The sequence below is a fragment of the Pan paniscus genome, chromosome 4 (assembly GCF_029289425.2).
Source record: "Pan paniscus chromosome 4, NHGRI_mPanPan1-v2.0_pri, whole genome shotgun sequence".
Classification (NCBI taxonomy): domain Eukaryota; kingdom Metazoa; phylum Chordata; class Mammalia; order Primates; family Hominidae; genus Pan; species Pan paniscus.
In genome coordinates this window covers 155,099,557-155,171,645 of record NC_073253.2, presented here as the reverse complement: position 1 = coordinate 155,171,645, position 72,089 = coordinate 155,099,557, and the positions used below count along the sequence as shown (strand labels likewise).

General features: G+C 44.7%; 1 protein-coding gene and 1 pseudogene across 1 annotated transcript; one reads left to right on the top strand and one right to left on the bottom strand.

Moving 5' to 3' along the window:
- Window positions 1–13,410: 13,410 nt before the first annotated feature.
- ADRA1B (adrenoceptor alpha 1B) lies at window positions 13,411–70,077 on the bottom strand. Its single transcript, XM_034960903.3, has 2 exons — window positions 68,545–70,077; window positions 13,411–14,544 (listed from the first exon to the last, which is right to left on the bottom strand). Exons 1-2 carry the CDS (start codon window positions 69,491–69,493, stop codon window positions 13,937–13,939), a joined length of 1,557 nt encoding a protein of 518 aa, XP_034816794.2. The 5' UTR covers window positions 69,494–70,077; the 3' UTR covers window positions 13,411–13,936.
- LOC103786165 (glyceraldehyde-3-phosphate dehydrogenase-like) lies at window positions 35,034–36,350 on the top strand (annotated as a pseudogene).
- Window positions 70,078–72,089: the final 2,012 nt, after the last annotated feature.

Below are 72,089 nucleotides of genomic sequence, written 5' to 3'. Positions count from 1 at the left end.
AATCAATATTTTCTGTCTAGGTTGGATATACTGGCTTACACCTGTAATCCCAGTGCTTTGGGAGGCCAAGGCAGGAGGATCACTTGAGGCCAGTAGCTTGAGATATGCCTGGGCAACATAGTGGGGCTCTGTCTCTACAAATTTTAAAGATTAGAAGAGCATGGTGGCATGCACCTGTAGTCCCAGCTACTTGGGAGGCCGAGGTGGGAGGATCCCTTGAGCCAGGAGTTCGAGGCTGCAGTGAACTATGACTGTGTCACTGCATACCAGCCTGGGTGAGCATTGTCTCTTAAAAGAAAATCTGTCTATTAGTCCTCACCTGTGAAACTCAGGCCCTCTTAAAAAGGCTCCCTAGATATTTCTGGGGGCCCTGTGGGTTCCTTTCTTCCCACCACCTTCTTAGTAACTGCTTTCAGCAAGTTGCATTAAAGAGTAGTCACTGCTGCTGATGCTTCTGGTGCTTCTGTGAGCTCTCCTCCTCCTTCAGGGCTATGCTATGTCCCAGCCCTCCCAAAGCTGCAAAGCCTCAAGGGCTAGATGGAACTCTCTTCCCTTCAGGTCCCACAGTGCCTTGTTCCAAGCAGAATGCTCCTCTTCACAATGCAGGATCAGGCTTTGTCACCAGGGCCCAGAGGCAGCACTGCTTGGCCTCTCAGTGATCCAGAGTCCTTTGAGGAAAGAGTTTCTTCCAAGATTATTTCCAGTCCTTTTCCAGACCCTTTGGTGTGCTGGTAAATAGCTCTACAAAAAAGAAAAGAAAAAGGAGCCCTGATTTGTAGTGTTTGTCAATTTCTGTGGTGTACATATTCCCATCAGCATATTTCAAGCTGTCGGTACAATGTCACTGAACACAAAGTTGAACAGAGATGCTTATAAACTGCTCTGAGCCGGTACAAGTCAGCTTTAGCATGCTACTACTTGGGGCCTGGCCAGAGACCAGATATTAAGACATCATTCATTCATTCAATAAATATTTAATGAGTGCCTGCTGTGTGCCAGTTATTATTCCCTGATACAGGAATCCAGAAGTAACCAAAGTAATTAAAGTACTTGCTAAGGTGGATTTCATATTCCAATGGAGGAGATAACCCATAAAGAAATAAATAATAGATCAGTTCATTACATGTGATAATTAAAAGGTAAAACCAGGTAAAGAGCTGCAGAGTGACAGATGATCTGTTTTAGAATGGGTAATCAGGGCCTCTTTTAGGGGGTCACTTATTGAGTCCTGAAGGGTGTGAAACCTGTAAATATCTGGAATGAGCACAGGCAGAGGAAACAGCAAGAGCAAAGGCCCTAAGAAGGGACTGTCCCTGGTGTGTTCATTAAGGGGACCCATGTGGCTGAAGTGGAGTGAGGGAGGGGGTAGTGTCAGAAGAGGTGGGAGAGCAATCAGAGAGGGGCAGACCATTGCAAAGTGTGGATTTTATTGTGATGGGAAATCACTGGAGGGTTCCAGCAGAGGCATAGTCTCATTTACTTTTCTTTTCTTTTTCTTTTTCTTTTTTTTTTGAGATAGAGTTTTGCTCTTTTGCCTAGGCTGGAGTGATGTGGCCTGATCCTCACTGTAACCTCCGCCCCCCAGGTTCAAGCAATTCTCCTGCCTCAGCTTCCCAGGTAGCTGGGATTGTAGACACTCGCCACCATGCCTGGCTAATTTTTTTTTTTTTTTTGTATTTTTAGTAGGGATGGGGTATCGCCATGTTGGCCAGGTTGGCCTCGAACTCCTGACCTCAGGTGATCCACCCACCTCGGCCTCTCAAAGTGCTAGGATTACAGGCATGAGCTACCACCTCCGGCCTCATTTACTTTTCAAAGAGATCATTCTGGTAGCTGGGGAGGAGCTGCAAATTGACAGTTTTCTGAGGTGGAAGCACAGAGGTTAGTTAGCAGGCAACTGCAGTTGTTCAGGCTGGAGAAGATGCAGTGGTGGTGGCAGTGGAGGTGGTGCAAAATGGATGGATTCTGGGCAGCTTCTGATGCTTGATGTGGGGTTTAAGAGTCAGACAGAAGTCAAGAATGCTCTAGGATTTTTTATTTTGTGCAATCAGGGGAACATTGGTCCATTTCCTGAGATGGGGGAGCAGCCATTGTGGGAAAGAAACAAAAGGTCAGTTTGGAACATGTTAAGTTTGAGATGCCTATGAAAAGCCTGAGCTGGTGACATAATCTGGGAGTCACCATTGTGGATAAACTTAAAGTCATGGGAGTGGAGGAGGTCACCAGGGAGTGAAGAGAAAGGCCTAAGGACTGAGTCCTAGAAACCTCAACATTTAGAGATTGGGAAGAGGAGAAGTTTCTCCACTGAGAAGGAGTGGTCAGCGAGGTTGGAAGCAGTATGAAAGAAGTGCTCAAAAATAAAAAGCAGTGTATCAGTCACACCAAATGTTGCTGAGAGGTGCAGGAAGGTGAGGCCTTGGCTCTGGCAGCATCAAGGCCCTTAATGACCTTGACAAGCAGGGTTCTCAAGGAGAAGTAAGGATGAAAGCCATCTTCAGTGGATGGCAGCAAGAACGCGGGGAGGGAAAGTGGAGTCAGGGAATATAAACGTGGAGTGCTTTAATTAGGGGAAATACCAGAGTAGTTTGGTAACTGGAAGGCAACATGGGTCAACAGAGGAAGAAAAGGAGAGATCAGTGATGCTAGAAAAAAAAATCTTGTCTCTCTGCCCCCAGAGACCCACCTGCAAAATTCCACTTCTTGCAGAATCCTGTGACCCATGCATGCCATTTTATGCAAACAGATGATTGGGAGGACCTGGGAGTCACTAATGCAGCAGACACAATCAAACTTCAAATCCTAATTTCGGTTCGGCTGGCACCCTTGCCACATTCCCATGGCCAAGGCGGTGATGAAGATCGTTGTTCATCACTGTATCTTAAGCGTGTCTGGCTGAGAAGAGGCCCCAGTGGCACGCGGTGAGCGGGTGTTGAAGGAATACCTGTCTCTGTTACCTTAGTAATGGGAGTGAGAGACCGTGGTGCCAGAACACATGGGGTTTAAGGCTTGTAATGGGGAGAATCCTAACAGAAGGCATCTGGTGCTCTCTGACATCTCTCTGCAGGAGTTTTCTGGGTGGGGATGGGGGATGGTGGAGAGGAAAGCCTTGTCCAGGGTGTTCTCTTGGACAGATCACAGCCCTGGACTAGCTGGCCCTTGGGGCTTTCTGAAGCAGCAGAGGGATCTGGTTGGGATAGGGAAGTCCTGCTCACCCTGTCCTGGTGGGGAAGCCACCAGCCTCTGCCTTTAGAATCCCTTCATGAGAAACCTTTGGGCTCATCCTGGGTCAGGTTGAAGGGGAAGGAAGGTGGTTACTTTCAACCCTGAATTCTGCAGCAGGTGCATCCTCATCAATCCCTGCACTACATAAGATTTTGAGGAGTGGCCTTCAGCAGGATTAACTGAACGTCATCCACATCAGATTGAGTCAGAGCCACGTCCTGCATGTGTGTGCACGCACGTTCAGAGCATCTTAGTAACTGCCTTCGGATAGGGACTGATGAAACATTTAGGTAGTGAGTGACTGGATAATATTTTGTGATATTCATTCATATTTCTGCCCCCACCCATCCTTTCCCTGGATTCAATCAGGTAGCAGGCTTCGTGCCTCCCTCCTTCAAGTGAGGTGTTGGGGAGGGAGGGAAGCAGGAGAAACTTGCAATTTTCCTGGCTTTTGTTTTCTAAAAGCTAGAGACCAGAAAGAGGATAGAGGTAGGTGGGAGCTTGGAGGAGCAGGAGGATGAGAGGTGCTTCCTCCCAGGTACAAAGGAGGATTGTCCAGGCTGGGGGTGCACAGAACAAGGTTGGTTGGCTGCATGACTCAAATCCTGGCTCTGCCACCTAGAAGCCATGTTATCTTGGACTAATTACCTTGACTTTTCTAAGCCTAAAAATGAGACAGTAATAACGCCTACCTCATTGATGTGTTGTTCTAACATTGTGGTTTTAGTCCCAATGTTCTGGGTTGTTGATATTAAGTTTTGGAGGTCCCTGAGACACAAAGTTGCCTACCTAAATTGGATGGGAAAAAAGTCAAACAAGAAAGCACATCTCTTCCTGGCTTTATGCCCTCTGACTCCTTTGCAAGTCAAGACCAGAAGATACCAGACCTCAAATATTTCCCATCATTTCATTAGCTCTGTCAAGACAGCATGGACTTTTCTAGGGCACCTGTTAGGTGTCCAGTCATTTATTATTGCTACTTTCATCACCATTATGGGGATTGGCTGGGCTCAGCTAGTTGATTCTCACTTAGGAGTTATTTACATGTCTGACAGTTGAGGCTGACTGTTGGCCGGGACCTTAGCCAGTAGGAACATCTCCATGTGGCGTGAACTTTCTCATAGAATGATGGATGGGTTCCAAGGGTGAGCATTCCGAGAAAGAAAGACAGGTGGAAACAGAATCACCTTATGTAACTTTGGAAGTCCCACAGGTCACTTCTGCTGCATTACATGCAAGGCGTGGGTGATTAGGCTTCACCTCTTAATGACAGGAGCGCCAAAGAATCTGCAGAAATATTTTAAAACCACCAGACCTTTCTAAGTATGCATCATTGGGGATTACAGGCGTGAGTCACCGTGCCCAGCCCCAAATTAGCACTTTTAAAAAAGTGACATCTAGTCTGGGTGCGGTAGCTCACGTCTGTAATCCCAGCACTTTGGGAGGCCGAGGCGGGCGGATCACAAGGTCAGGAGATCGAGACCATCCTGGCTAACGTGGTGAAACCCCATCTCTACTAAAACATAGAAAAAATTAGCTGGGCGTGGTGGTGGGTGCCTGTAGTCCCAGCTATTCGGGAGGCTGAGGCAGGAGAATGGTGTGAACCTGGAAGGCGGAGCCTGCAGTGAGCCGAGATCGCGCCACTGCACTCCAGCCTGGGTGACAGAGCGAGACTCCATCTTAAAACAAACAAACAAACAAACAAAAAGTGACATCTAATAATACAAAATGGGAACTATTAGAGTACATTTTGTAAATATGGGTAACCTTCATGAAACTTTTGTTTCTTACATGTCTATCCATCAGAGGTTTTCAATTGGGGGCTATTTTACCCCCCAGGAGGTATTTGGCTGGAGACAATTTTGATTGTCACAGCTGATGGTGGGAGATGCTGCTAGCATCTAGTAGATAGAGGTCAGGGATGCTGCTAAACATTCAACAATTTGCAAAAAGTGCCCACTCCTGCCCAACAAGTAATTCTCCAAATCAAAATTTCAATAGTGCCGGGATTCAGAAATCTTGATCTATGTCTGTATCTATATCTGCATATCTGTATTTCTCTATGTATACTGGGTGGTAATGTAAAATGTATTTCATCCTATGGGTTTCAGTTGGAAAGTTTGAGAGCCCCTGGCCTAGAAGTCTCTTCATGAGTCCAGCTCCTGGACCTTGTTTTGCCCCCAACATTTGCTCATTAGCCCCAGTTAGTATCTGCCCTTGCTCAGATGATTTGGATTTATGATTTGTTTTCTTCTGGTTTTTTTTATTGTGAGGTCTCCCCAAATAGTACTTATCTCAGAAGAGTTGAAGCATCTCATAATGTACCCTCGAGAGAGAGTCCTCTAATACCTCTTACCCCTGGTTCAGAGAGGTTTGAGCTTCCCTGATGGCTAATTCTAAGTCTCCATTTTTCCTGTTTCCTCACACTAGATAATGCTAATCACTAATACTGTTGGCTATTAGTTGAGCATTTCCTATATATGCCCAGTACTTCTCAGTTCCATGCATTGGCTCATTTATTTCTCATAGCAACTTTGTGAAGAAGATTCTATTATTCTGCCAGTCTTACCAATCAGGAAACGGAGGCTGAGAGAGGTTAAATCACCTGTCTGGGACCACATAGCTGGCAAGTAGCAGAACCAGGATTTGAGTGCAGTTCTTTCTGACCACAAGCCCAAGTCCTAATGACCAGGCTGTACTACTACTCATCTGAGCTATGTTTTGGGCAACATAATCTGGGGTTGAAACACATCTGTCACATAGAAAGATCTAGTAAGAGAAAACATTTCTCATTTGGGGCCAGGCAGTGTGGAGTCTTGTTCGGGCTCTCCCTCACACTAGCTATGTGACCTAAGAAAGAAATCTTTTAGAGTGTCATTTTCCTCCTCTTTCGGGTGGAGATTATTGTACCTGTTCAGCCTGTCACATGAAAACCGTAATGGGGCAACTCTACGGACATGGAAACTCTTGGGTCAGTTCTGTGACCACCCATCCAGCCACCTTTCACAGATCTCACCTTGAAACTCCCTGCTTGAATCCTCATTGCTGGCCAGTTGTCAGGGCCCCCTAACTACCCTCCTAGCCTGGAGTCCCTCCTTCCACCTTTCTCTTTTGCTGTCCAGTGGACCCCATGAAACACGACTTTCCCTCTTCTATGGCAAATCTTAGGCTCTCCACACACGATGGTCCGCTTACATTGGTGGGGCTCCTTCTGCTGCCTTGATCTGCCTCTGGCTTCCTTTCCCAGCCCCATCTTCTCCTCTTCCTCATCATGCTTTGTCTCCTCTGCTCTCCTTCTTGCCCTCTCTACTTGGCCACGTGTTTTTTTTTTTTGACGGAGTCTTGCTCTGTTGCCCAGGCTGGAGTACAGTGGCATGATCTTGGCTCACTGCAACTTTCTTCTCCCAGGTTCAAGTGACTCTCCTGCCTCAGCCTCCAGAGTAGCTGAGTTTACAGGCATGTGCCACCACGCCTAGCTAATTTTTGTATTTTTAGTACAGATGGGGTTTCACCATGTTGGCCAGTCTGGTCTTGAACTCCTGACCTCCGGTGATCCGCCCTCCACGGCCTCCAAAGTGTTGGGATTACAGGCGTGAGCCACCATGCCCAGCCAGCCACATCTTTTAGACCCATCTCAGATGCCACTTCCTCCATGAAGCCTTTCTGATTCTGTGCAAATGGACATGAACCCTTGGATTCCCAAAGCCCTTTCTTGGTATGCCTACAATGGTGCTTAATAACTTCCATCTACTGAACAAGTACCATGTGCCAGGTACTGTACTAAACATGCTACATCCCAAGTGTAACTGATCTTCATGACAACCTTTTAAGATAGGTATTATTCTCATTTTACAGAATAAGAAAACTGACCCTCTCAGAGGATAGGTGACATGCCCAAGAAGACACAACTAATAAATGGGAAAATCAGGATTGTCACCCAGTTCTAGCTGATTCTATGGTTCTAATACTTAACTCGTGTGTTACACAAACGTCTTTCTACCTTGTATGTAAGGTTTTTCTAAATTAATTTTTTTTTGTAGAGATAGGGTCTTACTGTGTTGCCCAGGCTGGTCTCAAAGTACTGGCCTCAAGCAATCCTCTTGCCTCGGCCTCCCAAAGTGCTGAGATTACAGTTGTGAGCCACTACATCTGGCCATTTTGAGATGACTGTACAAGCTCCCCTTTCAGAATGAAATTTTCATGACAGCAAAGACAGGGTTTGCTCAAGTCCTTGGCTCCAAGCTTTGTGTAGGTGTTTAAGAATAAATAGCTTGTAGAATGAATGAATGAAAAAACAAATGAGTGAATGAAGTACCGTACAGGTGTCAGTGGTTGATTGGGTTTCAGGTGCTGTTTGGTGAGGACATAGCATGCTTCCGACAGTAGTGGCTGACACAATATTTGAGAGCATTCACTAGGTTTTAGCGTTTTCCTCTGCTCCCAAGCAGTTTTGTAAATCTCTTGTGAAGATGCTGTTTCTCTGAATAAGGCCATGAGCAAGGGCCAAAGCTGTTTGTCTTACTAATCCCAATGAAGTTGTCTCCAAAGATAGCTTATCTGAGGACTGTGCAATGAGGAGGGGAGAACAAAAGCTGGAGTGACAGATCCACAGAGCTTAGCTATTGTCTCTGGCTTAGTACAGATAATAGACAGAGCCCTAGAGAGGGCCAGGGACTTAGGGGCTGAGCCAGAATCAGACGGCAGGCCTTCAGACTCCATCCCCACTTAGGAGCACAAGGGAGAGCACTAACTATGGAAACACCAGGGTTGCCAGGCAATGAGTCCCAGATGACATTCATCAGATGCCACTTCTTACAGGAAGCCCTCCCTGACCAGAACTGCTCCATCAATTTAGAGGTAGGACCCCCTGCCATGTGCTTCCCATAGCACTCTATTCTGCTATTATAGCATTTTCACAGTCATGGCAGGGTAGTACACATTTATTCACTCAAGAATATTTAGTGAACACCTGCAATGTGTCAGGTACTACATGAAGTGCTGAGAATACACAACAGTGAGCAAAACAGACAAATATCCCCACTCTCATGGAATATACATTTCTAGTGTGTGTGTGGGGAAACAGACAATACACATGTAAATAAATTTAAAAAATATATGTCAGGTGGTGATAAGTACTATGGAGAAAAATTAAGTGGGAAAGGGCAATAGGGAGTGCTGGACAGTGTTGGCAGTAGGGAAGTCACTTTTAAACTGGACAGTCAGAGAAATCGGATGATCACCGAGAAGGTGACATTTTAGCAAAGAGGAGAAGGAGGTGATGGAGGAAGCCACATGGAAAGAAGGGGCTCTAGGCAGAGGGGACAACAAGTGCAAAGTCCCTGAGCTGGGAGTTGTGAGGCTCCAACTGCTCCTATCATTTGAAGAGTAGCAAACTGGGATGGTAGGAAAGAAGATCAGAGAGGGAACAAGGGCAGGTCATTCCTGTGTGCCCCCTCCTCACCCCAACACCCACACTTCAGTGAATTAGCTTGGACACTTAACCTCTGACTCCAGCCAAGTCGGCTGGAAGTCAGCCACTCATTGCCCAAGGGAATGGCTGTCAACGGGAAGCTGAAGAAAAAAGTGTCAAATTCTCGGCTCTTAACTTTCAAAAGGCAGGTCCAGGTATATGCTGGGAAAACTGTGGAAGGATGCTAATTCTTCCAAATCCAACCAATCTTGGGGGGCAACCTCCTCGCAAGAGCCTGGAGCACTTCACCATCACCCCCATCCCTCCAATGGGAGATGGAGCCTGACACTGGGGTCTCACCAAGTGAGGACTCCAGTGGGCCACCCTCTACCTTTGATGTACTTGAAGGGATTGCTTGCTGACCTGCTGCCTCTCACCCAGGCTGAGTTCCCTGAGCCTGGGTCTTGGTCTCCTTCCGTGTTGTGTTCACATGTCTAACACGGGGCCAGATTCATCACTCTTGTATGTTCTCTCTGGCTTCTTCTATATATTGAGGAAGCCATATTTGTTGAAAAGTTTATAACCTGGGTTCCATGTGTCCTTTGGGAGATTTAGCGGGGTGGGAATAATAGGTGAAGTCTGAGCTTGCTATGTTCATTTTTCTTTAGCTTTTATTACATTCTTAAAGGAACTGCTGATTCAGGAAAAGTTGAGAACTGCTGGAATGGAGGATATACAAGGTCCCCCATAGTTAATAAAAATAGTGTCCACTCTGTGCCAAGCTCTTTCATATTTTTTCTCACTTATTATTCATCCCAACCTTGTGAAGTAGCTGCTAACTGCATCCCCAATTTACAGACAAAGTGGTTGGCCTCAAGAGGGTAAGTGCTTGACTTGGGTAGGAGAGCTGGGCCTTGAATCCAGCTGCATGCTCAGGGCCACTGTCCTGGTCCCCTCCTCCATCTCTTCTGACACAGGATGTGCTAATCCTAACACGTGTATGCTTCCCTTACCCATTTTGGTTTTGTCACCTGGAATGTCCCATAACTTTTATTAAATGTTTAAATGTTATTTTTAGTTTGGACTGATGACCTTTTTAAGTAATGCGTCTTCATGCTGTAGGACAATTTTTTTTTTTTTTTTTTTGAGACAGTGAGATAACTCGTTCTGGGAGTTATCTTGGCTCACTGCAATCTCTGATTCCCAGGTTCAGGCAATTCTCCTGCCTTAGCCTCCCGAGTAGCTGGGATTACAGGTGCATGCCACCACGCCTGGCTAATTTTCATATTTTTAGTAGAGACAGGGTTTCACATGTAGGCCAGGCTGTTCTCGAACTGCTGGCCTCAAATGATCCACCCACCTCAAATGATCCACCCAGCCTCCCGAAGTGCTGGGATTACAGGTGTGAGCCACTGCACCCAGCCAACAAAATTCTTTTACTCCGTGATAAATTTATGTCTTTCTTCTTCACGGTGGACCCTAAGTCCTAAAACCTAGAATCTGACCAAAAAAACCTGAATTGTTTTGTCTCTATATCCAGATTTTCCAAATTTCATACATCCAAGTAAATAATTGAAGAATGACTACCTCTGTTAATAGCTACTGTTCATGGGATGCTCACCGAGTGCCTGGCATGGTGTCAACTGTTTTAGCCTCATGATCTCATTTGATCCCCCAATGTCCCTATGAAGTAATTAGTATTATTATCTCTATTTTATAGTTAAGGAAATGGAGGTTTAGACCCATGATGTAAGTTGCCCAATGTCACACAGCTACTAACTGGCAGAGGTGGAATTTGAGTCCAGGTCTGGAAAATTAACTAGTATTCCACTTGCCAAGCCACTGGCCTCTTGACTGGGGTTGGCAGATTTATTCCTGTGCATGCTTCAGTGGTGACAATGACCCAGCAGTCTGGGTGGCTGGAGAGGAAAAAGTACGGCTGCTTTGCTGCTAGTTGGGAGATCAGAACAGAGAGGACCTGTCTGCCTGAGGGGTTCTTGATGAACTCTGGGTCCTCCTAGGGCCTGGCTACAAGGAAGTGACTTGGAAAGGCCAGCAAAATGTAGACTCTGGCTAGGGCCAGATCTGGACCCTAGCACCCTCTAGGGGATGTAAGCCACTACTTGGCCAGTCTTCCTTCTGGAAAGAAACAGGAGGCTGCTACCGCCTCTCTATGCTGCCTGGGTGACCTCCAAACACCAGTAATGAATGAGATCATCAGAACTGAGCAGCTCAGGAAATGCCTTTGGTGCCTTGTGGCTTCAAATATCCAAGGTCCAAATTATAACTTGCATCTGCCCAGTGATTTGCATTTCGGTGTTTATACTACAATGATCTCGTTGAATCCTTTGTTTGTCCTGGTGGGCTGTGATGATTATGTCCATTTGCTAGACCAGAAGAGGCAAGATGAACTGCCCAAGGTCATGCAGAGCCAAGACTTGAACCAAGGCCCTACTGACTCCAAATTCCATTTGCTTACACTAGACCAGTGATTTTTAAACATCATTCTGTGGAACCCCAGGGTGATTGGGGCAGGCCAGAGAAAGTGTCTCAGGAAGAGGAGGAGGCTGAGGAGGCTCTGTCTTCTCTCCACTCCACTATGGGCTGATCTTATATCAGATTTCTGTGTAAGATTTGTTAGAAGATTTGTGATCCTAACACAATGTTTTCAGAACTTCCCCAAATGATCCCTTGTTCTCCGGGAATGGAGTTGGGCCTTTTCTTTTCCTAGGGCCCCCTTTTCTCTATTCAGGCAAGAAGAGGACTGCTCTCTGTTGGAGGATGTACTTAACTACAGGATGGTAGCAGAGGGGAATGTAAAAGGTACTGGACAAAGCACAGGGGAATGTAAAAGGTACTGGACAAAGAGGCAGAAGACCTGGGTTCTACAGCTTTGGTGTGACCCAGCCAAGTTATTTACCTCAGTCTCCCCATGTGTAAAATTGAGGGATTTGGCCTAGAAAATTACTAAAATCCAGTTCAGAGCATATAAACCATGGATAGTGAGATCTTACACAAGGGTACGGCATCTAAAATTGAATGAAAATGTAATTTTTTTTTGGTATGTGCGTTTTTATGGAAACAGAGTTTATAGCCTTCATCAAAGTCTTAAGGGGTTTGTTATACAGAATCTCTGGCTTCCTAGGATTTTTTTTTTTGACGGAGTCTTGCTCTTGTCACCCAGGCTGGAGTGCAATGGTGTGATTTCGGCCCACTGCAACCTCCGCCCCCTGGGTTCAAGCGATTCTCCTGCCTCAGCCTCCCGAATAGCTGGGATTACAGGTGCCCACCATCACACCCAGCTAATTTTTTGTATTTTTAGTAGAGACGAGGTTTCACCCTGTTGGCCAGGCTGGTCTTGAACTCCTGACCTCAGGTGATCCACCCGTCTCGGCCTCCCAAAGTGCTGGGATACAGGCGTGAGCCACTGCACCCAGCTGGTTTTTTCTTTTTCATTTTTTGACAGAACTGCTGGGCAATCTTGTTTCTCCGTTTGGGGATATCAAGTTGTAAGAATGTTATGAGGAAGGCATTTGCAATAAGGAAACTAGGGTAATACACAAAGATAAGCAGAACTAAAAGATGGAAGCTACAGGAAGGAGTAAGAGACTGTGAGTAACTTGACAATCTTGTTTGTGCCCCTGGATCCAGCCATACCTGACACCCCTATACTTTTCAACTACATCCATCACTGGCTCTTTCCCCTTTAAGTATTTTCTCTCTCAATCACCTACAGAATGAATGATCAATGTGCTAATATTATTGGAAGAGGTTCTTGCCATTTGCAAAATTATGAAGCTCAACTTAGAAAAGCAAAGTAGAAAGAAAAAAAGGGATGGGATGGGGGAAGAGTGTTCCTCCTAGGCTTTTCTGAATCTCTGAAGAAAAATGTTTCATATTTTGCTCAGTGTCCTTTATTCTCTTTTCAAACTAGGGGCTTTCAGAGGCAGCAAAGACCTTAGAGTCAACCCCACCATTACACAGATGGGGAACCAAGAGCCAGAGAGGGAAGTAAGTCTCTGCATTTCATACAATAAATCAGTAGTAGGACTGAGACTAGAACCCAAGTTATCGACTCCAAAGAATGCTCCACCTTTCTGTGTGACCTTCCTCAGTGCTTTTTTCCAGGCAGGGTCACAAGTCAGCAGAGCTTGGGAGGGTTCTTGTGACCCTGCATGTTGCTGGGCCCCAAGGATCCATATCTTATCCAGAAACGTCTGCAGTTTGGATGTCTTTTCAAGTTCTGTGGGCACAGGCAAACAATCAGTGGAGTGCTGGCCTGGGGATGCAAAGGGGAGGGGAAGGGAACCAGCCCCTCTCTCTGCCTGAGCTTCATCATCTCTCAGGAAACAGGCCCATTTAGGGGACTGGCCGGGGAACCCCAGCTGGGGTTGGGGTTCTAGGGATCAGGACCAAGCCAGACATTGCTCAGTGTTGGTCACAGCAGGAAGGAGCCGCAGGAGGATTCAGATTCTGCTAAGGGTCAAAAGCAGGTAAGCAGGATTTATTAGGCAAGTCCAGGGCGTCACGTTCAGCCACAGGGCCAGATTGGTGCAGCCCTGTAGGTCAGTAACCGCAAAGGCGTCAATGGGACCTAAGGGAGCCAGCACTAATTGTCCTCAGGACGTGGTGAGAGCGGCTCTTCTGGGGTGGAGACTGGAGGGCAGGGGAAAGGAAAGCGAAGGACCCTAAGACCTAGGACCGGGTCAAATCCGAAGCGGAAGGAAGAGGAAACGCAAGGCTCTGCCTGCCGCTCGTCCACAAACCACTCAAAGCCGAACAGGAGAAATGACCTTTAATGTCGACTTTGTTTCCAACCCCACCAAAGTGCCATCCTTCAGTGAAGTACAAGGAGGGGCTTGAGAGGTACGAAGTCACGACACACACACAACGCCCCCGGCTGCCTCCTGGGCGCACAGTCGCCGCGCCCTCACAGGGCGGCCCCACGCACACACACACACAAGCGGAACACACGCACACCGCACAGACACACTCACGTGCACCCACGGTTAAATACAAGTAGAGAGGGACTCGTTTATATATACACAGAGGGAGAGAGAGAGGTAAATCCCGGCGGCGTCGGGTCCCCCAGGCTCTCAGCATGCTCGGCCCGGCTTTCCGCGTGGTACCTGGCACCCATGCCCCTGCCAGAAAAGCAGCTGCCCCTCTCCCCGGCCCTCCCCCCGGTTCCCCTTGGGGCGCGCGTCTACCCGGCGTGGACGCTCCCCTCCCCCCTCCGCCCCGCCCTCCCCTCCCCCCCACGATGTTTTCCTCCCCAGGGAAAGAAAGCTGCGCACGGGGGCCCTAAAACTGCCCGGGCGCCAGGGGCATGTTGCTTTTGAAGCCCGGCTGCCCGTTGGCCACGTCGGCCGCGGCCTCGCAGCCTCCGTTAGTGGCGCCGCCGTCGGTCCCGGGGCTCTCGGGCTCGGTCAGGAGCTTGAAGGTGAAGAGCGGGCCCGAGTCGTGGCGGCCGCGGCGGCCGGGGGGCTCAGGCGCGGGCAGGCTCAGGAGGGCGCCGGGCGCCTTCCACTCGGGGAAGGCGCACAGCTCGACTGGCGGCGGCGCGCCGCGGCCCAGGTAGCCCGGGCTCGGCGAGGCCGAGGGCAGGGTCCGCTGGCTGCCGCTCAGGCAGCTGCCGCTGTCGTCCAGCGAGTCCTTGCGCGACTGCGAGCGCTCCAGCGAGCCGCCGCGCGTCCACGGCCGGTAGGTGTAGGCGCAGCCGCCCAGGCGACGGCGGCGGCGGCGTCGGCTGCGGCCGCGGCACTGGCACCCGAGGATGCGCACGAAAGCGCGCTTGAACTCCTTGCTGGAGCATGGGTAGATGATGGGGTTGAGGCAGCTGTTGAAGTAGCCCAGCCAGAACACCACCTTGAACACGGCGTCGGGGGGCTTCAGGGTGGAGAACAAGGAGCCTGCAGTGGGGAGGGGGGTGGGCACGGGCAGAAAGACAGCAATTTGTGAGTAGTCAAGCTCTCGCCCCAATATGCTTCTCCTCAACATTGTCAACCCGCAGCGTTCCTGCCGCCAGGCCTTTCCCCGAGCCAGTTCCTCTGCCCGGAATACTTCCCTTTGCATTTCAAAATGAATGAATCCTACATTCATTTTTAGGGCCAGCCTCAATAACTTCGCCTTTGTCCATGAAACCTTTCTTGATCTAGTTAAACAGCATCTAAGCTCCTATAATTTCCTCCGGCAGCACTTGCCACCTTCAAGCTAAGTGATAACAATAATCGCCCACAATTGCACATCTCTTTTGGGTCAGGCACTGTGCTAGGTGCTTTCCCGATATTAGTTTATCCTTCACAAAACGTCATGAAGTAGATGCCGACTTATTTCCGTGGAAAACAGGTGTATTAAAGACCTAAATGTGAAAGGTAACGTTTTAAAGGTAAAAGAGAACAACATAAAAGACCATTTTTTTTGATCTAGGGGTGAAGAAAAACAATACTTCAAAAGGACGAATCATGAGGCAAGAATCTGAGAAGATATTTACAATGACCAAAACAGTCAAGGGATTGATATTTAGAATATGTGAGGAACTCTTACAAATCAGCAAGAAAAAGTGTTCCCAGTAGAAACGTGGGCAATGGAAAGTAGCAGGAAATTTACAAAATAGGAAACGCAAGGGCTAATGAACATATGAAAAGATAATCAAAATATTAGGCAATCAAATAAAAACCGCAAAGAGGCTGAGTGCAGTGGCTCATGCCTGTAATCCCAGCACTTTGGGAGACCAAGGCAGGAGGATCGCTTGAGCCCAAGGGATTGAGACCAGCCGGGGCAGTACAGGGGGACCCCATCTCTACAAAAGAAAGCATTAACCAGGCGTGTTGGTGCGTGCCTGTAGTCCTAGCTACTTGGGAGGTTGAGGCAGGAGGATCCCTTGAGCCCAAGAGTTCAAGGCTGCAGTGAACTATGATCGTGGCACTGCACTCCAGCCTGGGTGTCAGAGCAAGTCCCTGTCTCTCCAAAAACAACAACGAAAACGAAAACCACAAAGGGACATACCTGATAGGCTGGCAAAAATTAGGAAGCTGCATAGTTCCAAGTTCACACAGGGGTGTGGGGTGTGGGGACACGAGGAGCTTTGTGCATGGCTGGTGGGGGCACAGGCTGTACACACATCCTGGAGATGACTCTGCTAGCACTTGGTCTAAGTATACATACACCTTGTGACTCAGCCATTTTGCTCCAGGACACAGATCTCAATGAATTTTCACACAAGTCCATAAGGGTTCATATATGAGGGGGCTCATGGCAATATTGTTTGTAGTGACAGGAGGTGGGAGACAACCTGGATGTCCCTCCCTGGGAAAAGTAGAATGGGGTAGATGCATTCTTAGATATTATGCAGCATTTAGAGGCCCAGGGTGACATGTCCACATGACCACGTGGAAAGATCTGAAATACATGGTTCTTTGTGAAAACAGTAGGAAATAGAATGAGATTTATGACATAATGCCATTTAAGTAGCTCGCCAAACAACCACATGCATTTTGCAAAAACACATTCAAATTAACAAAAACATATTAAAGACAGAATGCCTAGGGGTGGAGGCAGAGGGAAATGGGAATGGGAATAAAAGGAAATAAATCAATATAATAAGAGAGAGGCCTGGCATAGACTCATGATGATGAGACGTTATGAATAAGAAACATGATTAACTCACCCCTCTGAATGTGAGATCCCAAAACATTTTATGGCAATATTAAATTAAAAACAATTTCCATTTTAAATATAAGTCAGCTGAAACTTGGAGAGGTGAAATGACTTGCCCCAGGTCACACAGCATGCTTGTAATATATCTGGGATTTAGACTAAATTCTATTTGAATAAAAATGTGTTTTTTTTTAAAAAAGATGCAATTAATAATACTCTGTGTAAAGATGAGAAAATATAAAAATGCAAAAAGAGAAACTATTTTAAAAGCACATATAACTCTGCAGTGCCAAAATACCATATTTTGGTGTGTATACTTTCAGATTTTTCCTCTTGTATATACAAATTTAAATATCTTAAAAAATAGAATAATTTCTAGAACATTTTGTACCTTCTAACCATGTCTCTGTCCCTGCCACGTGGCTTGTGGCATATTTTGTATTCCTGACTTCTCATACTGAGCTTCCCAAGGGCCTGGTCTTTGGGATCATCACTGAATCTATTTGTGAAAAGAAGAGCCAACACTCTTAGAGCATATCTGAATGGGAGGGATCTTAGCAACTGCCAAGTCCAACTAGTTTGCGGGTGGAGACACCAAGACCTAGAGAGTAGCTGGAAATCTCTGAGGTGGTTGGCACAGATGCCACAAGGATTCCCATCTTTGATTTTGGATTGCTCTTGAATTTCTTCTCTGTAGCATTTCACTTTCTTGATTATTTGAGATTTGGCCTGTTTCAAACCTCAAATAATCAAGAAGAAGAAATACAGGAGCCTAATTCTCTGCCCAGTAACTCAGTAGTGGCTGCTGGGGGGCAACGGCTGGGCTCCTGGTGCAGGAGTAAGTCAGCCAGGAGTTCAACTTAGAAAGAGGGTTATCCATACCTGGATGTAAGTGCCAAGTGTAAGTACTGACCTCTTTTTAGGTTGGGGGAAATGAGGCAGTGGGCTACTTTCTAGGTTTGGTCTAGGTGAGACAAGGGAGGGCACTATTTTGTGACCCGATTTGTGACAAGACTCACACCATTAGATTTGGGTCTCACCATTGGAGCTACTCTTTTGGATTAAGACTCTGTACAGAAGGCCCCAGCTGAAATGCAACTATGGTGTATGAGCACCTAGTATTCCCTGATGCGGGGAGTTGTCTCTGTCCACAGGGATGGGCTTATTTCTGTCACTGAGTCTGAAGAACATAGGAAACTGGCCTTGACAAAATGGGAAACTGGAGAATAAATTTTGGAGAGGGCCAGACATAGTGGTTCAAGTCTGTAATCCCAGCGTTTTGGGATGCCAAGGCAGGAGGATAACTTGAGACCAGGAGTTTGAGACCAGCCGGGGCAACATAGTGAGATTCCTGTCTCTACAAAAAAGAAAATTTGGGGAAGAAGTAGAGTGAGGGAGGTAAAGTTTCGAAGCCTTGTGCATTACACAGGGATGAGTGTGTATACAGGCAGCACATTACTTTGCATGAGGACACACAGAGCCCAGGATGGAGGCTGGAGCCATGGCCCGAGGTGGGATCCTGTAATCCCAGCACTTTGGAAGGCGAAGGTGGGCAGATCGCTTGAGACCAGGAGTTCGAGACCATCCTGGCCAACATGGCAAAACCATGGACAGGATCTAGAGCAGGAAAGCATGTTTGTTGAGGAAAAAATTATAACTTTGTTTGGTGCCAACCCCATTGAAGGTGGTTGTGAAATAGGCAATAAATGGATTAATGGGGATGCAACCTGAGAAACTGGCTCTTTTAAAGGTTACACAAATATCAATAATGCTAATAGCTAAGATTCATCATAGCCAGCATTTATCTTGTGTGTGTGCTCTGCAGGTCCTGTGCTGACTCTTCACACCGCTAGCTTATTTAATAATTATAATCGGAAGGTACCAGTGAGGAAGGTACTATTGTTGGTCCCATTTTTTTGGATCAAGAGACCAGTATATGATAGTCATAGTTATTTAACTTTTTATATGTCCATTCACTTGTTCATTCATTCATCCGTTCCACAAACACTAAGCTCCTGCTAAGTGCTAGGCATGAGGACAAGTTGTGGAATGCAGAGATGAGTTTGGGGTGTGGTGTTGCACCATGGCAGCTAAGAGGCCATTCAACAGAACAAATGTAGCATTAGGAAGGGGGCATAAATTTTACTTTCCCCCATGTCTGCGCGGCATACGTTTTTTGGTTGTTCTTCACATTCATCACACTGGAAGCACCTTGTCAGGGACAATGATGGGCTAGATTTTTGCCTCTGTTTTCTTACAATGTACCCTCCAAGGACCATGGCCTTGAGAAGTGTTCAGCCAAAGGTGAGGGGGTGATGCCAACTTTTCTCATGGGCATTTACTGCCACATTTTGGGTTTGGGCTCATTACACTGTTTATTCCTCTGAGAAGAAGAAGCCAAGGGCCATTCTTTGCCCTTGGCTGATAAGGCAGTGTGGTCAAGTGGCTGGAACCCAGAACTTGGGATGACACAGACCCGTATTGAAACCTCTCTTGAGTTATTGGCTGTTCAGCTTTAGAAGAGTTAATTAGCCATCTCAGCCTCAATTTTCCCATCTGTAAAATGGGGACAATATCTGTGTCATAGAGTTACTGTGAACACATGAAAATATCCATGTAAAATACTTGACACAGAGTCTGGCATCTTGAAAATAATAAATAGTGACCATTTTCTAAATATACTTTATATCCTGACCCATTCTCTTCCAGGAACTCAGCCCTAATTAGCCCCACCCAACTCAGATGGACTTATTTATTCTGCACCCCATAGAATTCATACAAGCAGATCATATTTTGTTATTTTATTGTTTGCTTTTTCATGTTAAGCCATCCCAGGTCTGGCTGAATCCTAGTTCATCACCTAGATTGTAAATTCCTTCTGGAAAGGAGCTATATCTTCATTTCTTTTCTTTTCCCCTCCAGATTTGTATATTTTTTTTATTTCAAAAGTAATACATGCTGAATTTAAAAAATATGTATTACAAAAAATCTGTTAAGTCTAGAGTGAAAATACTCCACTTAAGCAGAAGGGATCAGAGTTAACAGTTTTATTTGGAATCCTTCCAGATTTAAAAAAATGGGGTCATACTGCACATACCTTTCCCCAAATTGCTCTCTTTGCTTACAGTATGTAAAAGATATTTCCTTGTCAAAGTATGTCGTGCTATTTCACTTCTCTCCCCACCCCACAAGGGCTGCATTACATCCTACTGTCTGGATAGATGGTAGTTTTATTTAATGCCTTCTCTATAGGTGATTTCCAATTTTTGGCTATTACGGACTGCAGTGATGAAAAGCCACATGCATTCACTTTTTCATGCACATTTGGGTGTTTCTGTGCAATAAATTCCACATGAGGAATCACTGGGTCATTTCCACATTTAAGCCCTGACAGCCAAATTGCCTTTTGAACTGGTTGTACTAATTTACCCACCTATCAACTGTGCCTGAATCTGACATTTTCCCTACAACTCCCCACCTCTGGGCTCTTTCAGCCTTTTTAATCCTCACTTGTTTGGTAGGTGAACACTGATCTTGCCCTCTTGTTCCATTTGCATTTCATTTTCTTTTGTCCTCCTTTGCACCCTGAACAAGTCCTCAGTGACTTCTGACAGGGAGTCCCCTTTTTTATGGGAATGGGACTCCCTGGAATAGAATCCTGGCTCTGGCCATGTGACCTTGGGCCAGTTTCATACTGTCCCTAAGCCTTAGTTCCTCATCAGTAAGATGGGCTAATAATAGCACTGACCTCTCTGATTGTTGTGAGGATTAAGCAAGGTAAAAACATGCAGAGTCCTTATGAGCACTCTGGATCCCAGGTGTCTGTCACTCAGTCAACTCTGCATGAATAGTAATTAACTAAATAATAATTATTGTCCCTGTAAATCCCTGATTGGGCTGGAAATCTAATTTTAGGAAACATATTTGGGGTCTATTTTACTACATGTATCATTTTGGGTGAACTGCTTTCCAGTTTTGTGCCTGTTTTCTTTCTTTAATTGAGTGGTGTGAGCTGGGTCTTTTTCAGCCTTAAAATTCAGAGTTCTGGCTGGGTATGGTGGCGCACACCTGTAATCCAGCACTTTGGGAGGCCAAGGAGGGCGGATTACCTGAGGTCAGGAGTTTGAGACCAGCCTCGCCAACATGGTAAAACCCTGTCTTTACTAAACATACACAAATTAGCCAAAATGCTCGCTTGAACCCAGGAGGTGGAAGTTGCAGTGAGCTGAGATCGCTCCATTGCTCTACAGCCTGGTCTGTGTCAAAAAAATAAATAAATAAATAAATAAATAAATTCAGATCCCTCATGAAGTCAGAGACCAAAGCCTTGCCCATCCCTGCTGGGGCGTGCCTGCTTCCCTAGACTTTCACCACAGCGGGGCAGTGTGGGTCAGGGACTGGACCGCCAGGCTGCCACAGATGCCACAAATTTTTCGGCCCCCTCCTTCCTCCTTCTTCCTCTGCCAGCACAGTAGCTGCTGGGATTAGGGGGGTCCTGTTTGCTGCACTGGCCTGCCTTGGTGGAAACCAAGAAGCTGTCATTAAGTAACAAGATGCTAAGCCTGTTAGGCATGTAAGAGGATGTGTGACAGGGATCGTTTCCCCTGGGCAGCCAAACAGACCTGTCACTGGAGAAGAGTGTGGTGGGTGAAGCTGCTGGGTGAGGGGAGTAAATACAACAGGAAGTGTGGGTTCCTGGAAGGCCTGGACACTCTGTGCTGGAAGTCAGGGCTGCGCTGGGCTCTTGAACAATGCCACTAACCCCCTGTGCATGTTCCCGAGCCTGGCCCTGAGCCTGCCTCCGCTTCCCTTGCTCATGGAATGTTCCTGATGCTGCTTGCCCTGCCTCTTGGAATCATGGCTCGCCAGGCCTAGGAAGCCTCCTTCCTTAATGGAGGGCCAGTGAGGGTGAGGGGAGTGACTCACTCAAGGTCACTCAACTGGTGAATGGCAGAGTGGCCACCACGACCTGTTCAAGTTGCCATTCATTTGCTTCAGCAAATATTTATTGAGGCAGTGGAGTTTAGTGGTTAAGGACCTGCTCAGACATCACAGGTAGGTAGATCTGGGTTCAAACCCTAGCCCTGGCATTCTCAGCTGGGCGACCTTGGAGAAGATCCTTAAGTTTGGTGAGGCTTCGTTTCCTGGAAAATGGGGAGGGTAATAATTATTTTCTGTATGGATGAGGTGAGCTCAGGCTTGGTAAGTACCTGGCACATTGAAAGCACTCAATAAGTATAGCTGTGATGACTGCTTTGAGCGCTGCTACTGTTACAACTGCCAGCACCGCTGTTACCACCAGTACCACTGCTACCAAGATGAAGAAGGTGGTGAAGAGGATGAGGTCTATGTGCTGTGTGGGCATTGAGACTTACCCTACTGCTCTTTCCAATACCAGCTGAATTATGGTCTCCACGTGGTTCCTGAACCTGCTAAAATTGTGGGCAACATTCCTATATTTTCTTGGTTAGGGTCCATAGCTGTCATCATGGTCTAAAAGGGATCAGTAACCCTCAAAGGGTTGAGACTCCCCCATCCCAGGTCTAAAGCTTGCTAAGCATTCATCATTCTGCCACCTGGACCACCATTTACTTAGCGCTTTTCTTTGCGTCAATTAGTTTTTGGTATCTCAATTCTTTTGAAGGAAGCTTTCTATCTCTATTTTAAAACTTGCATCATTTACTATAAATAAAACATCATGGTGGAGAAAATAAGATGAAAACAAAACAATGTTTGTACCTCCTGGATAGCTCCAGACTGTGGTGTGAATGAGGCCTGCTCCCTGTTTCTCGAAAAGGGAGATTAGCAGTGGTTGAGAGGTGCTGAAGACATTTTGGCCCTAAACTGAGAGGCACTGCTCTCTGAGGAACCTAAAGGATTGAAAGAGAAGTGAACAGGGAACCACTTTGTCTCTGGAGAGCCCAGGCCCTGGCACACGTAGTAGGTGCTGAAATAGGTATTTGCTCACTGATGGACTGACTGAATATGTGACTCACGGTTTCTTGTGCTATCTGTAGATGTCATTTCAATCTTGCACATCACCCAAATCCATAGTGAATTTCACCTGCTATGTAGGTGCAGCCCTGGGAAACCACATGTGGGAAGCATTTCTATTATTTTATTCTTTTTTTTCCGGGGTGGGGTGGTGAGGGGAGGAGGGATAAATCGAGGAACAGATGTTGCCGTGAGCCCCCCACATCACTTAGTCTTTGAGTGCCCAAGGGCGATTTAGAGGGACTGAGAAGTGCAAGGATCAAAGGCTCACATTGAGCAGGATATACACAGGGAAAAACATTTCTTGGCTGGACATGGCCCCAGCAGGTCATCCTTAAGGTGCCATTCAACAAATCTGAACAGTGAACAATGAACAGTGGAGGTCTCAACCCTCCGTGAACCTGAGGGCCACTCATCAAAACCTCAGGGCATGTCTGTAGAATAGTAGCTACCATTTAACAAGCTCTGACTCTGTGCCAGGTGATGGGCTAAGTGCTTAACCACTGTTGGGCCAGTTACTCCTTCAACAGCCACTGTTCCCAAGGCAGTCCCTCATGACTGTGCTCTAGAAGGCACCATTCATACTGTCATTTACAACAATTCTTGATGACTGCGTCCAACCTGCATGGCTGGCCTGGGGGGCCATGATTCTTACACACAGGGGAACAGAAACTCAAATTTGATAGGTAAGTTGCCCGAGGCCACAGAGCTAGTAGCTAATAGAGTTAGAATTTAAATATAGGCAGCTGTGACAGAGGCTCTTAATCACCACAATGCAGCTCACAGGAAAACAAAATATACATACTTACGTGTGTGGAGATATATATATATATATATATATATATATATATATATATATACTTTTTTTGTTTATTCACTGTCAAGTCTCAACATAATGCTCATGTATAGAAAGGTCTGGGAGGGTGTGTCCTGGAATGTCAACTGTGCTTATCTTTGAGTGTGGGGAAATTAAGGGTGAATTTTCCTTCTCTGTGCTTTTCGGTGTTTTCCAAAATGTTCTTCATGAACACAAATTCCTTCTGTAACTGGGGAAAATCCAATGAATGTTATCTAAAAGCTAAAAGGCCAGGTGCAATGGCTCATGGCTATAATCCTAGGACTTTGGAAGGCTGAAGCAGAAGGATTGCACGAGTCCAGGAGTTTGAGAACAACCTGGGCAACATAGACGTTGTTTCAAAAAAAAAAAAAAAAGAAAGAAAGAAAAGAAAAAGAAGAAATAAAAGCTAAAAACCAAACAAGCCAAAAAGTAAAAAAAAAAAAAAAAAAAAAAAAAAAAAAATTGCCAGGTGTGGTGGCCCCCACACCTGTGGACCAGCTACTCGGGAGGCTGAGGTGGGAGGATTGCTTGAGCTCAGGAGGTTGAGGCTGAAGTGAGCTATGATCGCATCACTGCATTCCAGCCTGGGCAATAGAGCGAGACCTTGTCTCAAAAAAAAAAAAAAAAAAAAAAAAAAAAAAGCTGAAAAACAAGCCAAAAGATGCTGTGCGTATTGGGTCCTTGTTATGTGCTGTCAACTTTTTTAGCTCCTGTTTCATTTAATCCTGACAACAGCTCCCTGAGCAGGGTGGGATTATCCCTATTTTACAGATGAAGAAATGGGTAGACGGCAGCACCAGTGCGAGGTCCCTCACAAGTGAGAGACAGGTTTAAAATGAAATGAGATGATTTGAGAGATTTGAAATGAAAATGAAACCTGATGATTTGAGAGGTTTGAAATGAAATCAGACGGATGGCAGCACCACTCAGACAGATGGCAGCACCAGTCTGAGGTCCCTGAGAAAGACAGTTTTTAAATGAAATCTTTTGTTATTAAGCCCCCAGCAGCCCCCTCGTTAGTTCCTGATGTGCCTGTGGTCCCCTGTCCCTATCTCCTTATTGTGGGGCATAAATGGAGGAATCTTTTTATTCTTTACATATTCTTTTTTCTTTGAGACAGGGTCTCACTCTGTTGCCCAGGCTGGAGTACAGTGGTGCAATCTTGGCTCACTGCAACTTCTACCTCCCAGGTTCAAGTGATTCTCCTGCCTCAGCTTCCCGAGTAGCTGGGACTATAGTGCATGCCACCACGCCCGGCTAATTTTTGTACTTTTTGATAGAGACAGGATTTCATCATGTTGACCAGGCTGGTCTTGAACTCCTAACCTCGCCTCGGCCTCCCAAAGCGCTGACTTTACATATTCTTAAATCCATTGGCCTTCACTCAATATTGGCTGAAGAAATGAGGCAATGAGCAGGCTCAGAGACTGCAGTGTGGCATGGGGACCTAAAGCATCATTTATCTGGTCTACAAAATGCCAACCATGGGCTGGGTGGTTTCTAACATCCCTCTGGGCCCTGACATTCTGGGACTCTGGGATTATAAATTTGATTTGATTTATTTCACAGTCAGTGTCAAACAAGCCAATGACCTCAGGGGAGTCAGTGGGTGGAGAAACTGTTTTGATCCTCTTGTAAATGGAGTGGAACTCCTTTGCAGTGTGGCTCTTATTAGGGGCATTTGGCTACACCATCAGCCAAACCACATCTCCTCAGCTGAAACAATTTGGTCCAGTAAAAACTGGAAAAATTTACAATAATATGCTGCTTCTTTCAGCACCAGCTTTGTAAAAGGAGGTTTCCTTGGATTTGGAAATTCCCTTCAAGGTTTTTCCATTTTTATTTGCCACTTAACCCTGGAATGAGATCATAAACTTGTCCAATGAATACAATATCTTTGGGCCAATAGAGCCATGTTAAGTTTTAAAACAAATGCTGAAAACAATAATAACCAGAGCCACCTTTTGCAACAACTCCATTCCAAAACCAGTTATTAAGGTACCACATTTACAAACATTCTCTATTGTAATTCTCCAACAGCCCTGCTACTATGTATTTCATTTTGCAGAGGAGGAAATTAAGGCTTAAGAGGTTAACAAGGTCACATGCCTAGTATGTGGTGGACTGTAATTAAAATCCAATTTTGAAGTGTGGGTTTTTACTCATTTAATAATAAGGAAAAGGAGCATTTATTCATTTCCTTAAACACTAGGGGATTTCTCCCTTAACTGGGAACGCTGAATTGTCAAAGCACTTTTTCTGAAACTAAAATGTGGCATTTATCCCTTTCAACCTTGGATTACAATTGCTTAGGTCTATATCTCATCTCCTCTGATTAGACTATGAATGACTAGAAAAGAGAGTTCATGTCTGACTCTTCTCTCTGTGCCCAAGGCCTACCTAGCACAGTGCCTGACACGTGAAAGGCACTCAGCCAACAGGTGTTGCATGAATAATAGTGATAAAAATAATAAAACCAAAATGCATTAGCCTCTGGCTATGCAAAATGAGGTTCATGGATAAGCAGCACCTGAGTGCTGGTTAGAAATGCAGAATCTCTGATCCAGTGCATCAGAATCTGCTTTTTTTTTTTTTTTTTTTTTTTTTTTTTTTTAGAGCTGGGGTCTTGCTGTATTGCCCAGGCTGGATCTGAACTTGCTATGTTGCCCAGGCCAGACTGGCCTTGATTGCTGGGTTCAAGTGATCCTCCTGCTTCAGCCTCCTGAGTAGTTGGAACTACAGGCAGGTGTCCCCATGTTCAGTACAAAATCTACTTTTTAACAAGATCCTGAGGTGAGAAGTATTGCCTTAGCCTGCATTACAATTTTACTTTTAAGAACTGTTTTTGTGTGTATCTTGGGATTCATGGGTGAGCACAGGCTGGGCTGAGAGCCACCTCACTATGGGGTTGACCCCCTTGGCCCCAATCCTCCAGTGACTCCTCTAGTTTATAGGATAAAGTTCAAACTGCTTAGGTTAGAATGTAAGACCTATTCAACGTGGCTGCAATGGACTGATTCTCTGCAAGAGCATTGACTTTTCTGGCCCCTTTCCCTTTATTCACGCTGTCCACACTGGTCTGAGATACCCTTTTCTCTCCATCCTTTCCAGGCCTGGCTCAAATTCTTTCTTCTCATAACAACTTTCCTCTGAAGTGTGAAAGCAGAAGGCAGGAATGAACAGCATGAGAAGACCCGCTAAGATCCAGATGACTTACACACCCAACCTATTAATGTTTTCATCTTCACAATAGGCACGAGGGTGCCTTGGGTTCCGTAACTCCCAATTTACAAATGTGGAAATGGAAGCTGTGAGTGTATGGAACTCACCCAATATGACACAGATATTAAGTGGTAGAGTTATGATCGAAACGCTAATCTTCCTGGCCTCAAATTAGTTTCCATAATAAGCAATATTATTTCTAAACTCTGAGAATACTTCTGGGGTGGGGAAGGCCAGAACTAGGTACTTAGGTTTTTTTGTAATGGTTTTTTTTTTTACATTTTTAAAATTTTTATTACAATTAATATTATTTTGCTTCTACAAATGACAACTCCTAGAAGTAATGATATCTTCACATATATTTTATCTGGCTATTAAAATGCAAGTATCTAGAAGCCAGGAATTTTGTGTCACTTTTAACTTGACAATACTGGTTAAGCAGATAATTCAGTGCCATGTAATTTCAGGGGCTCACAGCCCTGCTGAATCTCATCCACGGATGTCCAGGAAGTACACAGTCCCCAGATTAAAAGTCTCTGCTCTTCTCTCTACAGATTTCCATCATAACAGTTGAACTTATTTACGGGTTTGTCTTTCTTGTTCACAAGCTCCTTAAGGCTAGGGTCAATCTTATTTGTCTTGGTTTCTCTAGCACCCAACACAGAGCTTGTTACAGTGAATGTGTAAAAATACTTGTTGAGCACATAACGTCCTTTTCATGTGCCTAACTCAGTATCGGGTTCATAATAAGTGCTGAATAAATGGTTGTTGCCTGTATTTGATTCCTTTCCCTTCTTTACTTACCTAAATGACATTCATGTGCCAACACACAGCTCAGTTTCCATCTCCTCCCAAAACCCTTCCTGACTGCTCCAGACTTCTTCTTTTTTATTTACCATCAAAGAGAGTCCATAGTACATGGGTTAATATAAAGTGCCATTGTTAGGGGGTGTGCCTCTTAACTCTTTGGGAACTGTAAAAGCTCCTTAAAGATGAGGTCTGTGTCTTGCCCTTCTAGCACAGGCCTGGGCATGCAGTCAGTGCCCATTGATTACCACTGATTAACTGATTGACCCATTCCAACTTCCAGTAGGGGAGCTACCTTTTGGCTTAAGCCCAGAGTTGAAAGCAGATGGGATGAAATGGTTTCTGCAGCACTAAGCTTCCATCTTTGATGCCAGACTGAGTTTGTTCCATGCTTTGACCTCATTGGAAATAGTAATTTCCCTGCAGAACACTTTTAGAAACTGAGCATTGGTGGGACTTACCATGAACAAGCTACAAAACTTTATAAAGGGTCATAAAAGAAGACATCTATAAATGAAGATACATAGATTGCTTTTGTATAGGAAGTCTCTATCCAAGATAACTTCACTTTTCCCCAAATTAATCTGAAAATTCAAAACAGTCTAATTAAAATCCCAACAGGTTTTTGTTGTTGTTGTTTTTGTTGTGTGGAGAGCTAAATAATCCAAAACCAAATTTATGGAAGAATATGGAATTTGGAAGAATAACCATGAGAAAAATATCCAGATCAATGGAAATAAAGAGGAATGGTAAAAGAGTGGGTATGAGGAAAATGGGTAAACTCAGCTCTGTAAATATTAAAACCTGTCATAGAATCATAGTAATTAAAAAAAAATCCTAGGGCAGGAAGTGCAGAAAAAGGCAGAAGAAAGATCAATGAAATTATGTAGTTTAGAAAGAGAACCAAATATCCATGAGAATTTTATATGCCATTTCAATGCATGTGGGAAAAAACAGACTAAGTGGTGGGAAAAAACAGACTGTAAGTTGGGGCAACAGGATAGCTATTTAAGAAAGAAATAAGGCTGGATCTCTACTTTATTTCTTACATTAAAATAAACTTAGACAGATCCAATATCTTAAATATAGAAAAATTGTTAAAGTATTAGAAGAGGATATAGGTACATATTTTTATAAGTATGAAATAAGAAAGACCATTTTAAGCACAGCTAAAAGTCCAGGATCTGTAAATAAATGTATTGATGAATTTGTCTAGACATTTTTATAAGGCTACAAATTTCAAAAACAAAAGAAGAATTGAGAGAAATATGTGTAATTCAAATGACAGTAAAATAATGATATTTGTTTTCTTTTCTTTTTTCTTTTCTTTTTTTTTTTTTTTTTTTTTTTTTTTTTGAGATGGGGTTTTGCTCTTGTTGCCCAGGCTGGAGTGCAATGGTGTGATCTTGGCTCACTGCAACCTTCACCTCCCGGGTTCAAGTGATTCTCTGGCGTCAAGTTGCTGGGAATCCAGGCACCTGCCACCATGCCCAGCTAATTTTTTGTATTTGTAGTAGAGACAAGGTTTCATCATGTTGACCAGGCTTGTCTCGAACTCCTCACCTCAGGTGATCCACCTGCATTGGCCTCCCAAAGTGCTGGGATTACAGGCATGATCCTGGCCAAGGAATGATATTTCTAACACACAAAGCTCTCTTTCAAATAAATAAGAGAAAACTCAATAGAAAACTAAATCATATGAATAAACAAATAAGAAGAGTAAGTATAATTGACACCCAATGAATTAATGAAAAATATAAATTTTTTTTTTTTTTTTTTTTTTTGAGACAGAGTCTCTCTATTGCCCAGATTGGAGCGCAGTGGCATGATCTCAGCTCACTGCAGCCTCCACCTCCTGGGCTCAAGTGATCCTCCCACCTCAGCTTACAGAGTTGCTGAACTAAAGGTGCGCACCATGGCACCCAGCTAGTTTTTGTATTTTTTTTGGTAGAGACAGAGTTTCACCATGTTGCCCCAGCTGGTCTCAAACTCCTGGGCTCAAGTGATCTGCCCACTTCAGTCTTTCAAAGTGCTGGGATTATGGGAGTGAGCCACCATGCCTGGCCTGAAATTTCTTTACAAAATAAATAATGTAAATTAAAAAGCAGCAAAATAAGGCTGGGGACAGTGGCTCACACCTGTAATTCCAGCACTTTTGAATTCCGAGGCCAAGGCGGGCGGATCACTTGAGTCAGGAGTTCGAGTCCAGCCTGGCCAACATGGCGAAACCCCATCTCTACTAAAAATACAAAATTACCTGGGCGTGGTGGTGCATGCCTGTAATCCCAACTACCTGAGAGGCTGAAGCAGGAGAATTGCTTGAACCCGGGAGGTGGAGATGGCAGTGAGCCGAGATTGCACCATTGCACTCCAGCCTGGGTGACAGAGCGAGACCCTGTCTCAGGAAAAAAAAGCAAAATATTAAAATATTTTAGGTATATTTTTGTGGAAGATATTTTAAAAAGTGCTTATACTCAATTTGGCAAGTGTGTGGGAAAACAGACATTGTCATACATTCTGGGCGGAGATGTAAATTTTGGGTGGAAAACTGGCATTATCTAATAAAATTAAAATGAGCATGGCTTTTGATCTAAGTATTTGACATTCAGGAATTTAGCCTACGTAAGTATTCTTGAAAGACAGCAAAGATGACAGTATAAAAAATTGCAGTAATGCTTTCCACAAATAGGAAATAATTTAAATTTTTAACAATAGGGGATTGTGAAATAAACCATGTAGCATTTACATAATGAAAAACCATACATTTATTAAAATGGTAAGCTGTCAACAATGGGATGATGTCCATAACAAAATTAAGTAGCAAAAAAGCAAATTTCAGGGAAGAATGCTTAGAATGCTTTGGATTTCTATTAAAAAAACCTCTGTGTGTGTGTTTTGGTATAGTTACAGCCAACAAAAAAATAAAATTTGGAAATCTGGGTGAGTATACACCAAACTGTTCATAGCTGTTATCTCTGGAATGTGTTTATGTGAACATTTTCACTTTGTATTTAAAATTCTTTTTGCAATGAACATTTTTGTTGTTTGTTTACTTTGAAACGGGTCTCCCCCTGTCATCCAGGCTGGCGTGCAGTGAAGTGATCATAACTTGCTGCAGCCTCAAACTCCTGGGCTCAAGAGATTCTCCTGCCTCAGTCTTCTGAGTAGCTGGGACTACTCAGTGTCACCAGGCCTGGCCAATTGAAAACTTTTTTGTAGAGATGGGATCTCCCCTAAGTTGCCCAGGCTGGTCTCAAAACCTTGGGCTCAAGTGATCCTCCTGCCTCAGCCTCCCAAAATGCTGGGATTACACGCAGGAGCCATTATGCCTGGCCTCAAATATTTCTTTGGTAATCAGAGAGAGAGAGAGAGAGAGAGACAAAGAGAAAGATTGAGGGAGAGACAAAGGTCAAAAATATAGGGATGGGAAAAGAGCTAGAAGAGGGCTAGTAGCTGGTAGACCTTCAAGCTGGGTCATGGCCTTTCTGGGCTCCAGCTTCTCCATGTACAAAACAAGGGGGTCGCATTAGCTACCAGGGCCCCCTCCTTCTCTGACTCTTAGCCTTGTGTTCAGCTTTTAGAGGTAGAATGGAAATTAGGGAAAAAGGTGCAGATATTTCTCCAGCCAGAGTTTCTTTGAGCCTAGGACAAACAGGCCACACAGAACTGAATCCTTCCTTCCTAAGCAGTAGATGAACCTGCTGGCTGGCAGAGAGGCACAGGTGTCTTAGGATGAAAGGCTCTACAAGAGAACAGGGACAATTTCCAGCCTTGGGGAATCAGATGGTAAAACACTGAGATTGGGCCACTTAGACCATTAGGCTCCATGCAGTCCCTTTCATCTCTCCTCTCAGCAGCTGTTCGCTGATTTCCCTGCCCTCTTCTTTCTGACTCATCCCTTTGTTCTGTCCTTTGGCTGGTGTGCATCAAAACTTTTCCTGCATCCAAACTGATATGACAGGTTAAGGTTATGTCGGGACCCCTGGATGGCTCTGTGTCACCTCTTGCTTGTTTGGCTCAGTCTGGCACACATTCCTCCCTGAGGAGGCCACATCTGGGACTCATACCTTCCTTGACACCCGCAGCCCTCAGGACTTCTCCAATACAGAGTGAATGACGCTGGTACACCATCTCCAGGGTGTCTTGTCTTCTCACCAGAGCCCTTTCTTGTCTTTCTGTATCCTGAAGGCTAAGCACATTGCCTGGCATCATAAATATTGTATAATGAAATGATTAGTCTTTGCTGCTGAATGCATGCCATTCTCCAGGTTCCAGCAAGATGAACCCTTATCTTGCTTCTCAGTCTAGGTCTACCGGCATGCCATAAATGACCCCAAAATTCCAGCCCTCAAAGTCTCCTTACAGCGGGGAAACCTTCCAGGTAGCAGTACAACTTGAAGATGTCCTGTAGGACACCCAGCTGGGTGGGCTTACTGTGGCCATACAAGAATGTTTTCTGAGAATCTCAATGATAAAAGGTCTGAATGTGTTCAGTGTTATTGCCTGTGCTGGCTACATATGGTAGCTTGGATGCCAGGTGGAGGAGGCCTTCCTACTCCTTGAAAGTTCGGTGAGATTGTCTCCTGTATCCCTTTCCCATAACCCTGGAAGTTCAAAATCCTCCCTTGGAGTCCCCCGATTCCTGTCGTAGGGCAGGGACACTACCTTCCTTGTGGCCTCTCCTGACTCATGGGCTCCATTTCCCTTGGTGGCCTCCTCTATTTGCACCACACAGAGGCAATGATTCCATAAGAGAAAAATCACTCATACCAAGCGCAATGGAGTGATTGTCCTCCTAAAATCCATTTGTTGAAGTCCTATCCTGCCACGTGATGGTATCAGGAGGTGGGGCCTTTGGGAGCTAATTAGGTCACGAGGGTGGAGCCCTCATGAATGGGATTCATACCCTTATAAAAGAGATCCCAGAGAGCTTCCTCCCCATCTTTATCCCGTGTAAGGCCACAACAGGAAGGCATCTGTCTGCAGCTTGGAAGAGAGCCCTCACCGGAACCTGACCATAGCAGCACCCTGATCTCGGACTTCCAGCCTCCAGAACTGTGAGGAATAAATTTCTGTTGTTGATAAGCCAACTGGTCTAAGGTACATTGTTACAGCAGCCGGAGCTGATTCAGACACCAAGCATGGAGGAGAACTATTGATGCGGATCTCGCTGACCCCCTCCTTGTCCATTCCCATCTCCGTTCCTCTCCCTTTCCCTCCCAGTTTGCTCCAGGAGTTCCAAATTCATATAAATGTCTTTTGTCACTTTTCGTATGTCTCTTTTCAGGCGAGCATTTCTGTCCTGTCTTCTGGCAGCTTTGGTGTCAGCCTTGTTGAGAGGCAGCCGGGGAGAGAGAGTTGGGAATGGTGATGGTAGAAAATGGCTTTCATTTTCTTTCTTTTTTTTTTTCACCAGCTCTTTTCACATAGATAAATGCTCCATTCTCAATTTGGCATAGGTTTTGGATTATCGCCCTCAGCAGGAGGTCCCCGAGCTTTGCTCCCCTTCACAGCAAGTCTGTATTGAACATCTCTTAGATGCCTGCATCTGAGCAAGGAGATTAACACTGATTCAGGAAGCAAGGAGATTTCACTAATTATTCAGTCCTCACAAGCCTCTGAGGTGGGCATAATTATTAGCCCATTTTATAGATGAAACAATGCCAGCTCAGCCTGATTAAGGAATTTGCTCAAGATTACACAGTGGTAGAGACAGGCTTCAATTTGAGGCCTGACCCAGAGCTACTGGCCCTTCCACACCCCAGTGCTGATTGCCACAGACTGGAGACTTGTGACTCCCTTGGAACACTCAGTGTGGGGGTGCCTAGAAGAAGATGGGGAGGTGCTGGTTACATGCAGGGATGGAGAGATGTGTGGTGGGGATAGTTTGGAAAGGAGGCATTATTTGACATTGCCACTATCTTTTTTTTTATTTTTTATTTTTCTGAGACAGAGTCTTATTCTGTTGCCCAGGCTAGAGTGCAGTGGCACGATCGGCTCACTGCAACCTCTGCCTCCCAGGTTCAAGTGATTCTCCTGCCTCAGTCTGCTGAGTAGCTGGGATTACAGGTGTGTGCTATCACTCCCAGCTAATTTTGTATTTTTAGTAGAGATGGGGTTTTGCCATCTTGGCCAGGCTAGTCTCGAATTTCCGACCTCAGGTGATCCACCTGCCTTGGCCTCCCAAAGTGCTGGGATTACAGATGTGAGCCACCACATCCAGCTCTTGACATTGTCACTTTCAAAGAACGTTCCTATAAAAGTGATTCCATATTCACGTTTTGAGGACATAGGAGCTGGAAGGGCAGGAAATAGCATCCCCCCTGTGTAACTGCAACAGGGCAAGTGTGTTTCAGAAAGCCTATAATGTAAGAAGGTTATTCAGCTCTTGAGAGGGGAGGCCTGGCTTCTTACGCAGTGTCCTGATTACAGAGAAGGTGGAGAATGTGTGCTGATTCTCACAATAATTAGAAATGGACTCTGTCTTTATGACAAAATTCAAAGAAAAATACAGAAGATAGTGGGGATCTGAATTTTATAACAATGACAATAAGAGTAGTTATCATGTACAGAGAGCTTATAGGTGGCAAGCACTGTAATAACCCCTAACATGCACCTCTCATTCATACCCAAAACAATTCTAGGTGGGAGATGCAATTAACTGCCCCCATTTTACAGATGTTGAAATTGACACTTATAAGAGAAGTAATTTACTCAGTCACGGAGCTATCTCAGTACAACCCATGAGCTCCTGCTCTCCCATGTGCTGCTGTTTTAACCCGGTGAGGCAGGCCACTAGGAAGCCAAGGACAGTAGTTTCCCCCTTATCCACAGTTTCGCCATCCATGCTTTCAGTTACCTGAGGTCAACTGCAGTCCAAAAATATTATATTACATACAATAAGATGCTTTGAGAGAGAGAGTGAGACCACTTTCAGATAGCTTTTATTACAGTATATTATTACAATCATTCTATTTTATTATTATTATTCTTAATCTCATACTGTGCCTAATTTATAAATTAAGCTTTATTGTAGATATGTATGCATAGGAAAAACATAGTGTATATAGGGTTAGGTACTATCTACGGTTTTAGGCATCCACTGGGGTTCTTGAAACATATCCCCCAAGAATAAGAAGGGCCTCCTGTACCAAAAGGCAATTTAAGAAAGTGTAGCAGATTACACAGGGGACTGAAAAGTGTAGGGGATAAGCGTTTGACTGTGAATACACTAGTTTTCAGATGACTCATTTTCCCAGCCAAATCCAGGAGAAACTGTAATAATTTAGAATTGAAAAGTCATCCTTTTGCCATCTCCAGGCCTTGTGAAAGTAAGTTCTGGGCCTCCAAGAAGGTGGAGGGAGAAGAGATGCCTAACTCAAAAATCCTTCCATGATCTGTGGACGAGCAATGCCAGCAACAAAAGTGAGAGGACAGAGCAAAGAGTGAGTTTTCAAAGGATGGAAAATATAAGCAGGGATGAAAAGATAGAACTAAGCCAGACAATAAAAGGGCACAACAGCCCTTGTTCCCCTCACCACTCTGCTCCGTATTTCTGACTAGGATGAGGTGGTTTTGTGCACAGTGAGACCCCAAAGGTGGCTATGGGTGGGTAGCCAGGCCAGGGCAGCTCAGGTTCCGGCCCGAGGAGCAGACTGCATTCTTTGCCCCTGTTTCACAGTGGTCTCGTCTATCCATCCAGACCGTGCTAAATTCTCCACTAGGGGCTCTCTGCTCCTCCCGTTCGACAGACAGCTACATCTTCTTGTGCATTGCCAGCTGCATCCCCAAGACACCGTGGTGAAGGTGAAGGCTGGAGTCAACGGATTTGGATGTATTGGGCACCTGCTCACCAGGGCAGCTTTTAACTCTAGTAAAGTGGATATTGTTGCCATTAATGACCCTTCATTGACCTCAGCTACATGGTTTACATGTTCGAGTATGATTCCACCCATGGCAAATTCCATGGCACTGTCAAGGCTGAGAAAGGGAAGCTTGTCATCAATGGAAATCCCATCACCATCTTCCAGGAGCAAGATCCCTCCAAAATCAAATGGGGCGATGCTGGCGCTGAATATGTTGTGAAGTCCACCAGCGTCTTTCACCATGGAGAAGGCTGGGGCTGACTTGCAGGGAGGAGCTAAAAGGGTCATCATCTCTGCCCCCTCTGCTGATGCCCCCATGTTCGTGATGGGCATGAACCACAAGAAGTATGACAACAGACTCAATATCGTCAGCTATGCCTCCTGCACCACCAACTGCTTAGTGCCCCTGGGCGAGGTCATCCATGACAACTTTGGTATTGTGGAAAGATTCCAGAACACAGTCCACGCCATCACTGCCACCCAGAAGATTGTGGATGGCCTCTCTGGGAAACTGTGGTGCGACAGCTGCGGGGCTCTCCAGAACATCACCCCTGCCTCTACTGGCACTGCCAAGGCTGTGGGTAGGGGTCATCTCTAAGCTGAACAAGAAGCTCACTGACATGGGCTTCTGTGTCCCCATCACCAACGTGTCAGTCATGGACCTCACCTGCCGTCTGGAAAAACCTGCCAAATATGATGACATTAAGAAGGTGGTGAAGTGAGCATTGGAGTGTCCCCCCAAGGGCATCTGGGGCGACACTGAGCACCAGGTTGTCTCCTCCGACTTCAACAGAGACACCCACTCCTCCACCTTTGATGCTGGGGCCGGCATTGCCCTCAAAGACCATTTTGTCAAGCTCATTTCCTGGTATGACAATGAATTTGGCTACAGCAACAGGGTGGTGGACCTCATGGCCCACATAGCCTCCAAGGAGTAACACCCCTGGACCACCAGCCCCAGCGAGAGCATGAGAGGAAGCGAGAAGCCCTCACTGATGGGGAGTCCCTGCCACACACAGTCCCCCATGACACTGAGACTCTCCCCTCCTCACAGTTTCCATACAGACCCCCTGAAGAGGGAGGGGCCTAGGGAGCCCCACCTTGTCATGTACTATCAATAAAGTCCCCTGTGCTCAGCCAAAAAAAGAAAAAATTCTCCACTAGGGTCACCCAAAAGGGCAGATCACTTAAGCTTGCTAATTCCTCTGTCCGCCTCCTTCCTTGCAAGCTGGAACCAGATGTTTCACCCCTAATCCTGAAATGTCACTGAGCCTCAATGGATTATTACAGAAAACTTCCCTGATGGATCATTACAAAAAACTGCCCCATTCCTCCCAGGGAGCACGTGCTCTGGTCAAGGAGGGCTCACAGAAAGATCTGCCTGGCACAACAGCGTTCAGAGCAGATGGACAGGCGAGGCCCTGGACCTCACTCTCTCTTCCCTGCTTGCCCTGATCCACTGCTTGTGACAGGAGGGGAGTGGGTAGGGTTGGTGGAGGTTTGACTTATCTGGGACGAGGCTTTGCAAGCCATAAAGGAGCAGGATGCAAGAGGACATAATGAAAAACGCCAGCGTGTGAAGAAGTGCATTTGGCAAGAGAATCCAACACTTATTCTTCTGAGGCTGCTGAAGTGCACAAATGGAGGCAGGCTGGTGCCGGCCGGTCCATCTGCTCTGAGATCTTGCTGATCTTAGTGGAGGACAGCATGACCTCAGGAGAGAGTCTTGACCTAGTACCTCCTACCACATGGCAAATACACTGTTATAGTGCCTGGGCATTTCATTCCAGTGTCTCCTGATCTGGTTTCTTATGCTTCAGGATTGTTTAAAAGAACAATCTGGCAAGACCAGCATTTGAAGAATGAGTGTATTAGTCCTGCTTTTAGTTTTAGTTTTCATGTTGTTGATGCATCAATCCTCTGGCAAGCCCAGAAGTTCTTAATGGTGTTTGTGAGCCACTGAAAAATAAGAGGTTATTTGATGTGCATATGTACATTTTCTGCGTAGCTGTTTCATAGCTTCCCTCAGATTTTCAAAAGCGCCCATGTACCAAAAAAAGAATAAGAGCCATTGATTTAGAGAAAATCACTGTTTTGATCAGGAACCATGTTGCATGCATGCTCTAAAAGCGTGAACGAGCTATCAGAAGATTGGGCTTCATTTTTCCCTAATGAACAATACAAATTGAGTAGTACCCCATGTTGATGATGATGTGAATGAATGGGCATTCATACATTGAGGGTGGGAGTATAAATTGGAATATGCTTTCTGGAGGGTAATTGAGTAAGGTGATTCAAAAGCCTTACAGTTTTATGTATTTAGTTTCCCTGAAATTACAATTTTAAGAATTTGTCTTAGTGGTTAAGTGTGCTAGCTCTGCAGTCAGGCTGACTTGAATTAAATTTTAACATCACTACTTATTATCTATGTCACTGTGGGTAAGTTACTTAACCTCTCTCTAGGACTCAGTTCCCTCATCTATAAAATGGAGATAATATTATTTATCCATAGGGTTCTTGGAAGGGTTAAATGAGATAATACATGTAAAACACTTAGTACAGTATCTGAGACAAAATAAATACTCAATAAATGTTATTATTTAGATACAAGGATTTTATTGGCACATTATTTATCATAACTAAAAATTGGAAACAACCCCAAATATTCAACATAAGTGACTGGCTTAATGACACATACAATTCAACCAGTAAAAATTAACTCAGTGAATATGATTAGAAACGTGTTCATAATACGTCAAGAGACAAAGAACAGGTTACAAAATAGTACATTTGATATGCCATAGAAAAGTGGCTGAATAAATATGTTTTCAACATTTCAGTGGTTATGTTTAAGGGGTGGCTTTTTATTATCTTTTTTTGTTTTTCTGATTCTTTTAAATTTTCTACAATGAAAACACGCATATAACTTCTTGTAATAAAACGTAACTAACCCAATAAAAGTTACTTTTTGAAAACATGATGACTGATTTCTGTTGAAAAACGCTTTGTGGCTTTGAATCATCATTTCTGTGAAGGTTCCTTTCTTCATGTTGAAATGAGAGTTATATTTTCTTTCCTTGTTGAGATACCAGGAAACTCAAATGAAAGGGTGAGCATAAAGTGCTTTGTGAAGGGCAGTGCATAGCATGTGTGAAAAGGCCCAGCTTCTTAACCTGCGGAGCTTTCACAAAATAATCTGTGCTGTAATGCAGGAAGACTCCGGAAGCCCTGTTGTCCGAACTTGGAGAACATGCCTCCAGCCCTGGGTCAAAGTCCTGTTATGATTAACTCCAGGGAACTGGTATGGATTGAGGATGAAGGTACAGAGACTTTCAGCTATGAAAATCGGTCTGCAGTCAGGATTCCAAGTTTAATCTCTGTGAAACCGATGGGCCAGTGTGGCCATGCTTACTAATTAGACAGCAGCAATGTAATTGATCAAATCAATTCCCTTCATGACGCAAAGCCAAAGAATCCAGGGACAGCTTGAGCTTGGAAGAGCTTGCAGAAAGCCAGAGAATGTGAATCCCTCTCCCAGAGATGTTAACGTGGTTAATCTAAATTTTTGTGCTAATTGCTGGCTCCTTTCTCAAAAACGGATAATATGGTGATGCAATGTAGCTCCCGTGTCCCTCACGTGGCCAGACTCTAGGCTGGAGAGATTTAAATTGTGCTCATTCATTTCTTTCCTGGATTTACAGCAAGCATTCAACGTCTTCAAGCTTAAAGAGCCTTTGCTTTCTGGAAAGAAGCAAAGTCATAGCCAGGTCCCCCATTTCATTTATGAATAGCTTTAGCGTTAATTTGAAAGCCAGTGTATTGAAAAAAAGAATGTAAAAGGGAAACCATTAAAAGAAATGAGGCTTATTGCAACAACCAAGTATTGAGGCCAATACTTCAATCTATTTCATGCAGATCAAATGAAAAAAAATGTTATAGAGGCTGCATTGGTTGAGTGAAATAAGCATGGGATTTGGTGGCAGACAGAGCTAGTTGCAAGCTCAGCTCTGCCACTTATGAGCCCTGAGAACTTGGGTCAATTATTTTACCTTTCTGAGCCATGGTTTTCTTTTCTTTTCTTTTTTTTTTAAGATGGAGTTTCACTCTGTTGCCCAGGCTAGAGTGCGGTGGTGCGATCTCGTATCATTGCAACCTCTGCCTCTCAGGTTCAAGCAATTCTCCCTGCCTCAGCCTCTGGACTAGCTGGGATTACAGGCATCCACACCACACCTGGCTAATTTTTCTATTATTTAGTAGAGATAGGGTTTTGCCATGTTGGCCAGGCTGGTCTTGAACTCCTGACCTCAGGTGATCTGCCCACCTCGGCCTCCCAAAGTGCTGGGATTACAGATGTGAGCCACCGTACCCAGCTAACTATGGTTCTCTTATTTGTACAATGGAAACAATTATGCCATCCTCAAAGGGTTGTGAAGATTAAATAAGATAACATACTGAAACACCTAGCTCACTGCTAGGGACATCATAAGTGCTCAGTAAATATTAGTTCTCCACCAGTGTCTTGTCTTCTGGACAAAGCCCTGAAATCATGTCTTTGTTCTATGCTGCAAACTCATGTGTCGTGGTCCTACACTCTGTGCCATTGGATTCCAGATGATTCTAGATAAGGTAACCTGCAGTCTTTCCAGAATCTATGCCATGTTTATGTATGAGCTCTGATTCTTAAGAGAGGGAACAATAGAATCTAAGCATATTCAATATTATACTATAATTTTAATTGTTTTCATAATATATATCACAGAATACAAAATTCAAATCATTGTGGCTGGTAGTATCAGAAATCTCTGATTGCAGAAGGCATGCAACTTTTGGTTTAGAAAAAGAGGTCATGAGATAAGCAAGACTGAGAATATGGATTTACAGCACGTCATTCTGGCAAAACATGTGACAGACACACACTTGGAATGCCAGAGATGGACTGGAAGGAGAAATGGGGAGGCTTTGCGGGTACTGGTAATCTTTTCTTTCTTATTTTGGTGCTGCTTACCGGGATGTGTTCATTTTGTGAATATTGACACGGCCATCCCTTCTGATTGGTGCTCTTTTCTGTATGCATGTCATACTTCAATAAAAAGTTTATTTAAAGAGAAATAAATGTCACACAGTTTGTATGCATTCAGCATGAGGTGGGATAAATCCTGGAGAAGCCTCATGTCAATTTACCAGGGAATTCTCTGTAAATCCCGGATCAGGCTTTTTCCTGGATGGTCTAGATTTTTATAGGTAAGAACAGAATGCAATCCAAAGTTACCATCATCTCTTCTGGAGCACGGCCTCAGCCTCACAACTGACCTCCCTGTCTCTACCCTTAAGCCTCTACAATCCATCCTCCACTTACCCAATGAAGTCTTTAAAAACAGAAATCGGGCCGGGCGCGGTGGCTCACGCCTGTAATCCCAGCACTTTGGGAGGCCGAGGTGGGTGGATCACAAGGTCAGGAGATCAAGACCATCCTGGCTAACATGGTGAAACCCCATCTCTACTAAAAATACAAAAAATTAGCCAGGCATGGTGGTGGGCGCCTGTAGTCCCAGCTACTTGGGAGGCTGAGGCAGGAGAATGGCGTGAACCCGGGAGGCAGAGCTTGCAGTGAGCCGAGATCGCGCCACTGCACTCCAGCCTGGGCAACAGAGCAAGACTCCATCTCAAAAAAAAAAAACAAACAAAAAAACCCACCAGAAATCGGATTACATTATTTCCCTTTCCAAAACCCTCCCATGATTTTCAATAGCATTTAGAGAAAATGCTAACCTTTCTATCATGACCTACAAGGCCTCACAGGATATCCATGCTTCCTTCCTGTCTGACATCATCTGCCACCTCTCTCCTCCTCCTTCTGTGCAGTCCAGCACTCTGGCTGCCATTTTCCATGTCACTCATGTCAAATGCATTCCTATCTCAGGGTCTTTGCATTTACTGTCCTTGCTGCCTGGAATGCTTTCCCCCAGATTCCTGCAGGGCTGGCTCCTTCTAGTCACTCAAGCCCATGATCTCAACAAGCAGCTTTCTCTCCTTTTTCTTTCCTTATTTTTATTTATTTATTAATTTTTTAGACAGAGTCTCACTCTGTTGCCCAGGCTGGAGTGCAATGGTGCAATCTGGGCTCACTGCAACCTCCACCTCCCAGGTTGAAGCAATTGTCCCACCTCAGCCTTCATGCCACCGTGCCTGGTTAATTATTGTATTTTTGGTAGAGACAGGGTTTCACCATGTTGGCCAGATTGCTCTCAAATTCCTGACCTCAAGTGATCGTCTTGACCTCCCAAAGTGCAGGGATTATAGGCATGAGCCACCGCACCCGGCCCTCTTTTTTCTTAAAATTAATTATTTTCTTTTTCAATCAGCTTCCTCAGGTTGAGCTCATGCTCTTTCTTGATCATCACCACCCTGCTCCTCTCTAGCACACCACTCCATCATATTTCCTCTATAGTACCTGCAATTATCTGATATCACATGCTTATTTATAGGTACGATTTGTCCATGCCCACCCCTCAGGACTGTAAGCTTCATGGAGGCAGTGGCTTTGCCTGTTTTTTTCACTCTTGTATCTGCAGTGCCTTGAAGAGTACTCAAGACAGAGAAGGTACTTAATAGATATCTGGCTGTGTGATCTTTACAAGCCTCTCACTGTCTGAATTTCAATTTCCATATCTGTAAATTTAGGCTAATAACAAGCTTCTCCCCCCACCCGCCATCTCCCCCAGGGTTGTTGTAAAGATTGAAGGAGGTAACATATATGAGGCACTTAGCACAGTGCCTGGCACATGGTAAATGGTGGCTGTGTTCCCTGGGTGCTAATTGTAAGGCATTGTTAGTTTCTCTCATTCATTCATCATGAGCAAGCAATCATCTTTTATTAGTGGCCCTTTGACAAAATGGTAACACAGCCTGTCGAGAGACCAGGTTTCACAGCATCATTCTGATGTTTCTTTGGCTAAGTGTTAGCCTTTCTCTGTGTGATGTACAATAATTAACTGATTAACAGAGACCTTGTGCTACTTCAGATCATTCTTTAAAAGGCACTGCAGATGGAATTTGTATCTAGAATAATGAGTAGCCTGCAGGACACTGCACCATGGTCAGACAGGTAATAAACGAAAGCACAGGAGCACGACACTCTGGCCAGGAGCCAGTGGCCAGCGAGAAAGCTGATAGCCACGGCTCTCCACTGTGACAAATGGGGCCATTTGTTCCTGGGGCATCCTGAGTAAATTGGTGTCTTTAGAAGAGTTTTGTTAAAAAACAAAAAAACTCTGCATGAAAGGTTCAGAAGGAAACAGGGCCTGCCACATTAAGAATCTGAGTTCGTAAAGGTGAAAATGGTCTCTGTAAGATGTGATATAAATAAATGAGCAAATCTTGGGTAAGGTACCTCATTGAATGGTAAAGAGGTATTGGTTTTAAAGGAAGAGAGAACCAAGAAGAATAAAACTGGGGAGTGAGAATGTGTGTGTGTGTGTGTTTGTGTGTGTGTGTGTGTGTGTGTGTGAGAGAGACAGAGAGAGAGAGAGAATGAGAGCCAATTGTGGTAGTCAGTCAGTCACCCAGGTAACAATATACTGATTGGAAAGAAATCATCACAAAATTTTAGTTACAAAATGAGAAAATGTTTCATCGTGTTCCTTTAAAATTTTATCTTTTCTTCCTATGATCTGAGGAAGAAAAGATTGGGAAAAAAATCAAATGAAAAGCAAACCTCTTTCTCTCCCCAACCCCTGAAATCCCCTAAGTAGGCCACACACAGTATTCTCAATCGTCTCAGTGGAGGCTCAGCCTACAGCAAGCATAAAAGAATTTTGAGGCTTTACCTAGATAGATCTGGTTAGGGAGAGATGCTGACGGGTTACACAGGGTAGAAGTCATTAGACTAACGATCTTTAATCAGGTTGGAGCTGTGGAGTTAGGGACATTCATGTGTGGCATTCTTTCATCAGGGTCTTAAACTAGAGGAACTGGCCCCGTGGGTTTACTTTCAGCCCTAGAGAGTTCAGAGCTAAGCAAAGTTTAAGAGTAAGTTTGTTTCTCTGGGAGAATATGAGAGCTCGATTTACAAACAGAAAAAGTACCTCATTATAGTTAGGTAGTTTATAATATTGAAACTTGTTCTGTATTATATTTCTCTTTATCCTCCACTGAGATGATCTAATTTATTTATTTTTAGTTTTCATTTTTCGTTGTTTTTTTTTTCTGAGACAGAGTCTTGCTCTGTCACCCAGGCGGGAGTGCAGTGGTGCAATCTCGCCTCACTGTAACCTCCACCTCTTGAGTTCAAGTGATTCTCCTGCCTCAGCCTCCCGAGTAGCTGAGAATACAAGTGCACGCCACCATGCCCGGCTAATTTTTGTATTTTTAGTAGAGACGGGGTTTCACCATGTTGGCCAGACTGGTTTCGAACTCCTGACCTCAGGTGATCCGCCCACCTTGGCCTCCCAAAGATGATCTAATTTATGTTTTTATTTTAATAAAGAAAGAATTACAAATTATTAATTACACATGTAATAAATGAATACTTTTTCTTTTAAAAATTAAGAACAATTTTTTTTGACTACCATCCCTAATTTCGTATCCCTCCTTTATGGGGAACTATTTTCATCTTTTCGGTGTATTACCTTCCAGTTTTTTTCTATGTATTTCCATACACATACTCATAGAAAATAGAATATTTGGGATTTAAAGAATGTAACATTTCATACTATATGCAATGCTCTGAAACTTGTTTCTCCCCCCAACAATTTGTCTTTTTTGTGTGTTTGTAGAGATGAGGGTCTCACTGTGTTGCCCAGGCTGCTCTGGAACTCCTGGGCTCAAGTGTTCCTCCCGCCTTAGCCTCCCAGAGTGGTGGGATTACAGGTGTGGCCAGCCAACAATTTATCTTAAAGATCTTTCTTAATTAGTATCCAGATCTAATTCATTCCTTCTAACTGCTGTATCACAGTCCACTGTATGAATGTGTGAGAGTTTATTTCCTTACCTGCTTATGGATAGACTTTTAGGTTGTTTCCCAATTAGAACAGTACTTTTTTTCAAAAAGTCATATTGAGCTATATAATTCCCATACCATAAATTTACCCTTTTAAGTGTACAATTTAGCAGTTTTTAGTAATTCACAAAGTTGTACACCAACCCCACTATCTAATTACAGAACATTTTCATCACCCCCTAAAAAAACCCAGTATCCGGCCGGCCATGGCAGCTCACGCCTGTAATCCCAGCACTTTGGGAGGCCGAGGTGGGCAGATCACAAGGTCAGGAGATCAAGACCATCCTGGCTAACACGGTGAAACCCCGTCTCTACTAAAAATACAAAAAATTAGCCGGGCATGGTGGCGGGCGCCTGTAGTCCCAACTACTCGGGAGGCTGAGGCAGTAGAATGATGTCAACCTGGGAGTTGGAGCTTGCAGTGAGCCAAGATCGCGCCACTGCACTCTAGCCTGGGCTACAGAGTGAGACTCCGTCTCAAAAAAAAAAAAAAAAAGAAACCCAGTACCCATTAGCAGTCATCTCATTTCCCCTTCTCCTCAGTCTCTGCGAACATTCATCTACTTTCTCTCTCTGTGCATTTGCCTATTTTGGACATTTTGTTTTAATAGAATTATATGACAAAATGTGACCTTTTGTGTTTGGCTTCTTTCCCTTAGCGTATCGGTTTCAAGGTTCATCTGTGTGGTAGCATGTGTCCATACTTTGTTCTCTTTTCTTTGGCCAAATAACATTCCATTGTATGGATATACCACATTTTGCATATCTGTTCTTCAGCAGATGGACATTTGAGTTATTTCCTTCTTTCGGCCATTATGAATAATGCTGCTGTGAACATCTGTGTGCAAGTTTTTGTGTGAGGACATGTTTCCAATTCTCTCCTGTGTATACTAGGAGTGGGACTGCTGGGTCATTAGGCAACCCTTTGTTTAACTTTTGAGGAACTACCAAACTGTTTTTCAAAGTGGCTGTGCCCTTCTACATTGCCATAAATGTGAGTTTTTAGAACAAGAACAAGGAAGAACATGTTCATGGGCCAAATGGATGTGTTTATTCTTGAGACATCTCAGCCATATTTGGAACAAGCTGAAAAACACCTCAGCACTGTCCAGCAGAACTTTCTGTGATGACGAAAACGTTCTAAATCTGTGCTGTCCAATATGGCAGTCACTAGCCACATGTAGCTGTTTAACACTTGCAAGGTGACTCCTGTGGCCAAGGAACTGCATTTTTAATTTTAATTAATTTAAATATGATTACACTCATGTGTCCAGTGGCTACTGTATCGGATAGCACAGTACTTATTCTCTCCTGTGTGTAAAGACTGACAGTACCCAAGAGGTCCCCATAAAGTTATCAGAGAAGTGATCCACCTTCTAGTATGCACCTTGCAACTCCAAGTTAGCTCTTGTCACAGACAACACAGAGAAGAAATTCAGAGATTGTGATGCGTTAAATCAGAATTGTACCACATTGAAATTCAGGTAACTCCCAACTTTTGCTGAGTTATGCTTGGAAAGCTGGCATTTCATGTATCTCCTTTTAGCTCACCAGTTTAAAGAACTGTCTTTATATTGTTTTGTTTCTTTGTACAAGAGCAATTCATGCTCACTACAGAGAAGCAGGAAAAGAAAATAAAAACTACCACAGATAATTGCTGCTAAAATCTTGAGGGGGAGTGTGTGTGTATGTGTAAGTGTGTGTATATGCATGTGTGTGTGTATGCATTTGTGTGTGTGTATATATACTGTTAAAGAAAATGTTATTTAATGATCCTTCTTAAAGCACAGTAAAGAAGACTTTATTTAGAACCATTGAGATAGGTTTAGGAACTACTGCAATGGGCTTTGCAGTGGGGGAGACAAACTGGGCTCAACTGTGAATATAGAATAAGCAAGAGGGAATTTATGGCCAAGGAGCAGGGTTGGGGGCAGTGGATGGAAAATTACTAAGATAAAACATCAGGAGTAAGGGTGATTCTGGCTAAATCGAACTAACAGGGTTCTTGCTGAAGGCAGGCCAGGGTAATCACATGTCACTTGGGGGGATACTGGAGGATAAGAGGCCTGATCAGATATTGAGAGTGATTAGATATTGAGGTTGATTAGATATCGATGTGGGTGGTTCTTTCTGAACTGACTCACCATGGTTCTTCCTAAAACTGGGTTTTACAAAGAAGTGCACAGATAAGTCTAGAAGAAGATTCAGGAGCTAGACTAAAGTTTGGTCAAGCAAAGTCTTTGCCAGTACACACAGAATTCAACTATATTTCAGCTTTGGTAGAAGAGCAGAAGTGACATTGGAATCAATCTTTTTCCATCCTCACAGTTCCTCTTCACAGCTCTGATCAGATTTCATTCACTTACTGAGTTGTCCCTGTGCCAGGCCCATGCTAGGTGAGAGCCAGTCTCCTGGGAGAGATGGACATCAAGAAGCCCAGTGTGACAAGGCTCTGATGGGCATGGAGTGAGGACAGAGATCACACAGACAGTAGCCACTGCCTGGGGAATCGTGGAAGACAGCAAAGGAGACATTAAATTTGAGCTGGAGGAATTCACAGTGCACAGGAGAGAAGGAAGGGTGTTACAGGCAGAGGGAATTGCACTGGCAAAGGCTTGGGGCGTGATAGAGCCAGGTGTGTTCAGGGAAGGGAGACTGCTCCTGTGTGGCTGGAGGAGCAATAGCAGGGGCCACGTGTGATTGCCTGCCTTACTGTCTATTAATTCTCTTATCACCCCAACAAGGTAAGTAAAATGTCATCTCTGTCTTACAGGCAGAAAAAATGAGAGCTGAGAGAAGTTAAGTAACTTGCCTGAGGTTGCACAGCTAGTGAGGGACAGGGCTGAGATTCTGATCTGTTTGAGCACAAAGCCCTATCTTGGGAGATGGGGTAGGTTAGATTCCAATTGCGAAGAGTCTTTTCTGTCACACTCAGAAGTTCAGAAGTCACCCTGGGGTAATTCAGCAGGGTACCAGCTTGAGCGGATCTGTGCTCTAGGAAGATCTTTGCAAAGACAGTTTGTAAGCAGGTCAGCAATTTACCTTGGGCTGAACTATCCTCAGTGCATTGTGCGCGCGCGCGCGCACACACACACACACACACACACACACACACACACTCTCTCTCTCTCTCTCTCTCCTTCAAAGAAAGGAGCCTCTGAGAATCCAGCACTCTTTGTTTCCCTCTTCCTTCTCAAATGAAAACCAGTAGCTCTGAGTTCTATGTTTATTCCAGATCACAGTGGAAGAAGACTAGAGGGGCTGGGGACACTGCCCCTTGCTGAGGGACCTTGGACTAATCGCTTCTCACACGGCTTCAGTTTTCTTATCTGTAAAATGAAGTTCTTGGCATTTCCACCTTTACATGCCCTTTCCATCTTTAAAATTGTCTGATTCCTAAGAGTGGTGGGACCTATTAAGGGATTTCACTCTGGCCACGTCCTGTGACTTTTGGAAAGCTAAGATAGGTTCGGACTGGCTGCCCCCAAATTTAGATAGAGTCTCTTAGCATTTCCTGCATAAGGCCAGAGACTGGATTTTCTAGGCATCGCTGAGGACTTAAGAGTCTTCTTTGGTTTTCAGGCTAGGCCAATGGCCGCAAATAACCTAATTAGGACCTCGCAAGCAGCTTGCCCAGTGAAGGCTAATTTAATTAGGGTCTTCTTAGTTGTTATAACTACTTTTTAATGAAGCTTTATTACATTCAACTACGGAAATCCTAAGCAATTGTATTAAATGTTGGCAAATGACCCATTAGTCTTTGATTTCACTTCTTTTTTTGCATTGTTCACATCGATCCTGAGATTCAGATGCCTGTAGTTCATTTTTCCACTTTGAAGCCAGGTGCAGCCTTGAAGGCATATTTTCTGTTCTAGTCTCATTACCCATTCTCTGGGATTCCCCATCCACTTACGCTAATGATATGATATTGGAGTGATATGTGGGGTGGAGAAAGGCTAGGAAATCTCCCCCCAGTGGTCTTCCATATTCCCTAACGTTTCCATCATTAATCACTCCATGGTTGGAAGACTTTGAGGATAAGGGCCCCTGGTTGAAATGCAGATGTCATTTTGGAGGCAAATGCAGAAAACCATTATTATGAATTAACACCTGAGGATTAGCTCATCATATTACCTAATTGGTCAATACAAGATACTCCAACAGAATGGATTCTGGATGGAGTTTTGATAGTTGCTGGTGTGTAGAGGAGGATGAAAGAAAACCAAGAGTTAATTCATTTCTGCTGTGCAACAGTCACTGGGCTAGATATGTTCACATATATTATCTCATTTAATTCTTTTAACAACCTTGATATGAATGTATTATTATCACTGATAATAAGAAGAGAAGAGTCAGCTTCAAAATCACACAGCTAGTAAGAGGAAAAGCCTAGGAGAGCACTGAGGTGTGGGAAGCTTTGGCCTCCAGTGGGGCAGTGTCATGACCTGGGGGGTTAACAACTTCAGAGGATTGCCTGACGCCAGGCAAACCCCAGGACCAGTGACTATGGGTCACTAAAGACAAACTTGACAGGGCTCACAACTTGGCCTGAGCAGTGCTGATCTCTTTTGTTCTGTTTCTTTTCATCCTCAATGGGCAGTGTGATGTCATAGTACGATGTCATCATTAAGAGACTAGGATCTGGGCCAGGCATGGTGGCTCACACCTGTAATCCCAGCATTTTGGGAGGCTGACGTGGGAGGATCACGAGGTCAGGAGTTCGAGACTAGCTTGGCCAACATGGTGAGACCCCCGTCTCTACTAAACTGCAAAAAATTAGCCGGGCACGTGGTGCGCGCCTGTAGTCCCAGGTACTCGGGAGGCTGAGGCAGGAGAATTGCTTGAACCTGGCAGGCAGAAGTTGCAGTGAACCGAGATCGCACCATTGCACTCCAGCCTGAGCAACATGGCGAGACTCCTGAGACTCTGTCTCAAAAAAAAAAAACAAAAAAACAAAAGAGAGGCTAGGATCTGGCATGAGGCCGACTGAGATTCACATATCCTGGTTCCAGCCTTTTTGTGCAGGTATGACCCTGGGCAAGTTGTTTAAACTCCCTAAGCTGTGGTTTTCTCATCGGGAAAGGAGATAATAGCAACTTCCTCATAATCTGCTGGGAGTTATGGAATATGTGCCAAGCATCTGACACCAGGCAAGTGCCAGCGAGCAGGGATTCCTCCACATCTGAGCTGGTGTTGGAGTGCTTCATGGCTATAGTGGGAAAACAGGAAATACACATACAGGGAACTTCAGGTCTGTTCTTATTAGGCTGGTGGTTCTTAAACTTAAGTATGCATCAGTAGTACCCAGAGGGCTTGGGAAAACCCAGACTGCTTGGGGTGCACCTCCAGTTTCTGATTCAGTTGTTCTGCGGTGGGATCTAGGATTTGTCATCTATAACAAGTTTCTGGGTGATGTCAATGCTGCTGCGCTGAGGACCCCACTTGAAGACCCGCTGGATAAGGCCACTCACAGTGGATGCTCTCTGACAACACAGTCAGCAGCTCCAGGACAGAGTGTTCCAAGTCCACCTGAGACTGGGGTGAGTCAGAGAAGCAGAGCTCTGGCTGTTTTCCTCTTTCCCATTTTCTACCCTGCCTCTGTGGCTTCCTGAGTCCTTGAGAGCCAGTCCTTGTGAACAGGGGCCAAAAATATTCTCTTAATTTTGATGCCTTATTTATTTATTTACAGCCACGCCAGTTCCTGGGCCTGCTTAGGTTGAAGGGATTTTTTTTTGTGGTTTGAATAAACTAATTTTTTGGCTAAAAGCACTGATACAATTTGTTTTTCACGGAGAGCAAAGAGAAGTTAGGCTCCAAGTAACAACTTCCAATTAATCTATCAGTCTGAAAGTTTACATTTTTAATAGGCTTATCATTTTGATTTAACAAATGGTATAGACATCCACAGACATGCAGAAAAAACAGTGCTTGCTGTCCATCATTCTTTTCATCAAGAAGGTGCAACTCACTGGATACCAGTGAGATAATTTATGTAAAATTGTTTAACACAATGTCTTTCAAAGAACAAATTATAATAATTTATGTTATTGTGTTTACTGAACAAATGTTCATTGAGCCCTTATAAAGTGACAGAATGCTTGATGTCAGGTTTTCTCCACTGCAACAATGATTGACATGTTGGGTTGGGTAATTCTTTGTTGTGGGAGATCTCCTCTGCATTGTAGGATGTTTAGCAGCATACCTGGCCTCTCCCAGTTAATGCCAGTAGCACCCCCAGTGTGACAATAAAAAATGTCTCCTGACATTGCTAAACGTCCCCTGGGGAAAAATTGCTGTTGGTTGAGAACTACTGATTTACATGAATAGTCTTATTTCATCTTTGCAACACCCAACAAAATTAGCTGTTGTTTGTTTATTTTAGAGATGGGAGAAAAGAGGATCACAGAGTTGAGCAATTTGCTGAAGGCCACACAGGTAGTAAAGAAGCAGGAGTGGAGTTTGAACCCAGGACTGACAAGCCAGAGCCTCAGTCTCGACCACTATTCTTGCTTCTTAAGAGTATACATTTAAGAATGTATAGAAGAGGCTAGGTGCGGTGGCTCACGCCCGTAATCCCAGCACTGTGGGAGGCTGAGGTGAGCGGATCACTTGAGATCAGGAGTTGGAGACCAGCCTGGCCAACATGGCGAAACCCTGTCTCTACTAAAAATACAAAAATTAGCTAGGTGTGGTGATGCATGCCTGTAATCCCAGCTGCTAGGGAGGCCAAGGCCTGAGAATGGCTTGAACCCAGGAGGTGGAGATTGCAGTGAGCCGAGATTGCGCCACGGTTCTCCAGCCTGGGTGACAGAGCGAGACCCTATCTCAAAAGAAAAAAAAATTGTAGAGAAGAAAGTCCATTCGATCACAGACATTGTGGTAATTGCCTTTGGGAAGGAGAGAGGTGAATGAGATGAGGGGTGGGGCGCCTTTTATATATATTTGTAACATTTTTATTTCTTAAAAGAAGATGTATAGCAAATTCAGCAACATGTTAAATGTGGATGGAAGACTCATGGGTGTCCCAAATTACTTTTGTACTTTTTGGAATGACTGAAATATCACAAATCTAAATATTGAAACAATTTTAAAAAGAGAGAAACATGACCGTAAATGTTAGGTAAAGTCATCTGCTATTTTTGACCATGTGAACATCATACCTGGCACTCTAAAAAAACTTTAGCTTTCTACTCTTTTGCCCTTTTCTAACAGACGATTTTCCCAACTATTCAGTGAGAAGGAACCCATCTCATTTTTGTTTCCTCAAAACACATAGCCCATTCATCGAATTTGTCATGATCATAATATTAACAGGTACTTAAATATCTCCTCTGAAGTGGATGCCAGATTAGAGGCTTCGTGTATATTATTAATAGCTGACGTTTATGAAATATTTACTAGTGTTTTGCACCCAGCTGAGTCCCTTTCATCCGTTTCTTGTTTATTCCTCACTACAATTCTTTGAGGTTGATGATTTTGGTCTCGTTTTACAGATGAGTTAACTGAGGCTTAGTAAGCTGAGCAGCAGAGCCAGACAGATATGTCAGATTTCAACGTCCCTGTGTTTTTTTTTTTGAGATGGAGTCTGGCTCTGTCTCCCAGACTGGAGTGCAGTGGTGCAATCTCGGCGCTTACTGCAACCTCCACCTCCTGGGTTCAGGCGATGGATTCTCCTACCTCAGCCTCCTGAGTGGCTGGGATTACAGGTGCCTGCCACCACACCCGGCTAATTTTTGTATTTTTACTACAGACGGGGTTTCATGTTGGCCAGGCTGGTCTCAAACTCCTGACCTCAAGTGATCTGCCCGCCTCGGACTCCCAAAGTGCTTGCTGGGAGTATAGGAGTGAGCCACCACCTGGCCTTCAAGTCCCTATTCCTTCTGGTACAGCAACTCAAGCAGGAGTCTTGAAGAGCTAACAAGGGTGTCTCAGAGAAGAGAAGGTGCCAGCCGTCTTCCTCAAGACGAGGGGGTGGGAAGGCGGTGACAGAGGCAGGTGACAGGAAGGGCTTTCCTGGTCAGATTCTGGGAATCACTTGGTGAGCCCAGGCCTCTGGCTTAGTGCCATTCCCAACCCTGTGGCAAGTGGGTCAAAGTTCACCCAGCCCCTGCCTTGTCCTAGTTGCTGGTTCCAACACCTCTAGATTTAGTACAGTTTAAAGATAACCCAGCTTCTCCCTCTAGATCAGTAGTTCAAGGGTAGGATTAAATTATGCCTCTGACTGACCAGGGCCCATTGGCTCCCTCTCAAAAGGGCTCCTTCCCTGGCAGAATCTGCTCAAGCAGCCAGCTCCTTGCTTCTTGAGTGGTGCTCAATTGAATTTTCAATTCGTGAGTCTGGCATCTTCCAGGGCCAATCCGAATTTTGCAACTAAAATGTGGTGCATTTGCCATGCCCTGATCTAAATATAGGTTGTCTACTGCATTCCCTCAATCCACACAGGCCCCCACGGTGGGGTAGGGGTGAGCTTGGATGCCTAGAGGAATCCTTCCTTATTAACTCATCCTTTGAGTGCCTCCAACTGGATTGTTTTCCTGGGGATGGCAACAGTGTTTTCTTTTATTTTGTTATGGTTTTAAATTGGGACGTCAGTCCTGGAGCCTCGAACCACTGATGTGGACTGTGGTGGGCCTGGCAGCCCACCACGTGTGAAAGATCAAATCTGTTTATACGCTGTGGCTGACTGCTTTTTTTTCTTAGCTCCTGGATAAAATACACACATTCTGAGGCTGTTGTCTCCTCTGGCTCCTCTGATGGATGGGTGTTGCATCCCAAGAGGGCAGCTAGCTAGCCCTGAACTCTGGAAAACTGACACCAAATTAGCTGCAAGGATTTGAAGCTTTCAAGACATCTTATCACCTCAGGAGGAAGTCAACGTAGATGCCTGAAACTTCTTGTGCCTCAGGCAGTGAGAAGCTATCAGCATAAAAACTGGCTTCTTCATCAGTGTTGAAACAGACTTTGTGGATGTCCAAATTGCTACACCCTTCCCAGAGAGTAATTTGCCAATATACATCTGAGGCCTTTCCCGGGAGTCTGCCTTTTGATCTAACCATTCAAAGTGGACTTTATCCCAATGAAATCCTAAAGGGCAAGTGCCCTAAAGATATTAAGGAAAAGAATGTGTGTAACAGAATATTTATCACAGCTAGAAACTGAAAACAAATTGCACATCAAGAGGGAATGGATTATTTTAAACATATGAAAACATGCTTAACCTCATTCACAAAAATTCCACCTGTTAAGTTGGCAAAGATCCAAAAGTTTGATAACAGCTCTTAGTGAATGTGTGGGCACCCTCAAATGTCAGTTATTGAAATGTAAATTGATATAATCTCTACATAAGACAACCTGGTAATATTTATAAACATGAAAACATTTACTCAGAATGGTTCACTTACAAAATTTTACAGATACATTTACTCATGTGGAAATTGGTGATGTATAAAAATATTGTTTTGTAGTAACAAAAATTTAAAATAACCTACAATGTCTTTCCATGGAGATCTATCTGAAAAAAAAGAAATACTATGGAGCTACTAAGAATGAAGCTACTCTATTTGGAAATGGAATTTCCATTGAAATTGAAAGAACTTCAAGATACATTGTTCAGTGAAAAAAGCAAAATGAGGAATAGTGTTTATGTTATTTCCATTAAAAATATTATATAAATATATTTATATATGCATAGAACATATCTGGAAGGATATATAATAAACTGATAATAGTAGTTGCCTCCATGGAGGGGAATTGGATGACTGGGGCCAAGGAAGTGAGAGAGACAGACTCTTCACTCCACATTTGTACCTTGTAAATTGATACCTTGTGTGTGTCTTATCTATTGGTGTAAATGGCTTGTTTACGTAAGTGGATTGGTTAAGTATATTACGATACCTTCTATTATGGAATTCAGTGCAGCATTAAAAAGATGGGAAAGGCTGAGCAGGGTGGCTCATGCTTGTAATCCCAGCACTTTGGGAGGCTGAGGTAGGATGATCGCTTGAAGCCAGGAGTTTGAGACCAGCCTGGGCAACATGAGGAGACCCCATCTTGACAGAAAAATTTACAAATTAGCTGGGTGTGGTGGTGCACAGCTGTGGTCCCTGCTACTTGGGAGGATGAAGTAAGGGGGTCCAAGAGTTCAAGACTGCAGTGAGCTATGATTGTGCCACTGCACTCCAGCCTGGGTGACAGAGTGATACTCCGTCTTTAAAAGCATAAAAGAAAAGAATAAAAGGAAAAACAAAAAAATGAAAAGACTCAGATTCATCGATATGATAAGAAGTCAGTCAGGATGACTTGCTGATCAGTGAAAAAAGCACTGGGTGATCCAACTTGTGTTAATACACACAACAACACACATAGAAAATTCTGCAAAGTTGCGTAGGCAAATACTAAACATGGTTATATCGATGGTGCTATGGTCTGAATGTTTGTGTCTCCCAAAATTAATATGTTGAAACTTAATCCCCAGTGCAGTGGTGTTGGTAAGTGGGTCATGTGAAAGGCGAGTAGGTCACCAGGGCAGAACTTTGATAAATGGGATCAGTGTACTTATAAAAGGCATTCAAGAGCCTGTTTGCCCCTTCTGCCATGTGAGGACACATAGAAGTCACCATCTATGGGCAGGTCCTCACCAGACACTGAATGTTCCTGCTCCTTGATCTTGGACTTCCCAGCCTCTAGAACTGTGAGCAATAAATTCTGTCATTTATTATAAATTACCTAGTCTAAGGTATTTGGTTACAGCAGCCTGAATGGGCTGAGGCAGGTGATATGATTATGGATGATTTTTCCTTTCTTTTTTATATTTTGCTGTTACATATAAATTAGCTTTTGCTACCAAGAAAGAGAAAATTCTTCTCATTTTGAAATGAATAAAAAATCAACAACTTGACAGCATGATTTTGAACTGGGGGAATGAGCAGGGCTGTAACCAGCAGAGGAAAGGGCTGAAGTCATTTCTTCATTTTTTTTTTTTTTTTTTTTTTGAGATAGAGTCTTACTCTGTTGCCCAGGCTTGAGTACAGTGGTGTGGTTATGGCTCATTGTACCCTTGACCTCCTGGGCTCAAGGAATCCTCCCCACTCAGCCTCCCTAGTAGCTGGGACTACAGGCCTGTGCTACCACATGAGGCTAATTTTTATTTTTTATTTGTAGAGATGGGGGTCTCCCTATGTTGCCCAGATTGGTCTTGAACTCCTGGGCTCAAGTGATCCTCCTGCTTCAGCCTCTCAAATTGCTGGGATTACAGGCATGAGTCACTGCTCCCAGCATGGGCTAAAGCAATTTCTAAGTGTTCCGGGGCTGGTAATCACAGAGCGGGAGATATATTAAATATATATAATATATAATATATATATTATAAAATGTATATAGTAAATATTATAAAAAATATATAATATATTATATATATGTTAAATTAGATTGAAAATGACTAAGAACAACAATCTTCTTTTTTGGCCATTGATAGTTTTTCTTCCAAAATTATAAAAATGTTTAATAGTCCCCACTATAATTCTATTGAAACCCAATTTGTATTCTATCACATTTTCTTAATTTGATGTTCTTAATCACAAATAGAGTATTTGCTTATTGCACCATGTGAAATAATACAGAGGTTATAAAAAAGCTAATAATCTACCCCTCCTCACTCCATCCTATCCCTTGAGGTAACTAAACTAATAAATAGCTTTTAAAAGTTGGGTTAGACATTACTCTATAACTTGCTTTTTTACTTAGATATCATGAGCAATCCTCCTGACAGATTAGTAGATGTATATCTAACCTATTTTTTTGTTTGTTTGTTTGTTTTTGAGATGGAGCCTCACCCTGTCACCCAGGCTGGAGTGCAGTGGTGTGATCTCAGCTCACTGCAACCTCCGCCTCCTGCGTACAAGCGATTCTCTGGCTAATTTTTATATTTTTAGTAGAGAAGGGGTTTTGCCATGTTGGAAGTCTTGTCTTGAACTCCTGACCTCAGGTGATCCGCCTGCCTCAGCCTCCCAAAGTGTTGGGATTACAGGCATGAGCCACCGCGCCCGGCCTAACCTATTTGTTTTAACACCACTTTACATTTTACTATAGTTTAAATTTCTTATTACGCATAATCAGGTTAAACCTAAAATACCAAATCTTCCTTGCCCCAGCAACTACATTTTTAGGAATTTATCCTGAATATGTGGGCACAGACATATATACAAGAGTATTCATCCAACATTGTTTGTAGTAAAAGACCAAAAATAACCTAAATGTCAATCAACTGGGAAATTGGTAAGTAAAATAGGACACTTTGTAAAATGGATTATTACGCAGCCATGAAAACCAGCAGTAACTCTATGCATTCTGACACAGAACTATGTCTAAGATATGCTATGCTGTTGAGTGAAAAATGGAACTTTCACTGAAGTGTTTCTAAAATGACACCACGAATCAAAATAAACAGAGTGAAAACACACACATTCTGCATGCAAAAACACTCAAACATACATATACGCATGTGGATATGTATGCTTACAAATAAATAGACTATTTTGGAAAGCATACACAATCTGGTAACAATGTTTACTTCAGGAGAAAAAATACTGAGAGTGTTGGGTGTGAACGTGGGGTAGGTAAGAGCAGAATAATTTTTTCATTTTTTTTTTCTGATTCAAATAAGAATCTATGCATCATTAAAAAATAAACTAGTTGATTTTTAAAAATTGCTACAAGTAATCGTGCAAAATAGTTACAAGGCGTGATGGCACGGTCCAAGTTCCCTGTGGTCCTAAGTCTAAAAACAGGCATTCTTTACAAAACATTGTAAAGAAAAAAAGTATAGAAAATCTCATATCCTGAAGTACATCTTTGTAATGTCCCGAGGCAGGGTTTTTATTCTGGAGTTAGAGGGTCCATAAACTTGGGTGAGAAAAAAACCCTCTTTTTTAAAAAAAAAAAAAAACAAAAACCAAAAAAAACCCAAACTAAACTTTGGCTGAAAGTTTGCATTTCCTTTGATAGGAAAGTGGGCAAGCAGCCGCACTACAGTCAGCAGGATTTGTCACCAATAGAAATCAGATCTGTGATATAACATTACATTTGTTGCAGATATCTTGAAATATTTCCACTTGTCAGTACTTCAAAATTATAGTAGTTATTTATTTGACTTGCTGCTAGATCTTGTTTATTTAATATGTTAAAGGACTTTTTTTACTCTATAATAAATTTGTTTTTTCAACATTATAACTGTATTTCAATATAATTGGTTTTCTTTGAAATCCTGTCTTTTATTTGATGTGTTGACTGTGAGAAGGGGCTTCATCAGATTGCTAAAGCGGTCCGCGAAACAATGGAGCCAAGGAACCTTGGTGTTAAGGTAAATGCTAAAGGGTTGGGGATAAGGAATCACAAATGGGCGCTGTGGGGAGTGTCCCTAGAAGCTGGGAGAAGGGACCCTACTGCTTCCTCTTGATGCCGGGGGCTGATTAATGGCCTGAATATATGAATCGGAGATGCAATTTTTTGTTGCTGTTCCAGTTGGTGGATCCTCCTCCTCCCCAACCAGCTGCCTCCCTGGATCTCTGCCCGGCCCAGTGCTGGTGGTGTGAGCCCTGGGGCTGACGCCTGCGAATGACAGTGAGCCCGGCTTGCCCTTGGTCCCATTTTAACCTCCTTCTGGGGCACGGCCAGGGTGCTAAGCTCAGCCTCTAAGCAATGCACATTAGCCTGGCAGGAAACTCTGTCTTGAAGAATTTCAAAAAATTCTTGTGCAAAACCAAGCCCCAAATTCATCCCAACAGGAGAGAGAAAGCTTAGCGGGGAGCAAGACACTGTAGGCAGACACACTTGGAAAAAGTTAAATGGGGCTCTAGGAGGAATGGGCCACTTACATGTGCTAGAACATTCTGTTTCTGAACATTTTAAACTGAACTGCTCGTTGGTGCAACTTTTATAGCACAATTCCTGTGCTCGCACCAGAGAGGGGCACTTGAGTGTTCAAAGGGTGGTCAGATGAGCTGCGGGTGAGTGTGGCCAGGAGTGTGCTGTCAATAGAGTCGTAAGAGCACAGCCTGCCAATGTGGACAGATTCTACTGTATCCTGAGCTGACTCATGGTGCTGTCATGCCAGGAGGGGTGATGATGGGTGGGGTGAAGATGGCCCTCCCCCTGCACTGATTCCAGCCTTACAAGTCCTTAAAACACAGCTCACTTTCCTTTTCCTCCCCCAAATCTTATTTCAGCCCACTCTTCTTTCTGTCTCCTCTGCATTCTGGAGACACCCATCATTCAGATGGCACCTTTTAGCTTGTGCTGAAATTGATCCATTCCTTCATTTAATCATTTATTCCCTAAGTATTTAGGGCTGGCCAGCCATAGATTCAAATCTCAGCTCAGCCACTCACTCATGTCATCACGGCAAGTAAAATAAATGAACACTTTATTTAAAAATTTCAAGCCCACATTTGCAAAACTCCTGCTTCCCACAAAATACACACATAGTAAGTCACATTTTTCCTTTTTAAACGGATGATGGCTTTGCTCTCTCATCATGAATCTTTCCCTGGACTGTTGAGGCTGTTAGTGCCAGTTTCTCTTTCCTCCCCATCTCAGGCTCTGGTGTGAAACTGGTGTACTATTGGATGTCTGCACTATAAACACCCTTATTCCAGGTTTTAAAACAGGGAGACATTTTTATTGTTCAAATTGAGACACTTTTGAAAATAAGAAAGGGTTATTATAATAATTATAATTATGCTTTGATAATAGGCATAAAAGGAGACCATCTCAGTGAAATGGGACATATGGTCACCCTATTAGAAAACAGTGATGTATTACCCAACAGAAAGACCCAGTGTGTCTTCAGAGCATTCGCAAAGCTGGGGCACCTGTATTTTTGGTGAAATAATCTGATATTAAAGAAATCAAAGTTACCTCCATGGAAAGAATCAGAATATTGTTGGCCTTCCTTACCTTTTTTTTAGGGCTCTATGCATACGTGTGTGTGTGTGTGTGTGTGCATGTTTTAATTTATAATTTTATTATTCCCTTTTCAATACCTTAGGCCTTTAGAGGTCTCTATCTGGCTCTGCTATAAAGTCACTGGAATAGTTTCCTCTTTTCCTGCTTCTGCAGGGATCAACTCTGACCATATCCCTCTCAGAGGTGAGAGGCAGGTGACCATGGCTAGAGGGTGAGGGAATGTAAGGGCCAATTGGCAATGGGACAATCTCCCCCAGAGGCAGGTGGAACGGCAGCCTTTTGATAAAGAATGAAGAGGCCATCCATTTTCAAGATCCTACCTTGTGTCCACACGGGTCTTGACCTAGCCAATCTCGCTTCACTGGCTTCATGACCAGGCCCAGATTGGCACTTTGGTTTTAGAATACCAGTCTATGACAGTCTCTTTTTAATGAACTTGTGGTAGTTTTGAGGAATGAGACAAGCCACTTAACCCCCCTGAGCCCATTTCCTTATTTGTTTACTTATTAATTTAATTTAATTTAATATTTTTGAGACAGAGTTTTGCTCTGTCTGCCAGGCTGAAGTGCAGTGGTGCAATCTTGGCTCACTGTAACCTCCACCTCCCAGGTTCAAGTGATTCTCCTCCCTCAGCCTCCCAAGTAGCTGGGATTACAGGTGCCCGCTACCACGCCCGGCTAATTTTTGCGTTTTTAGTAGAGACAGGGTTTCACCATATTGGCCAGCCTGGTCTCGAACTCCTGACCTCAAGTGATCCGCCCGCCTCGGCCTCCCAAAGTGCTGGGATTACAGGTTTGAGCCACCATGGCCGGCCCCATTTCCTTATTTATAAAATGGGCAGAGCATGAATACCTATCTGGTGGGCCGTGGGAGGTTCAAATACTAGAAGAAGTCTGGTACACGCTGTATGAATCCTATTGGTCATTGCTATTTTTATTGAGTTTACTATGTACACATCCCTCGGCACGAAGGACAAGAAGACAATTCGAACTTGGACCCTGCAAAGGTTTGCAGCCTGGCAGTGCTGCAAAAGTTGTGCACATCCATCTTTATCCCCAGAGAGAAACATGACAAGCACCATAAACCAGGGATAAAGGGAGTGATTACTGATGGGGAAAAGGGTGGGATCCAGGAAGACTTCGCGAGAAAGGTGTCAGCAGAACCGCATGTTTACAGACGAGCAGGAACTGGATATTCAGAGGGTATGAGAAACACACTGGTGGGAGAGGGAACAAATGCACACACAAAAAAGAAAATGCAAAGTGTATTTGGGAAGTGGCAAATAATTTTACTTCAATTGAGTGCACTCTTAATTCTTCTGCTAGGCTCCGTACTACTCATTCATTCATTCATTCAGCTTGTGTGAGCACCCGTGTTCGGCAGAGAGTTGGTCACTGCTTAGACGTCCACAGTAGGTAGAGGAGAAAGAGCAGTCACGAGGTTGCTGGAGAGAGCCCTGAGGAGAGTAGCCTTAGGGCTTCCCTCTTCATGGGACCCTACACGACCTGAGCAGGGGCCCTGCAATGCCCCCACCATGGCCACACAAAGTTTTCAGAAGTAAGGTTTATTAATGCAATTGGTTATTCCCCTTATTTAAATATTATTCCTATTTCTCCGTATGCAGGTGGTAATATAGGGGCCATGGATGTTTTTGGGAACCAGCTAAGAGTTGAGTTAAGACAGATTTTGTGTGGGTTCTGTTGAATATACGTATGTGGTTTACAGTCTTTTCTTTCTGTATAGCTAGGTCACCACTAGCCACAGTAACTCCAAAGTGAAAAAACAGCTTCTAGAAATACTCTCTTGCCCACGATGCCAACTCACCTGATCTTGTGGCATCAAGAGGCAGGACCAGAGGCAGATTCATGATGGAAGAGTGTCCCCATGGTGCTGGCACCACACGTAGGTGGGTGGGTGGTGGTGAATCCGGGTCTGAAATGTATGCAGCCAGAAACTAAACTGTAAAAAAGTCCTCTAAATTTTATGTGTTTCTCCAAATTTGATAAAAATCTGAAAACTGTATGTGACATTACCAATAATAAGTTGTGAAGCTGAAAAAAGTCTTCTAAAGCATCAATTATACGAGAGAAATTTTGACTTATCTTCCTAGAGGAACGACCCAATTATTTTTATCTTCTTTATGGTCTCACCAGGATATGGTGCCTCTTGGTTGCTGAATGACGGGCAGCCACATGCTTTTTCTTTCCTCCTTCTAGAATAAACTCTGGTTTCCCCAGTTTCCTTCCTGCACTTTCTTAAATCTGGCTCAGAGCCCCACCTCTAGGAGAGCTCCAATGATGAACCCATCTGACTGCCTGCATTAGAGTCCATGTTCTGTCATTGATCAGCTGGGTAAACTGAGGCAAATCACTCAATCTCTCTGAGCTTCTGTTTCCTCATCTGTAAAATGAGGACAATACCAGTGCCCACTTCACAATCCTGTGGACAGGTATAAATGAGGGAATACAGAGAAAGAACCCCTTGCCAGCATGGAGAGCACAGTAAGCCTGGCACTCGATGAGACCTAATAAATGGTAGCTATTAGTATTACTATTATCAAATGTGGTTAGGAAGCACAGTGACTGCAGAAACATTCTGCAGATATGGCAGAAAGCAACTTCCAGTGCTGCCCGGCAGACATCAGTTATTTTTACTAGCCACACACACACTCAGGTAAAGGCATTTCCTGCATAACATATCTTAATAGATGCATCCGTGATGGCACTGCAGCTACACACACACCTGCTGGCATTTCTGTGAGCCGTTTTGCTCCAGCAGGGGTGGGTGCCACCAGGACTGGCCCCGTCATCCTGTCAGACCTGACAGGCATAGCTCTTCACACATCATTCTTCCCCTCCCTGCCCCTCTGCCCCAGATCTCCGAATCTCACATCAAAGCTGAGGCTAACTCATTCACCCAGCCCTCCTTCCTTCTTTCTTGCCGTCACTTCTTTCCTTCCTCCCTCCCGTTTTCCTCACAAATATTTGTTGTGTCTAGCCGCCATGGTGTCTTCTGTGATTCCAAGACTTTAGGAGACTCAGTAAAGTTTGAAAAAAATTTCTGAAAGGGATTGACATAGGGTACTAACTTTTAATTTTGCCAAGTAGGATATCAACACACACATACACACGCACGGAGACATTCACACACTATTGCCACTAATTACCATCGTTCCATCAAAGAAGTGCTATTTCAGTGTCCCCAAATAGAAAAGACAGTCTTTAGAAGAAAAAGACAATCATTTACATGAAATACATTTAGTTTTTAAAAGAACACAGCATTTTCCTAACTTTCTGATTCGTCATAAGCCAGTAAAATCTCTGGGTGCCAGATCTCAGATAAATGTTGGAGAAGAAGTGTACTAACAATAGGAATAATATAATGAATGTTTATTGAGTGCCAAATGTGGTGTTTGATAGACTCTACCGTTTACTAACTGTGTGATCTTGGGCAAGGTACTGAACCTCTCTGAACTCTAGTTCCCTCACTGTAAAGACAGGGATGACGATGCTTGCTCTGCAAAGCTTTCCAGGGGTTTCTAGGCATAGGGAGGACTTGTGCGGTGCTGGCTGCATAAGAGTCACCTGGGAAACTTGTTAAAATTAAGATTCTTGGCACTACAAGGAGAGAATCTGATGCAAGAGATCTACAATGGGGTCCAAGGATCTATTCTTTTAAAAACAGCCCCCTCCTCCAGATGTTTCTGATGAGCAGCTAGATTTGCTGTTGCTCACAGCCCCTGGCTTTTGGGTTGGACATTCTGTCTACTTGACTTATGAGAGTGTCTGGCAGATTGTTCCTAGCATGATGTATTCAGAGGAAAATCTTGGGAGGTATCTTGTTTGCTGTGTTCAGGCTCCCCCTTCCCACTCTGTTCCCCTTCTCAACAAATGGTACCTCCATCTACTTAGAAACCCCAGGGTTATTCTGAACACATTTCCTCTCTTGCGGACTCTCTTATGCCGTCACCAACCCATCCCCAGGTCTTGAAGCTGTCTGCTTCTCCACCTCCACTGCCCCTGCCTAGTCTAGGTCATCATCATCTCTCACTGCCACTGCAAAGCCTCCTACCTGTCTCGTCTGAAGTGTATGCTCCACACAGTGGCTGCAGTCACTTTTAAAAGACATGATTCAGACAGTATCTTTCATCTGCTTCGAACCCTGCTGTAGTGGCCAACGCACTTAAGATAAAAATCTAAAGTCCTTAATGTGGCCTAAAAGCCCTTGCATGGCCCGGCCTCTGCCCACGCCTCTGGCCTTGACACGCACCTGCCTCCCTTCTAATTCTCTGGGCTCTGTTAGTTCTCCACTCTCTCTGGCCTCAGGACTTTCAAGTGTGCCCCTCCTCCTGCCCACACTTTTCTTCCTCTATCAGCCCCCTTCACTGAATTAGCTTCTCCATACCGTTGAGGGTTCCACTTAAATGTCACTGCCTCAGGGACCTGTGATGTACTAACCCCTGTTTTAGAATTCTAGCAGCATCACACTCCTTTTCTTCAAGTCACTTGTTGCAGTTTATGTTCATGTTTGTTTGTGCATGTGTGTTTTTCAACATCTCTGTGTTCCCTACTAGAGCCAAATTCTATGAAATATAAGTATTTCGCTCACCATTATATCGTCAGTATAATGCCTGGACACAGTACCCACTGAATAGATACATATTTATCCAGTGAATGGATGAATGATTAAAGATGTGAACCCACATCACTAGAAGGGCAAGGTCCCTCCCACTTTTTCTTTTGGTTGGGGTGGCTGACAAAATGCCCAATCCTGAGAGACCCTTGTCATACACAGTACAGGAGAACATCGAGCCCTGAGCTAGAACATGGATGACCTGCCCTGATATGTCATAGGTTGGTTATTTTTTCAGAAGTGAGCAGGCAGTGGAAGAAAGGCAGATTTTGCAACAGAAGCATCATTACTAGTTCTTGACAGGGTGGTTCTGGGTTTCCTGGAGTACATGTGCTATGAAAACAGGTTGCTATCAGACAGCAAAAGGGCCAGACATTTCCTTGGTGTACTGGAACAGGTATGGGTCTGTTCTGACGGACTTGGATTCAACTTTTGGCCCTATCACTTATTTGATGTGTGACCCTGGACAAGAAGTTTTACCTCTCTGAGCTTCAGTATATTCATCCATAAAAAGGGAGCAGTTACTTTTGCCTGTTAGAGTAGCTGTGAGGATTAATGAGATAACGTCTGTAGGAGGCCTAGCAGAATGTCTGGTACATGGTATGTATCCAATAACAAATACAATCTCACCAGGCTGTAAGCCTTCTTCAATCAGGGGCCATGTTTGTTTTTGGCTTGATAACCCAGTGTCTGGTACAGTGCCTGGCATGTAGTAGATGCTTTAGGAAGTCCTTATTAGTGATTTAATACATGGTCAAATGGGTTTTACTTTAGTAGGATTTCCCTCTTCCAGGAAGGATTCCCGTGTGTAAAAACTTCCCCCTTGCCAAGTACTCAAACCAATTGATTTATTTGTGGGCAACTCAAATCCCTGTGTTTTGAAATCTCAGAGCTGGAAGATTAATGTGTGTTTGTCGGGGTGGCTCTGTCTTGAGTCATCTCTGAGAACCTTGTGCTTGTGGAAGGTAGAAATTCGTCAGCCCCCATTTGAATGAAAGGGCTGGAGGATCAAATCAATGGAGAGAGGGATTTCTATTTTGTTCCAATACTATGGAGAACAAAACTGTGTCTTTGAAATTGACCTTCATTTATTTGGAGGGGAAAGCAGTTAGTTCAATAATGGCTTCCTGGTGCCTTCCAGCATTTTAAAAGACAGAAGAAAGATTTGGAGCAAGGCAAGGTTCCAGTGTTTTCTAAACAACTCACTAAGCCCAGCTACTGGTTGGCTGCCGAGCACTTCCTGCTACCGGCTCTGCATCCCCCAATTTCCCCCACTGCTGCAACGCACATCCTCAATAGCTCAGCCACTTCTTGAGACCCTGACAAGGCCTTCTCTAGGTGGGCTGGAAGTTAGTCTTCATTCTAATGCTGGGCAGCTGAAGATTCTCTGACATCTTGCAAATGGCTCATGGAGTAAGAAATACTGCTATATTCTATTCCAATTATTTCCTGTCCCTCCCTGGCTTGATTCCAGGGGCCAAATAAAGAGGTCCTTGTTTGGTGGAGTCCATTCCTGCTCCTGAGTAAGTGAGCACTGGTCCCTGGTCCAACTTGGTCTGAGGCCACAGGGAAAGGGTGGGGAGGACGTTGGAGAGGGTGTCCCAGGTGGGGAGAACTCAGGAGGAGACAAGAGGCCCTGCTCTGCAGGCAGCCCAACCCTGCTCCCAGAAATAAAAAATAAGAGATGAAGGAAAACAAATGGGGCCCCTGAACAGGATCCTGTAGGGGGCACAGCTATTTTCCCTCTTTCCCAGGAGAGATCCCAACCCTTCTCTCCCACGGAGAAAACAAACACAGCTATGGAAATCTTGTGCCATCCTGGCACCTGAAAGTCTATCACCGATTGGAAGTTGCTCCTACCTGCACTTCTCCCTTTGCCAAACACAGTCCTCTCCCACATCTGCTTCCTCCCCTTATGAGTGAAAAAGTTTTCACGGAAAATTTAGAATTTGGAACCTTCTTCAGATTCCAAAGAAGTTATTGTTCTATATCATGCTGCTTTTGCTTGGGTGTTATTTCAACTCAGAGGAAGTAGAAACTCATGTCTCTATTTTGCTGGAATGCTCTTCCTGAATCATTAGGAAAACAGTAATTAAGTACCTTCTTTGTTTGAAGCTCTTGAGTACTTTTTGAAGCCCATCTCAAACTCAAGTCCTAGAGTCCACATTCCCCACATTATCTGTTAGGTTTTCAGGGAAGAAGGATGTTGACGGGGTCGGCTCAGGGACAAATCACTGGAAGATCTCTGGGAGATCGTCGCATGATAGTCGGAAAGTTTTCATCGCAAGGAGAAGAGAAACAAGATAGCATCAAGGTGGCAAGAACCTCTCACCTTTTATTGTGTGGAAGCTCAGGACCTGAGATGCTAGGGGGACAAAGTCTCAGAAAGGCACAGACAGAAAGGAGAGAGACAATGGGGGTAATGTGAGTAAGAAGAAACTGAGGGTGGGCTTGATGACTTGAAGAGCAAGACCCAGAGAGAAGCCACATCATCTCACACTACGATGTGGCTGGGAAAGGTCTGAGATTGGCAGCATTTAAAACCTTGGCTTCCAGGGAGCTGGGCCTGAAGGAAACTGAGAAATTTTCTGGCCAGTGATTCTCAAAGCCTGGTCTGTGGACTACCTCTTCAGAATCACCTGGTGGGCTGATTATACCTGCAGATTCCTGGTATCCTTCTGACTTACTGAATCCTATTTGCTGGGGTTTCGGCCCAGGCAGCTACCATTGTTTATTAAGTTTCACAAGTGATTCTGATAGTTCTCAAAGTTTGAGATCCCTTAATCTAATTCAACCTCCTCGTTCTCCAGGTGTGAGGCCTGAAGCCTAGAGAAGCAAAGCAGCAAGCCTAGAGCCACAGAGCTAATTGATGGCAAAGCTCAAATGGGAACTCTGTTGCTCCTGATCACCAGAGCCGTGTTCTTCCCATTTGAATATGCTGGAAGCCTCCTTACCTGTTTGGAGCTATTTCCCCTGCCCCTAAAAGCCAAAGCCTGCACCTTTGATCCATTCCTGCATCCTGCTGAGGCCTTCTCCTTCCTGAGCATGCTCTGGTCACAGCCTCTGCAGGCTGGAGGCCAGGGGCAAAGGAAGAAAGACTCAATTCTCTTCCAAGACTTTAGTAACAGGTGTGGGATTGGCAAATGTGTAGAGAAGGAGAAAAGACACAGTTATACCGAAGGGGAGATTGGGGTTTGGTTTGTACTGCTCATAGCTAACTTTCATTGAGCATCTGCTATACACCAGATACTGTGCTAAGTCCTTCCTATACATTAATGCAAACTCCATGGAGCAAATATTAATCAGCCCTGTTTTGTAGATGAAGAAACTGAGGCTCATACAGGAGTGGTCATTTGGCCAAGGTCATATGGCTAATAAGAGGCCACATCACCTCCATCAGCTCCATGTACAACCATGATCTTTGTAATGACCCAATGCAGTGTGAACTGTCATCCATTGTAAACCGAACAAGCCTGCAAAAGAACCCTGAGACCTTGGGAAAGAAAAGCAAGCTTCCCTGCAATGGTATGTGATCAAGCCTGGGGAGTAGAACTTTTTCAAACCCTTTCTGCTTAACACTAACCATTGAAAATATTTCTGAAAGGCATTAGCCTGCAGGCCTGCTTTAGAAAAGATGACATGGAGAAAAGGTTAGACGGCTTTTGAAAATCTTTTTCTTTCTTTTTAAATGGAAACTCGATATCTGTTTGCTTCCTTTCTGTTTGCATTTTTCTCTTGAAAGCAGTGTGCCTTCAGAATTTATAGCTGTTTGAGGGATTTGGTTATATTTGGGTCTGACCTGAGACTCCGGTGTGATTGCAGGCATATGTGGTCCGAGGCATATAGCAGCTGTTACCTCTCCTGATATCATGGCACATGACTGTGTCATGATAACCTCCCTCCATTCATTTTCTGTAGTGTCCTCCAGGGATAGGAGAAGGAATCAAAGCAGATCAGTGCCTCAGAGGAAGGACAAGGGATCCCCAGGCCATGTGGACAGCATGTGACAGATGCCCCCCTTTAGGTTTACCTGCTAACCAGACCTTGGCTTCTTCCTTAGAAAACATCAGGTAGCCTTTTGAACAATTCAGTTAGTAGGACCACCAAACAAAAAGAAGACGAACATGTTTTCATAAGAGGGGGAGGACGCAACTGAATTCCATCTTACCAGGATTTGGTGTCTGTCAGCTGAGATGAGGGACAACTATAATTTGATTCTGGGCATTCCATAAATCACCAGAGTTAGAAACATTTTTGGGTAAAAACTAAAAATGTGTGACCCTCTAGTCATCTTCTCTTTCACATCTCAAGCTTTCAATAACTTAAAGGCTGGTTGGGGCTGTGTGGCTGTAAAATGCTCTTATTAACGGATAATGAACGTAGTATATCTGGGTGATAGCTGTCAGTGAAGAGGGGAGGGAGAGAATGCAGCCTCTGCAAAGCTCTTGAGAAGCGTGGCTTCTGCTCTAGCCCTGGAAATGCTGAATGAATGCTGCCTGTGTACGAGCTGCCTCCCTGCTTCCCAAATGCCGCGTCTGCAGTAACTACAAACTATTTTGTATGCTGCATTAGTGACGCTGCCTTAGCCGACACATCATTACTACTGAAATAACGCCGGTGTGATATTCAAGCCCAGTGAATATCCTTTTTAATTATTAAACCGAGGCTGTTGAGTGAGTCATTCCCCATACCAGATTTTCCTTCCCTGGTTCTATTTCCAGAAGCTAGTACCTTAGCGTGTTCTACTAACACCTGAGTTGGTTTTTAGCCAGCTCCCCAATCTGCAAACCCTTTGCAGAACAAACAATATTATTCAATCTCCGAACATGCACAGACTGCATAAGAAACAAAACCCACAAAAAACTTTAGAGTAAGCTCATCAGTAAACCCAAGGTCCAAAAATGCCCAGTCCCCCTCCTGCTAGTCCCCAACTTACCAAGCGGTAGAGCGATGAAGAAGGGTAGCCAGCACAAGATGAACATACCGACCACAATGCCCAACGTCTTAGCTGCTTTCTTTTCCCTGGAGAACTTAAAAAGTTTGACAGCTATGGAACTCCTGGGGTTGTGGCCCTTGGCCTTGGTACTGCTAAGGGTGTCCTCGTGAAAGTTCTTGGAATGGATCCTCAGGGTCAGCTCCTTGGAGTTGGACATCTCCTTCATGACTCCTGCCTCTAGGTTCTTGGTGGTTCTCTTGGCCACTATATAGACACGGCAGTACATGACTAGAATGACCGCCAGAGGGATGTAGAAGGAGCCCAGAGAGGAGAAGAGGGCATAGAAGGGTTCTTCGGTGACCCCGCACTCCTTGTCATCGTTAGGTGCCGGCTCCTTCCATCCTAGGAGAGGCCCGATGGAGATGACGGTGGACAAGACCCAGACACTGAGCAGCGCCAAGATGGCCTTCCTCCGGGTGACCAGCGTGGGATACTGCAGAGAGTAGCGCACCCCGATGTAGCGATCGATGGAGATGGCGCACAGGCTCAGAATGGACGCTGTGCAGCACAGGACATCCACGGCTGCCCAGATGTCACAGAAGATCCGCCCCAGCACCCAGTAGCCGAGCACCTCTAGGGCCGCTGAGAAGGGCAGGACGGTGAAGCTCAACAGCAGGTCGGCCATGGCCAGGTTGACAATGAAGTAGTTGGTGGGCGTCCGCAGGTGCCGGTTGCAGGCCACAGACAAGATGACTAGGATGTTGCCCACGATGGCAAAGAGGATGAAGGCGCCCAGCACCAGGCCCACAGAGATGGCCCTGGTGATGTCCAGCTGGGGCAGTGTGGAGTTGCTCGAGGTCTGGTTGGGGCCAGTGAAGTTGGCATTTTTCAACTCTCCCCAGTGGGCAGGTGCTGATGTGTTGTGGCCGGTGTCCAGGTCGGGATTCATCTTAGAGTCCGCCCTCCATAGCCAGGGGGATGATTGGGCTCGGAAGGGCTGCGGCGAAGGCTCCTCAGCTGCCCTGAAACTTTGCTTCCCCCGTGGTCTTCTTCCCAGAGGCGCCCTCCTGGCGAGGAGTCATCTCCCCCGGGCAGTCCAGCCCGGCAGCACGTCTCCTGCCTGCACCGAGCCGCTCGCTCGCCTGTCAGAGGGAGGAGGAGGAGGAGAGGGGACCAGGCGGCAGCTCCAAGTTTAATGGTCCACGTCAGGCGCGCCTGGCCGGGTTCGCGGGGGAGCGGCGGGGAGGAGGGGGCGGCAGGGCCGGGGGCGCCCGGCGGTGCCCAGCTCGCTCGGGTCTGCGGACCGCGGCGCGTCCTCCGCCCAGCGAGCGCCGAGGAGGGTCTGCTTTCAATGAGCCGCCTCTGGGCTGACTGCACGGCGGTGACATCAGGCGGGGGAGCCCGGCGCCCTGACTCCGCGCGGCACTAGGGGGCAATGCGGGTCCAGCCGAGGCGCCCGCAGCCCCGACGCCGCCACCCCGGCAAGCCGGGAAGCCAGCCGCGTCCCCCGCCGCTCCCAGGGCGCGCCCTCTGCGGGGGGCGGGGCGGGGGCAGGGGCCGCGAGGGCGGGACCTGGGCGTGGAGATCGCGGGTCACCCACCCCTAGGCGGCCCGCTGGCGTTATTTTCCCCGCTAGTCACTCTTCCGTGTCAAAGGTGGGTTGGGGGCTGCTTACCTTTAATAGGGGGCTCCCGGAGTGGGCCCCGGATTTAACGGGATATGCAACTTGTCCAGCACCTAAAACAGGGAAAGAGAATTCTAGGATTGGGCAGGTGGGAGGGACTTGAGTCGGATCTGAGGCCAGCCCTCATCCTTCATCTGGCTCCCCTCGCCCCGTGCAAACTCTTTGGCCCCAGTAAAATCTGGCTTCTCTTCATCCTTTCATTCGCTCAGGCATTCACTCATTTATTCAGCCGATTGTTACTGAGTCTCCACTCTCTGCCCTGGCTCTGGGCGCTGTGAACATAGCAACTGAACAAAATAGACGGACTCCTGCCCTCTAGGAGCGTAGCTTCTCCCGACAGAAGACAGACAGTATACTAAATAAGCAAATGATGAGGTGTGTAATGTGATGACAGGTGTTAGGCTGAAAATAAAGTAAGGAGGGGGAAATGCAGTGGGGTGTTTGTGGAGTGGATTTGAAATGTTAAGTGGGTGCTTGGGATGTCACTGAAGTGATACTTGAGGAAACATGAAGGGAATTGAGGGAGGAAGCTAGCTGGCTATCTGGGAGTGGGGGTGAGGGAGGTCAGAGACCTGGGAAAGGGACGTAGAAGATCTTGGTTATTTGTTGAGTTTTTTCCTTTCTGTCTGATATCCATGTTGGACATTCAGTCACAGGGACGCACTCCCAAAGGTGGGTGAATGGTACTTAGAAGAGAAAGTATGGGCCAAGAAAGAAAGAAAGAAAAAGCCAAAGAACTTTATGTTAGTTCACATTTATCCAACAATTATTTTGTCCTAGACAGTGTGCTGAGTTCTTTTTGCATTTTCTCATGACTCTCATGAGAGAAAGAATACACTCTTCACCATTTCTATTTCATGGATGAGACACCAAATTATGGGGAAGTTTAGCTGTTTGCCCAAGTTCACAAAGGCATGGAGGAGAGCTGCTGGGAACTGAACTCAACTGTGGGGTCTCTCCCAAAGTTGGGTACTCAGCTACTGTGTCATACTTTTCCCCCGGGGCAAGGTAGGGGATGGAACCACTGTTATAGATGGAGCTGCCTTTTGAGTAGTTAATTTTGGGGCCTGAGCCACTGGTGCTGGGCAGGGACTCCCATGAATTGAGCGCTTACTGATAGCCATGCATTTACTCAGTTTCTTTGAGACTTTACAATTCTTTGAGAGAAGCATAACCATTGTTCATTGAGAGATGAGAAACAGTGGTTCAGAGAGAGTCAGTTGATTCCTGAGGTCATAGGCTAGCAGATATATGTCAGAGCAATGGGCAGTGGCAGCTGGAGATTGAAAAGTAAAGCCTGATACCTTCTTTTACTCCAGTTCACAAGCCTGCATCTTGGGTTTCTCACCTTCTGCTCTTGATACTTTTTATAACTTGATATTCACGGGTGGGGAAAATAGAAGTCACTCAGGATGACTTACATCTAAGCTTCTCAACCTAGAGGTAAGTTCTTAACCTCTTTTTATTTTTATTTTTTGAGAAGGGAGGCAGGTGGTTATCATACACGTATCGAAGGTTTTAATTTACTCCCAGCAAAGTGCACAGACTCCACACATGTGCAAAATACACAATTTCAGGGGATTTCCCTTGGGTTAAGAAATCTGTGGCAGAGACAGTCCTGAAAATGGATTATTTTCTATTATAATTAAATTGCCCTAAGCTGTATTTGAAGATTTGATAATAAGAGATTCACAAGTTTATAGTGATTTAGATCTTCAGAAGCTCTCAGAACCTTGGTTTGCTTATCTTCCTGTGTTGGAGGTGGTGCACTAGGGAAAGAGACTTGGCAAGATGGTCAGGTGCAGAGCTGGTTAGAAAACTCTGTTTCCCTGGCCTACAGGACAGTGCTCCTTCTGCTCCT

What these genes read in the sequence shown, in the direction of transcription:
- ADRA1B (XM_034960903.3), bottom strand. Translation starts at nt 69,493, where the DNA reads ATGAATCCCGACCTGGACACCGGCCACAACACATCAGCACCTGCCCAC. An exon ending in CTTCATCGCTCTACCGCTTG is followed by an intron (nt 14,545 to 68,544) that starts GTAAGTTGGGGA and finishes TCCCCACTGCAG; the next exon opens with GCTCCTTGTTCTCCACCCTG.